Source organism: Oryzias latipes, chromosome 5 (assembly GCF_053564925.1).
Source record: "Oryzias latipes strain Hd-rR chromosome 5, Olatipes_Hd-rR_3.1".
NCBI lineage: Eukaryota > Metazoa > Chordata > Actinopteri > Beloniformes > Adrianichthyidae > Oryzias > Oryzias latipes.
Window position 1 is genome coordinate 7,764,179 of NC_136241.1, and position 72,089 is coordinate 7,836,267.

Sequence of the window (72,089 nt, forward strand, 5' to 3'; positions counted from 1 at the left end):
TATGTGACATACCCAGGAACAGTAAAGGGCAGGTTAGTTAATGTCCTCCACTTTCAGTTTCAAAACCAGCGGTTATCTCTGAACATAACCTGCACCGCAGTGGGTTATGTTTGTTTTTTGACAGGTTACTGAGTATGCCACAGTGTGCTCTTTTAACGACATAGAAAGGCAAATTATTAGAGGCTTCTTTTCGCCGTGAGAGCGTAAAACGTTAACAAATCCACCTATCAATGTGCTTTCTACATCAATAGAATATTTATAAAGAGTGATACCAGTTTTATGTAGACTTGTTGATGTATTTGACAATTTTTTTAAACTTCTCTAGGTCCCAATCTTTTCCAAGCATCCAATTACATTTTTTTTTGACAAACCTCACAGTTTACGGATTCAATGTGTCATGTATTGTGTGTATAATAAGTCTATGATTAAGAGTAATTGGATATTCATAACCACAGTTTTACTCTGTGGAGGCCACATTGATGACCCACATTGACAATAAATCAGCATCATTATTATATGAGGAAGACCACGTGATGAGAAGCCTGTGCATAGGATCAATGTGCAGGAAACAACGGAATTTCCATTCTATAATCTGTCAGTGTTAAAGCCACAAACCTCAGTCCAACTTCCCTCTAACTAGCTAATATTGACATTGTGACATGCTATCCTAATGTAACATCACATGTGTAACCTACATCCTCACAAATGTTGAGGTCAAATAGGCTGGATCGTCAGGGAGCCATTCTATCAAGGTAAATTTAGCTTTCCAGCATGTTTTTGTCTTTATTGGTTCATTTTACAGTTTAATCATTAGATGACACTACAAAGGTTATAGGGGGCCCTTGTCTGTTCTATATGATGATCCCCTACTCTCAACCAGAACAGGAATCAGAATCAATAAGGCTCACAGCCGGACTTGAGTAAAGGTGGACAGGAAGGTGGGGCATCAAATATGGTCATCTGAAAATGAGCTGCAAAAAGAACTCATATTCTATTTAAAAATTGTTCTTTAGTGTGCCAGCAGTAATATATTTTCATATATATGGAAATAGTTTACTGTCAAAGGCTTAAAAAAAGCATGACATAGGCCCTATAATATATTCTGAAGGTCTTTAAGTTACATCAATTATGTTCATTTGGAATTAGAATATATTTAAAAATGGTTACAAGTTTCTGTTAGCTACAGAGAGAATGGAATAAAAATGACTTAATAGCCCTACATAGCTCCAATCATTATTTGATTTACATGACCTTTAGCTGGTTCCTCATGCATGTATGCCAACATGCTCTGTCTCGCTGCTAGCATGTAAACCTGCTCTCAGTCTTCTGCCAACTCCAGGCTGAGCCATTAAGCTTTCTTAATAAATTGTAAATCACCACTACCTTCTTGTCTGTTTTTTATCCAACATCCTGCCCAATATAAAGAAAATTACATTCTTCCTCAAAGAACCTGAAGTGTAGCAATGATGAACATTACAGACAACTCATCAATATACGTGGAGGTGCTTGCAGAGTCGGTGACTAATAAATCAATTTTTGCCCCACTGTTTATTTTATAGATTTGTATATTTTACATTGTTACTACTTATTTCACATCTGTTGACATCAACAAGTTCTTTCCCTTTATACCTTTTCAAGTCACATTTAAGGTGTATTAAGACTGGACATATTTGGTTCGCTTTAAGTGAGCCAGAGTTCGTTTTCCCCAATAATCCGGACCAAATTTTCAGTCTGAATTACACCTAAGTGGACCCACTGGGGACAAGGAGGAGCTTCGCAGAGTACAGAGGGACCTGAAATATAAAATCAGGAAGTGCAAGGACAGCTGTAGGAAGAGGCTGGAGCAGCGCCTAGAACAGAACAACGTTCGGGATGTGTGGAGAGGCCTAAAACTCATCTTGGGCCAAAAGTTTGGACACACCTTCCTATTCATTTGAATGAGAAGGTCTGTCCAAACATTTGGTCTGTCCTGTACATAAACGTGTCAACCTGTAAGGTAGGAATTAAACCATTTCAGAACATTTCCAGGGACGCCCACTGTACTCCTGAGTCTATCTAAGAGGTTCTGGTGATATATCGAAAGTGGTGCTAAGATACAGCATCACCAGAACAGAAAGTTTCTGTGTATCATGTAAAATATGCAGGAAAGACTGGAAATAGGACAATAAACTCCCAGAAATCGCAGAATAAAGTATATTCTAAACATCCACCTTCTTTTTAGGCCCCAGGTTTTGAGCTCTGTAGGAAGTGATTAGTCCTTCACAAAGCTGTGAGGAAATTGATGCTCACTTGAGGGTTTGTGCAGCACGAGACGGTGCAGAACCGAAGCTTTTTTATGTAATTTGTAAAAAAATCCATCCTTGTTTTGTATGTGTTCTATTATTTTGGTTTGGTTGTCTGTTCTAAAACAATTTCAGTTATCTGTGTTGGTCTGACACTGCAGTGTTGTGTCATAGTCTCATTGTCTGTACCTTCACAGATGAAAGAAATAATAGACCTGTCCTGAAATGTTCTGGTTAATCAAAAACACAATTTTGGACCCTTGAAAACCAGTTTAGTTCCATATTTTTGTAACATGGCCTATTTATGTCAAAGTAAATGATAACCTTCTGTAAAAACTCACCAGAAAGAGGGGGAATGTGCTGCTGTGTCTCTGCTCACATTTTTATGGAGTGATATTTCTGCCACCACGTTTCACACAAAACTTCTAAGTCCCAAGTACAAACAATACAATTATTTTTTATTTTGCTTTCATTTTTTTTTTGCTTTCAAAAACTTTTTTTGCGTTTGCAAAACACATGCATTCGCATGCGTTGTGTCAAATCTCGCTTTTTCCTATGTTTGATTTTGCTGAGATACAGTAAGTTTCAGTTTGACAACAAGGCTGCCATCAAACAGCTGCTGATTGGTCCAGATTCTAACCCATCAGGTGTCTGTGTCTCATACTGACGGTGCATGGAGGCAGACATTGATTTTGGACTTTGTGTAGGTAATGTTCTAACGGGATTCTGCCGTTTTCAACCATTCTGGCCCGTTTCCCTCAGAGTAAAACCCAGAAGGAGCAGCAAAGCAGCTAAAATAAAACAGTTTTGTAGTTTTGTATTTAGTGACCAACGTGTTTAAAATGTCTGCAGCAGAAAAAAACGTCCGAGCTCCGACTCCGTCCAGCCGGAAGTAACACTTTTTAAGATTTTTATCTGAACTATTGTTTTATATGAATTAATAAATGTTGAAATATTAAGAGAAAATAGCATTTTTTCATGAGTAATTTTTTTTTACTTTGGACAAACGCTCACAAGTTCTAAAATATAATACACTGTGAAAATGAACATAAAAGTTAAAACTGCTTCTGCTAAATACATTGAGTCTCCTTTGGTGAGCTCATCCTTATGCTCATAACTGCTGTTAATCTAATCCCAAACACTTGTGCAGCATAAAATAATATGTGCTTTAAATCTTTTATTGTTTAGTTTTAACAAACAGATCTTAAAGAAGATCACACTTTTTACCAATAATTTGCTCTGCAGGATTCACAGATCACACAGAGACCTAATTGATTTAATGTCAGCAGATAAACTTTCCAGTTTCAGGAGATCCTCAGCCATGAATTCACAAATCTGACTAAATAAAAATTAATCATGCTAAAAAGTATACATTATTGTTAAAATGATAAAAAAAAAGAAAAAAAGAAAACGTCTTCATTCAAAGAGACAAAATCGAGGGTAAAAGGAGCTGGTTCCGTTTCTGAGCCTTGGTAGCAGACACCATGTTAGATAAATCTGGCGATTTGATTGGTTAGAATCTGGACCAATCAGCAGCTGTTTGATGGCAGCTTTGTCACTCACAGAAACTTAACTCAGCAAAATCAAAGATGGGAAAAAAGCGAGATTTGAAACAACATGTGTGAGAACATTTGTTTTGCAAGCGCAATAAAAGTTTATGAAAGCAAAAAAAAAAATTTTTAAACAAAAAAATTTGAAATCAATATAAAAAGTAATTGATACGCAAACAATTAATATTTTCATTTCCAACTTAGAAAGTTTTGTGTGCAACATGGTGGCAGAAATATCACTCCATACATTTTCACCTAATGAACACAAATGTACAGTTTCTCCAGTTTAAAAAGAACCATGTCAACCTCACTGAATATTCTCCAGGCTATGGGCTTGCACCAAAGAGCAGCAGTGCTTTCAAGCAGAACTTGTGCCAGTTGTCGGAGGATCTCTTCAGAAACACGACTACGTCTGCGCTGCACATTTTGGCCACAGACTGTAGACCCTGTTCGGCTGCCTCCCGTCTGCGCAGTCCTAGTTTCAAAAGGACAAGATGGACTGAGACAGCTATATGTGTGTGCACATGCATACTGGGTAAAGCTCACACTGCTATGAAGATAGGTGTCACACACACACCAGTGAAAGCAGGAGTTTTCCTTTTAAGTATATGTTGGTGCCTCCCCATGATAAGAATCTTCAGTGTCATGGAAAAGCTATGAGTAAATTCACCAAACAGCCCAGATGATCTGAGCCAAATCTGATAGTGATGAAAACCAAGCAACAGAGTAATTTCAGTGAGACATGGCAGTACAAAAAACAAAAGGGAGGCTGCAGCATGGAAAGACGCGCACAATGGATTTGGGGATTTTTTTCAGGTAACCTTCTGATGGAGGATTCTCATGATAATCAGACAAAAAAACACTTAACCCCTTCATCATGCTGTCTTTGGGTTTTAAATGCAAAAAAAAAACGTATTTCAGGTTATAATTCTGTCGTTGAGGCAAACGCTGAGGTATATGATTATTTACCCATTTTTAACCATCGCACTCATCATCTTACACTTTATGCTGACCTTGTGATGGTAGCGAAACAGGTTTTCAGGCGAGACAGACCCAGACGCTGGAACTCAGAATGATCAGGCAGGTAAGTAGCTTGGTAAGTGATTTTAATCACAGGAAAGGTTGACGAGAGTAAATCCTTTGACAGAATGGAATCCCGACGTGGCTCGTGGCGAGACTGAAGGGAACACTGCGGCAGGATGGCTCCGAGCTTGGTTCAAGACAGCAGGTGAGTGACAGCAGACTTCCACACAGGTGACCTTCGTTTGGGTGAATCCTGAGACAGAGAGGCAGAACATGAGACCAAGACAGGGCAAAGGACACTAGACATGAGCTGGCCGACCAGGCGTAGTCACCGTTAGGGGTAACGAACTGGCGTCGATGAATGGGCTGGATCTCCTTAAGTGCAGACAGGGTGATGAGGATGAAGTGGTCACAGCTGGTGGAAATCAGGAGCAGAGCTGAGGGGGCGGGGCTGACCGAGGCACCGTGACAGTACCCCCCCCCCTAACGACCGCCCCTGGGCGGTCGAGGCCGACGATCCGGGTGGGCACGGTAGAAATCCGAAATGAGGGAATGGTCCAAAATGAGGGAACGGGAGATCCTAGACCGCTCCTCAGGACCATAACCCTCCCAGTCCACCAAGAATTGATAGCCGCGCCCTCGGCGCCGGACGTCCAAAATGCGGCTGACAGTATACGCCGGAGCGTCGTCGATGAGCCGGGCGGGTGGTGGGGAAGCGGAAGGCGGGCATAAACTACTGTCCATAACAGGCTTGATCTGGGAAACATGAAAAGATGGATGAACCTTGAGAGCTGCCGGAAGATGAAGACGGACACATGAGGGGTTGATGATGCGATCTATGGTGAATGGTCCAATATAACGTGGAGCCAGCTTGCGTGATGTGGCCTGGATCGGAATATTCTTAGAAGACAGCCAAACCTTCTGGCCCGGTTGGTAAGCGGCACTAGCCACCCTGTTGCAGTTGGCAGTACGGCAGTTATCTTCCTTGGAGCGACGGAGAGCCTCTTGAGTTTGGCACCATATATGCTGGCAACGTTGGAGGTGGTCTTGGACAGATGGTACGGTGAGATCAAATTCATGGGACGGAAACAGAGGAGGCAAATAACCCAGTGACGCTTCAAAGGGGGACACACCTGTGGCAGAGGAGGGATGCGTGTTGTGGGCGTATTCGATCCAGACCAAGTATTTAGACCAGTCAGAGGTGTTCTGGGCGGCTAGGCAGCGGAGGGCAGCTTCCAGCTCCTGATTGGCCCGTTCTGCTTGACCGTTCGATTGGGGATGATACCCAGATGTTAGGCTGACTGTGGCACCTAGGGCAGAACAAAAAGCTGTCCAGACTTGTGAAATAAATTGTGGTCCGCGGTCGGACACAATGTCAGCTGGGATGCCGTGATGTCTGAAAACGTGGTTTACCAGAACCTCTGCCGTTTCAGTGGCTGTGGGCAGCTGAGGGAGAGGTATGAAATGGACAAACTTGGAGAATCGGTCAATTACAGTGAGGATGATAGAGTTACCCTGAGACATGGGAAGGCCCGTGACGAAATCGATGGAGATGTGAGACCAGGGACGGTTAGGGGTGGGCAGAGGCAGTAATGACCCTGAAGGTGGAGAGTTAGAGGTTTTGGAGCGTGCGCAGGTGGTACAGGCGGCGATGTACTCTCTGACGTCCTTGTTCATGGAGGGCCAGAAGAAGCGTCTCCGTTGTAAATGGAGAGTACGGGCGACTCCTCCATGACAGGCGATGCGAGAGGTATGGGCCCAGGTGATGACTGCAGACCTTACAGATGAGGGGACATAGAGAGTGCCGTTAGGAGGAGTGGGATGATCAGGTTCCTCACCTTGCACCTGAATAACTCTGGTTTCGATGTCCCATGTCAGATTGCCAATGATGCAGGTTTCAGGGAGAATGCTGGTGGTTGTCTTGGAATGTTCAGAGTCACAGAATTGGCGTGAGAGGGCGTCCGGTTTGATATTTCTGCTGCCGGATCTGTAAGTTATGGAGAAGTTAAACCGGTCAAAAAACAAACACCAGCGGGCTTGGCGGGAGTTGAGTCGTTTGGCAGAGCGTAGGTATTCCAGATTTCTATGGTCAGTCCAGACTATGAAAGGTTGAGCCGCTCCCTCCAGCCAATGACGCCACTCTTCGAGAGCCAGTTTTATTGCCAGGAGCTCCCGATTGCCCACATCATAGTTGCGTTCTGCAGGTGATAATTTCTTTGAGAAGAAGGCACAAGGTTTTAGTTTTCCTGATGCCTCTTCTCGTTGGGATAGAATGGCTCCGACCCCGGAGTCGGAGGCGTCAACCTCCACCACAAATTGCCTGGATACGTCCGGTTGAATGAGGATAGGGGCTGAGACAAACAGTTTCTTAAGGGTACTGAAAGCAGCTTGAGCCGTGGAGTCCCAGAGAAATGGTTTTGAGGTGGAGGTGAGACGAGTGATGGGCGCGGCGATAGAACTGTAGTTCCTAATAAAACGACGGTAGAAATTGGCAAAGCCAAGGAATTGCTGAAGCTTTTTACGTGACGAGGGAGGTTCCCATTGGGCAACGGCAGTGATCTTGGCAGGGTCAGGACGAATACTGCCAGCTTCAAAAATGTACCCGAGGAAAGGGATGCTGGTAGTGTGGAACTGGCATTTTTCGGCCTTGACAAATAGCTGATTTTCGGCTAATCTCTGAAGAACTAGGCGCACATGGTTCTGGTGACTCTTGGGATCTTTGGAGTAGATCAAAATGTCATCCAGATACACGAATACAAACTGATTCAAAAAATCTCTGAGTACGTCGTTGACCAAGCGTTGAAAGGTGGCGGGAGCGTTGGTTAGACCAAACGGCATTACAAGATATTCGAAGTGACCTAAAGGAGTGTTAAACGTGGTTTTCCATTCATCTCCTTCTCTCATTCGCACGAGGTGGTAGGCATTACGAAGATCGAGTTTTGAGAAAAATGCGTGCTTCCTGAATGGAATCAAAAACCGAGCTGATGAGAGGTAGAGAATATTTGTCTTTAATTGTTATCTGGTTCAGTTCACGGAAATCTATACAGGGTCTGAGTGATTTGTCTTTCTTCTCGACGAAGAAAAACCCGGCCCCGGCTGAGGAAGAAGAGGGACGAATGTGACCCCGAGCTAGGGCTTCCTGAATGTAAAGCTCCATAGCTTTCTTTTCGGGACCCGAAAGGTTAAACAATCTACCCTTGGGAAGGGGGGCTCCCTCGAGAAGGTTGATGGCACAATCATACGGTCTGTGAGATGGTAAAGAGGAAGCTTTCGATTTACTGAACACGAGTTTTAAATCATGATAACAATCCGGAATATTGGAAAGATCAATAGTTTCGGGTTCACTGCTCAAGGGCGTGGAAACGGAGGATAACGCAGATTGGAGACAGTGACCCATGCAAAAATCACTCCACCCCATGATAGTACAACGGCTCCAATCGAGATGGGGATTATGGAGTTTAAGCCACGAGAACCCCAAAACGACAGGAGTCTGGGGTGTGCGAGTGACAAAAAACTGAATGTACTCGCGGTGGTTCCCAGAGGTAATAAGCATAACAGGTTTGGTGCGGTGTGAAATAACGGATAAGTGCTGTCCCCCCAAACCAGCAGCATGGACAGGAGAGGGGAGTTGTTCAGTGGGTAAAGCTAAACAATCGACGATACTTTGATCAATTAAACTCTGTTCGGCGCCAGAGTCGACCAGCGCCTGAAAGTCAAGAATTCTGGATTGGTGACATAACTTGACCGGGACAAACAAAAAATCATTAGACGTAGTGGAACGGTCCCCCCGCGACCGGTCTCTTAGCGGGGGGTTCTGGAGTTTAAACGACGGGAGCAGTGATGTATCTGATGGTCTGATTCTCCACAATAGAAACACGCACCTTCGTTGCGACGTCTTAGCTGCTCCTCGGCTGTGATTTTTGAATGCCCGATCTGTATAGGCTCTTCCGGGATCGTGCGTGAAGTTTCTGACCGGAGAACGGTGTTACAGTCCATGGGGGTGACGAGGGGTGTAAGCGTAGGAGCCTTCTTGGCAACATGGCTCCGACTCCCGTTACGCTCCTGTAGCCTGATATCGGAACGTAAGGCGGCAGCAGCTAATTCCTCGAAAGTGTTAGCCTCCGGCTGGGTGCATAGATGATCTTTGATGGCTTCGTTGAGGGACTGGTAAAAAACCCCTCGGAGTGCTGGGTCAGACCAACCAGCCTCCACAGCCAGGATGCGGAAGTCTGTGATGTGCTCGCTGACGGAGCGGTTACGTTGCCGGAGTGAAAGAAGCTTGCGTGCTGCTTCGTCTTGCTTACGGGACTGATCAAACACCAATTTGAATTCATTAATGAATCGTTCAAAAGGTAAGTGAGATATAGGATTGGCGGCTAGGAAAGCCTGAGCCCATTGTAGCGCTTTACTGCGAAGAGAGTTGATGATTAGCGTGATCTTACTGTGATCGGAGTAGTAGTATCGTGGTGCTTGTTGAAAGAGTAACTGGCACTGAAGGAGAAAGCCTCCGCATGCTTCCGTGTTGCCGTGGAAAGGCTCCGGTTGGAGGCGGAGGTTTTCAGGTGTCATGACGGCAGCGGAAGGAGGGTTGTTGCCGGATGTTGCGGCCGGAACTGTAGGAGCAGAAACGGAAGCTTGGCTGGTAATTTCTGTTAATGTTTGTGACATACCATCCAGGCGCCGAAAAAGTTCTTGCTGAGCCGATGCAATTTGGGATAGTGCGTCAGCTTGGCGTCCCAGGATGATTCCTTGTTGGCTCACGCCGTAGCGCAGACCATCTGAGTCAGCTGGGTCTGGATTTGGGGCAGTTCGTTCTGTCATGGTTTTCAGGCGAGACAGACCCAGACGCTGGAACTCAGAATGATCAGGCAGGTAAGTGGCTTGGTAAGTGATTTTAATCACAGGAAAGGTTGACGAGAGTAAATCCTTTGACAGAATGGAATCCCGACGTGGCTCGTGGCGAGACTGAAGGGAACACTGCGGCAGGATGGCTCCGAGCTTGGTTCAAGACAGCAGGTGAGTGACAGCAGACTTCCACACAGGTGACCTTCGTTTGGGTGAATCCTGAGACAGAGAGGCAGAACATGAGACCAAGACAGGGCAAAGGACACTAGACATGAGCTGGCAGACCAGGCGTAGTCACCGTTAGGGGTAACGAACTGGCGTCGATGAATGGGCTGGATCTCCTTAAGTGCAGACAGGGTGATGAGGATGAAGTGGTCACAGCTGGTGGAAATCAGGAGCAGAGCTGAGGGGGCGGGGCTGACCGAGGCACCGTGACACAATCAATGGCTTCAAAGCTTTCATAGTTTTAAGTCCAGCCCATCCAGGAACTTTCAGGCATTTTTTTTATGTTGTGGCACAAAAAGCCTGAAGTGGCTACCATTTTTCAGAAAGTTGCTCTAAAGTTGATATTTTCTATTTTAAATAACAAAAGTTAAAAAAGCAGGCTTTTTTCATGCAACTACACAAGAAATGCCCTGAAAAGCAATTAAATAAATTCTTTATTTAACAATTATTTATTTTAAAATAAAGCAAACTACTTTTTCTCGTTTATGTGAGAGCAATTGTAAAACGTTAACAATGATATAACAGCATGCTTAGTACATTTTACACAAAAATGGCCAAAATCATATTCATGTTGAAAAGTTTAACCATAGAAATAAGCTTTTATTTTATGAGGTTTTATCAATTTTTCTGATGCTTAAAGCAAAAATGTAACTTCAGGAAAAAAAAATCTCTTTTAGATTAGTTTGTATTTAAAAGTCTTGTTATGATCAGTGTGAGCAGGGGGGCGTGGCTGCCTCTCTATTCAATTCAATTCAATTCAATTCAATTTTATTTGTAAAGCCCAAATTCACAACAACAGTCTTTTCGATGGGCTTCTTATCGGTAATTGAAAAAGTTAAACATAAAATCAAAAGGATCATGAACACATAGAATTCAATAGGAAAAACTGAATTGAACTAACAAACTGACTAAACTAAACTGGACATCCCTTAGACCCCTCTTTGCGGTAAGGAAAAACTCCTAAAAGAACGGATTCCGGGGAAAAAGAAGAAACCTCAGGGGTGCCCACATGAAGGAGGGATCCTCCCCCAGGACGGACAGGCGATTTACCAGACTCTTAGAGAAGAATTGACTTATCAAAATCTACAACTACATATATAAAAGTCCAGCAGACGAGCTTCATCCAGCCATGGTTGTGGGGACAGTCAAGGGCGCGAGTCGAGCCGGAGACAGGAACCACATCCAGGTGTAGGAGCAGGAGCAGAGACGAGGTACTCGGTCGGGTACAGAGCAGAGACGAGCCAAAGGCAGGATCCACAGCCATGTCTACACGGCACACCTGATCCTCATCTCGTCACTGTCTTTAAAAGCATGAGCCTGTCCCTGCCGGATTATTACTTTTCAGTTGCTCTGTATATATGTGGTTTTCTAGTCTAGCTCCCTTATTCAGCTGCCTGTCTGATTTTGTTTCTTGTCCTGTGAGGAATAAACTGTTAACCTGCCCTCGCTTCTGCTTTGCGGTCTTACCACTCACCATAACATGTCTCTGCTGTTCAAGTACTTTTAATTTTGTTTTTCATTTTGTCATTAATAATATTTAATCTTCCATGTTTTAAGTTATTTGTGTCTGAAACTGAAATTATTAACAGATATTATTGGAAAACAGCTGTTTCAGTTCACCTGGTAAATTTACAATCATGCCTGCTGACTTCAGACACAACTTTCATTCGTCATTTTCCATGCTTGTTCATCCGCATTGGTAATCACTTCTCCATCTCTGAGTTTCAGCAGTACTTCCATGTGACTGTAACCCAGTTAGATGACTTGATCCAAGGAGGAAAAATAAAAACAAGAATAATAATGTCTCAATGCAAATAAGAAAAAAATAATTAAGTTCAGGAGGGAAACAATCAGATTCTCGTCCATGTTTGTTTTGGAAGACGCTTCTTCTGCGTTGCTCTCAGTAGGAATTACTAAAACACACACCTACAGCGCCCTCTAGCTGTTATTAGTGGGAAAATAATGAATATATATGAGCCTAATAATAAATCCAAATAAGTTGCTCCTGAGTATACGTCACACCCCTAGCCAGACTATAAAATGGATATGTTTTCATTTATAACTTGAAATAATTGTATAACCCCCCCCCCCCCTTTCAAACATGAGATTAAATTACCTTTGAGTAACTTTGCATATTTCTTCCTCAAGCCTAAAAATCCAAAGCACAAACAAGAACTGTTTACACGTTTTCATGCTTCTGTTTATGTCTGGATGCTGTTGCAAAGCATCAAGCTGGACTGCAGGAGTTTGACTGAAGAGGCCTTTTGTTTTCTACTGCCTCAGTTTAATCAGAACCAGATGCTTTTGATCCTAAGCAATGTGAAAGCAGTCTTGTTTACCACAACTTAAGTTTATCGAACACAACTTTAATAGTCTTCTCATTTGCTTACCAAATGCTTACCAAAGCATTAATGAGTAGTTACCTTGAGAAAGCAGGAAACACGTAAAAGTCTGTATGTGCATCCTCTACAGCTTAGGCCCAGTAGACTCCATCAGTGCAGTCAAGAAATATATGTAACACGGATCCCAAGTAGCTAATTATTAACTATTGTTAATATTGTTAAAGTAGCACAGTACAGTAGTAGTAGTGAGGTCCTGGCTACATCCTGCTTAATGTAAACAGGAGAGAAAAATAAACTTCTGTATTTATTGAATTAAGATTTTAGAATTTCAAGGGTTTCTGGCAATGACAATAATAAATGACGATGCCTCCACTTAGCAGGCAAATTCTACTGGGAACAGGGAAATAAGGTAAATAACTCTTAAATAGCCCCCCCCCCCCCCCCCCCCCCATGCAATCTGAAATAAAAAGCCCAATGAAACTTTAATAAAGAACATAATATTCACAGTATAACTTTTTTTATTTGATGCATACATTTAATTTCAAAGAGAAGCGGATGATCTCAGCTTTCGGTTCCAAAAACGGAGCCTTGTTTCAGGATATATTTAGTTACCACAGCAAGGTATGCTCCGAACATAACCTGGTCTGGAGCAGGTTTAAGTGAAGAATAGTTGGTTTCAGAGAGGTGATGGAGCATGGCGTGTCCATTTGAAGATTATTTGGTGGATGAAGAAGCTCAGATAATACAGTCTTTCCCGCCATGAGAGGGTGATAAGACCACGTATTGATGTATCGGTGTATCGTTTTTTAAAAGACTCTTTAATTAATTTAAGGAATCTTTTGAAGACATTTATATCAAACGTGACACATCGTCGAGTAACATTGAGCACAGAGCACATTTTATGCATCACCCTTTGTTTTATTGCGATGAGGAGTTTTTTGTACAGTGTAGGTGATGCTGAACATGTGGGAAAGGTAACTGTGTGTAGGGCAGTTCAGACAGTATGTCTTGCACTCAAACTTTTGGCCAGGGAACTTTTGTACAATTCCCTGGCCATAAACCACTGAGGGTCATTAAAGAGGAATTCCACAGAGTAGCAGATTTGTCCTTTCTATTATTTTTTTTGACACAGTCTCAATTACATAGCACTGCTGTCATGGCTACAGAACGACAGAGACCCAGATGCTGGAACCCGGAATGAGACACAGAGCTCAGGTAACTTGGCAAGAGGAAAGGAGATTTAATGAGGTAGCTGGTCAGGTAAGGCACAGTTTCTGGAGGTCCAGAGATAGAGAGACTACGGCCCGTGGCATCACTGGTTGATGTCCTCACAGAGTCCGGGGTCGGCAGCGTGGATTCGTCTCTTGAGGGTGTTTGCTCGGCAGAGGCTCGTGGTGAGGTCAGGGGAAGCAGACCAGAGGAGGTTCCAGAGTGCAACAGGTTCAGGCGACCACTCGTGACTGGGGTTTCCTGCAGACAGGTAAAGCAACATTCATTAACAGGTGGCTAGAAACTAGGAAGCAAACGTAAACTAGAGGTGAAGGCCAATATGCACCATCAGGGGCAACGGACTGGCGAAGACTGATGATCCTGGAACTCCTTAAGTAGGCGGATGAGGTGATGAGGTAAGTGGTCGCAGCTGGAATGAATCAGGAGCCAAGCGGAGAGGAGAGGGGGAGGAGTCCGACAGAGGCACCATATCAGTACCCCCCCCTCAACGACCGCCTCCAGGCGGTCAAGGGCGGCGATCCGGGTGGGCACGGAAGAAGTCCTCTATGAGCGAGGGGTCCAAAATCAGCGAGCGGGAGATCCAGGAGCGCTCCTCCGGACCGTAGCCCACCCAGTCGACCAGGAACTGGAAGCCGCGACCCCGACGACGGATGTCCAGAATCCGGTTGACATCATAAGCCGGAGCGCCGTCGATGAGCCGGGCGGGTGGTGGGGAAGCGGACGGCGGGCACAGAGGACTGTCCAGAACTGGCTTGATCTGAGAGACATGGAACGATGGGTGTACCTTCAGAGCTTTAGGAAGACGGAGTCGGACGCAGGTGGGGTTGATAAGTTTCTCGATGACATAGGGTCCGATGAATCGTGGTGCCAGTTTCTTGGAGGTAGCTTGGATGGGAATATTGCGCGTGGAAAGCCAAACCCTTTGGCCAGGTTGGTACTCGGGTCCCACCACCCTGCGACGATTGGCGATGCGGCAGTTGCTCTCCTTGGTGCGGAGGAGAGCAGCCTTAGTCTGAGCCCAGATGCGTTGGCAACGCTGGACGTGATGTTGCACAGAAGGCACTGCCAAATCCAGTTCCTGAGACGGAAACAGAGGTGGTGAGTACCCGAGCGCGGCCTCAAAGGGAGAGAGCCCAGTAGCAGCGGAGGGGTGAGTATTGTGGGCATACTCAATCCACACGAGATGTTGGGACCAGTCCCGTTGGTTCTGTGCCGCCAGGCAGCGGAGAGCTGCCTCCAGTTCCTGGTTCGCTCTCTCCGCTTGGCCGTTGGACTGGGGATGGTAACCGGATGTGAGGCTGGCCGTGGCCCCCAAGGCTGTGCAGAAGGCCTTCCAGACCTGAGAAATGAACTGAGGGCCACGGTCAGACACAATGTCCACAGGGATGCCGTGGTGACGAAAAACCTGGTTGGTCATGATATCAGCAGTTTCGGTGGCAGTGGGCAGTTTAGGGAGTGGAATGAAGTGGGCCATCTTGGAAAATCGGTCTATGACAGTGAGAATGACTGTGTTACCTGCCGATGGGGGTAACCCGGTAACGAAGTCCATAGCCAAGTGGGACCAGGGACGGTTAGGCGTAGGGAGAGGATGGAGCAACCCCGCAGGAGCAGAGGATGAGGTCTTAGACCGGGCGCAGGTGGTGCAGGCTGAGATGTACTCCCGAACGTCCTTTCCCATAGAAGGCCAAAAAAATCTCCTGCGAATTAAATTGAGGGTACGGTGAACCCCCCCATGGCATGCCAGACGGGAAGTGTGACCCCAGGTGATGACGTCAGGGCGGAGATGAGTGGGTACAAACAGTGTACCCCTAGGAACGGGTGGATGGTCAGAGTTACCCGCAAGGGCTTGAAGAACCTTGGTCTCTATATCCCAAGTGACACTTCCAATGATGCAGGATGAAGGGAGGATGGACGACGGGATGTTTTCGGACTGACTGTATTTCCTGGAGAGGGCGTCGGGTTTGATGTTGCGAGAGCCCGGTCTGTAGGTTATAATGAATTGAAAACGGTCAAAGAAGAGACACCAACGAGCTTGCCTGGAGTTGAGTCGTTTGGCGGAGCGGAGGTAAGCCAGGTTTTTATGATCCGTCCAGACGATGAATGGTTGCTCGGCTCCCTCTAACCAGTGACGCCACTCCTCCAGGGCCAGTTTGATGGCTAGAAGTTCACGGTTTCCAACATCATAATTCTGCTCAGAGGGGGACAGTTTACGTGAAAAGAACGCACAGGGTTTCAATTTTCCAGAACTCTCCTCCTTCTGAGAGAGGACTGCGCCTACCCCTGAGTCAGAGGCATCCACCTCAACAATAAATTGACGTGAGGGGTCTGGTTGGATTAAGATAGGGGCTGAGACAAAAAGTTGCTTTAATTTGTCGAAAGCCTGTTGAGCGTTGGTGGACCAGACAAAGGGATGTTTTATGGAGGTGAGCCGTGTAAGGGGAGCGGCTATACTACTGTAGTTGCGGATGAAACGTCTGTAAAAGTTAGCAAAGCCGAGAAATTGTTGGAGCTTTTGCGGCTGCTAGGAGGTTCCCAGTTGGTAACCGCTTCAATCTTGGACGGATCTGGGCGTATGCAGCCGGCTTCGATGATGTAACCGAGAAACTGCACGGAGGTAGAGTGAAATTCACATTTTTCATGCTTAACAAAAAGCTGATTTTCTAAAAGTCTTTCCAAGACCAGACGGACGTGATGCTCGTGTTGGGCCAGATCGTGGGAGTAAACCAAAATGTCATCAAGATAAACGAAAACAAAGCGATTGATGAAATCTCGAAGGACATCATTGACGAGCCTTTGAAAAACTGCCGGGGCGTTGGTGAGGCCAAAAGGCATTACTAAGTACTCGTAATGCCCTAACGGAGTGTTAAAGGCTGTTTTCCATTCGTCCCCTTCTTTAACTCGGACCAAATGGTAAGCATTGCGGAGATCTAACTTGGTAAATATGCGAGCCTTCTGGACCGAGTCAAATATGGAGGTGATTAATGGCAGTGAGTATTTGTCCTTTATGGTGATTTGATTAAGATCTCGATAATCAATACAGGGTCGGAGGGATTTGTCTTTTTTCTGAACAAAGAAAAACCCAGCTCCCACGGGTGAGGAGGATGGTCGAATGTGACCCAGGGAGAGGGCTTCCTGCACGTAGTTTTCCATGGCTGCCTTTTCTGGTCCGGACAGGTTAAACAAATGGCCTTTGGGCAAAGGAGCGCCGGGTAATAGGTTTATGGCACAATCATAAGGTCTGTGAGAGGGGAGCGCACTAGCTTTAGTTTTACAAAAAACAGCCTTCAAATCATGATAACAGTGAGGTATGTTAGAGAGATCTACTTGACTAAGACACTCAGTTTTAGGAGAAGGAACAGAAGGGAGCGCTGACAGAAGACAGTTAGCGAGACAGTATGGACTCCATTTGATTATAGTCCCCTGGGCCCAGTCAAACTGAGGATTATGCAATTTAAGCCAAGAAAACCCGAGCACTATGGGAGTATGAGAGGACTTAGTGATGAGGAAACGTATAGACTCACGATGGTTTCCGGAGGAAATGAGCAGAACAGGTTTGGTGCGGTGAGTGATGCGGGATAACGGTTGACCACCCAATCCGGAAGCCTCGATGGGTGTTTCCAGGGGTTCTGTGGGGATCGACAGATTAATAACCAGCTGCTGGTCGATCAGACTCTGCTCGGCCCCGGAGTCGACCAGGGCTCGTAATTCCTGCACATGGAGGTCTAAACTTAACTTGACAGGGATAAATAAAAAATCATTACCGGCCAGGTAGATGTTTGTTACCCCCCGCGGCCTGTCTTCTAGCGAGGGGCTCGGGTGTTTAAACGGAGCGGGCAGGTGTTGACAATGTGGCCCTTCGCTCCGCAATAGAAACAGGCGCCCTCCTCGCGCCGTCTGCGGCGCTCCTCTTCGGACAATCTGGAGTGTCCAATCTGCATGGGCTCCTCCGGTGGTTTGGAAGAGATGAGGGGGTTGGGAGACGTGACGGGGACTGTGTGTGGGACAGAGGACATCATGGAAGCTGCACGCTGGTAATCCGGCGCTCGCTCTCTTTGACGCTCTCGTAAGCGAACGTCGGAGCGGAGTGCCGCAGAAACCAGTTCCTCAAACGACTGAGCCTCCGGTTGAGAACACAGATGATCCTTGATTTGTTCATTCAATGACTGGTAGAATATTCCCTTCAAAGCTAAGTCGGGCCAGCCTGCCTCGACCGCCAGGATACGGAAATCCACAACATGATCGCTAACCGAGCGATTACGTTGCCTGAGTGCCAGTAACCTTCGGGTAGCTTCTTCTTGTTTGCGTGGTTGGTCAAAGATTAACTGGAACTCTCTGAGGAAACGTTCATACGTGATATGGCTTATGGGATTGGCGGAGAGGTAAGCCTGGGCCCACTGGAGGGCTTTATTGCGTAATGAGTTGACGATTAAAGATATCTTACTGTGATCCGACTGGTAATGACGGGGAGCTTGTTGATAGATCAGCTGGCACTGGAGGAGGAATCCTCCACAGGCCTCTACGTCACCGGAAAATGGTTCCGGTTGCAGCCGGATGTTTTCATGAGCGGAGGGTAATCCGGAAGTGGAAGGGGCTGAGCTAGTCGAGGCTTGAGCAGTAACTGAAGAAACATGAGAAAAATGTCCGGTTAAATCATGCAAAGTCTGTGTCAAACCGTCCAGGCGATGAAAAAGGTCCTGCTGGGCTGCTGCCATCTGGGATAAAGCATCGGCTTGACGTCCGAGCATAATGCCTTGCTGCGATACGGCTAATCTGAGCCCTTCCGGGTCAGCTGGGTCGGGGTTAAGGCCAGTCCGTTCTGTCATGGCTACAGAACGACAGAGACCCAGATGCTGGAACCCGGAATGAGACACAGAGCTCAGGTAACTTGGCAAGAGGAAAGGAGATTTAATGAGGTAGCTGGTCAGGTAAGGCACAGTTTCTGGAGGTCCAGAGATAGAGAGACTACGGCCCGTGGCGTCACTGGTTGATGTCCTCACAGAGTCCGGGGTCGGCAGCGTGGATTCGTCTCTTGAGGGTGTTTGCTCGGCAGAGGCTCGTGGTGAGGTCAGGGGAAGCAGACCAGAGGAGGTTCCAGAGTGCAACAGGTTCAGGCGACCACTCGTGACTGGGGTTTCCTGCAGACAGGTAAAGCAACATTCATTAACAGGTGGCTAGAAACTAGGAAGCAAACGTAAACTAGAGGTGAAGGCCAATATGCACCATCAGGGGCAACGGACTGGCGAAGACTGATGATCCTGGAACTCCTTAAGTAGGCGGATGAGGTGATGAGGTAAGTGGTCGCAGCTGGAATGAATCAGGAGCCAAGCGGAGAGGAGAGGGGGAGGAGTCCGACAGAGGCACCATATCAACTGCTTTATCAATATATCCATACTGTTTATAGTCACAATCATTTCAATGTTTCTAATTATATATCTTCCAATTTCAGGGTTCCCAAATGTGATTGGGTGCATTGATGGAACACATATTCCAATAAAGCTCCTTTAATAGGAACGACTATGTTAATAGGAAGTCAATAACATTAATGTGCAGGTAACAATATATTATAGTTGATGAATCTTTTAATCATTCTTTAATTCATACTGATTACTGTTCCCCACTATCTAAGTAATATGTGATGCCATCCACCTCATCACAAACGTTGAAGCCAAATGGCCAGTATCTGTTCATGATGCCAGAATTTTTAGGGATTCATCATTGTGCCCCAAATGTCACCAGGGTAAAGTTTGCCTTACTTTCTTTTTTTATACAATGTCATGCATTTAATGTTGTGTAAATGACAAACTTTAACACCCCCTATGGGACACTTGAATGGTTACTTGCTGGGGGAAGGGGGACATCCTTATCTCCCATATCTGATGCCACCCTACCCTGAACCTCAGCCTGTGACGGTGAGCCCAAGGGGAGAAAACCCAGGAGCAGGAAGAAACAACACAGGTCCAGAATCCAAGTTGAAGGCTTTAATTCCAAGAGCAAAACCAAAACATAATAACATGATGCAGGACTCTCGCTGGAGATCTCAGGAAGGGGAGGGCCTCCGGGAGAGGCCGCAGCAGAGACTAAGTCAGGCCTTTCCATGACACAGCCTGGACCACAGGCACAATTCAACTTGGCCCACAGCAGAACACGGGTCAAGGTGGACATGACTATAGGCATCCTGAAGGCAAGATTTCAGTCCCTACGTGGGCTCAGGGTCAGGCCAGAGAGGGCATGTGACATTACAGTTGCATGTGTTGTTCTTCACAACATTGCCACAATGAAAGGTGAGAGGGACCCCCCACCTCTTGATGAAGACGGCCAAGTGGAGGCCCCATTAAACCCAGCTGACCAAAGAGATGGCAGGGTGTTATGGGATATGACATTCCAAAATTATGTCAAATAAAATCAGTTTATCAAGAATCAAAGTCGGATTGTTCTTTTCTTTATTTCTTTATAATAAAAAAAGTGAATTTATTGCTTTAGACTCCATTCAACAAATAACAAATTAAAGGTTTACTCAAGGTGAGAAACAGTATGTTTCGAGGCTTGTCTTTTCCTCATTAAGTTGTATAAGGTCTATCTTAAGGTCACATTTTCTAATTTGCCTAAGAATATGGACTTTATACGGCTCTCTGGCAGGCAACTAACAACGACAAAGTAATTCCACATAATTGGAATTAGACGTTTGCAATGCAGACCAAATATTAACATGAGAAATTGTGGCTGTAGAAATGTTCTTACACTGCCAAGATTCATGGTGGAGGAACACTGACCCTCATCTGCATTTACATCCCTAGCAATATTCTGTAAAATTGCAATGACGATATTTATCTTATTTAAAAGATAAAAAAATTAAAAGAGGGGGGCATCATATACCTCAATGGATCTGGCTGTGTCGATTTTTGGTACAGCAGAAGTGGCCTCTTCATCTTCATCCTGCTGTCTAAATATGTAAAGATGCTTGATCTACCAATCAGAAAACGAAAAATCTAAAGACAATAATCACTCACAATTATGACAGAGTGTGGTGATGCAGGACGGTCCAGTAATACAAATTGACCATCACCATCTGCAAAACAGTTAAACCAAGAAGATACTCAATGTACTGTACTGTATATTCTCAAACACTTAATAAAAGAAAATCAGTATACAGTATACATCCTGTGCAGTAATATAAAATCAAATGTAAAATAAAAATGCATGACACATTGAAGTAATGACTGTAAAATGCATTATACATACCTTATAAGTGTTGATTTTATTTATTAAACACTGATGCACAGTAAAATCATCAATACATCATGAGCTATAATGTGATGTACCTACATTTGACTAAGCCACTTGTGTTTGTAGCAGAGTCTGAATAACTGCCCCCTGGAATCCCATCAATTACAGGTCGCCCTTTATTAGTGCCAGCTCCTTATGAGGGAAGGCGGAGGTGGACCCCCGCCTGTTTTACCGGCCTAAGCCTTTTTTCTATTGGCTACATAAACAACCACATTGCCTGGAATATTGAATTAAATAACGGTTTAGTAAGTTGTTAACTTGATATTAAAATATTACCTTGTTGGAGAATGTTTTTCTGTTTCATTTTGACTTGGCTCAGAGTTCTTCTGGTTCCAGAAGTATTAGACCTGATAAAACAAGAACCACACGTTATGTTTTTTTTACAGTCTTGGCCAAAAGTTTTGAGATTACATAAATATCGGAAATTGAGAAAGTTGCTGCTTAAGTTTTTATAATAGAAATTTGCCGGAACATTATGAAGAGTAATCAGAATAATTGCATAATCCTTCTTTTCCATCAAAATTAACTTAATACCGAAAAAAACTTTCCCTGCATTTCAATGCTGTCATTAAAGGACCTGCTGAGATCATTTCAGTCATCGTCTTATGAACCATGGTGAGAATGTTGAGAAACACAAGGCTGGAGATCATTATGTCAGGCTGATTGGGTTGGCATGGCAGACTTGACGTGTTAAAAGGAGGGTGATGCTTGAAATCATGGTTCTTTTATTGTTAACCATTGTTAACCTGCAAAGAAACACGTGCAGCCATCATTGCGTTGCATAAAAATGGTGAGGATATTGTGGCTACTAAGATTGCACCTAAATCAACAGTTTATAGGATCATCAAGAACTTCAAGGAAAGAGGTTCAGTTCTTGTTAAGAAGGCTTCAGGGCATCCAAGAAAGTCCACCAAGTGTCAGGATCGTCTCCTTAAGAAGATTCAGGTGCGGGATCGGAGTGTCACCAGTGCAGAGCTGCTCAGGAATGGCAGCAGGCAGGTGTGAGCGCATCTGCACACACAGTGAGGCGCATCTGTACACACAGTGAGGCGCATCTGTACACACAGTGAGGCGCATCTGTACACACAGTGAGGCGCATCTGTACACACAGTGAGGCGCATCTGTACACACAGTGAGGCGCATCTGCACACACAGTGAGGCGCATCTGTACACACAGTGAGGCGCATCTGCACACACAGTGAGGCGCATCTGCACACACAGTGAGGCCCATCTGCACACACAGTGAGGCGAAGACCTTTGCAAGTTGGCCTGGTGTCAAGAAGGGCAGCACAGAAGCCACTTCTTTCCAAAAAAAACATCAGGGACAGATTGATCTTCTGCAAGAAGTATTGGCGAATGGACTGGGGAAAAGTCATATTCTCAGATGAAGCCTCTTTCCAATTGTTTGGGGCATCTGGAAAAAGGCTTGTCCGGAGAAGAAAAGGAGAGTGCTACCATCAGTCCTGTGTCGTGCCAACATTAAACCATCTTGAGACCATTTATGTGTGGGGTTGCTTCTCATCCAAGGGAGTGGGCTCACTCACAATTTTGCCGCAAAACACAGCCATGAATAAAGAATGGTGTCAAAACAAACCCCCTCTAACAGCAACTTCTTCCAACAATCCAACCACAATATGGTGACGAACAGTGCATTTTCCAGCATGACGGAGCACCGTGCCATAAGGCTAAAGTGATAACTAAGTGGCTTGGGGAGCAAAACATTAAAATTTTGGGTCCATTGCCTGGAAACTCCCCAGATCTTAATCCTATTGAGAACTTGTGGTCAACTGTTAAGAGGTGGGTGAACAAACAAATCCCACTCCAAGAAGTGATTATGAAAAAATGAGTTGCTATCAGCCAGGATTTGGCCGAGAAGTTTATTCAGAGCGTGGCTAGTTGAATTGCAGAAGTCCTGAAAACGAAGGGCCAACACTCACTCTTTGCATAAATGTCATGTAATTGTCGACAAAAGCCTTTGAAAAATATGAAGTGCTTGTAAACATATTTCAGTACATCACAGAAATAACTGAAATAAAGTGTCTTGGTTTGGGTTTTTTGCCTTACTTTTTGCCTCCTTTTTGTTTCTGTCATGATTTGAGTTCTGCTTCCTGTTTTTTTCGAAAGTTTCCTGCATGTCATGGTTTTGAGTTTTACTGAGTTGTTTGAGCTTTTCTGTTCCCATTCTCCCTTGATCGTTTCCCCCTGTGTCTTGTCAGTCCTGTTTGTATTTAAGTCTTGTCTCTGCCTCCTCTTGTGCTGGTCCATAAGGTCATTTCCCTGTCCGTCTACTGCCCGTTTGCCTGTTTTAGCTGGTTAGCCCACAGTCGGTTTTGTTTTGTTTCCCTGCCTAGCAGCGTTTTCTGTTTTGATAATAAATCCCTTGCCCTGGAACTGTGTCTCTGCATTTTAGGTCCCTCATGGTCATCAAACCTTGTACATAACATAAAGATGTAAAAGCAGTTAAGCAGCAAACTTTGTAGAAACTAATATTTGTGTCATTCTCAAAACTTTTGGCCACGACTTTTTAGTGACTTGGCGTATGTAACACTGTTTACTTCCGTATTGGTGTTTGGATGACAGATTTATGATGTAATGAGACAAATGAACTTCAGTGTGTGTGAATGTAAAGGAGAATAAAGGCTGCAGCGGTCCTCTACACCCAAACGTGTCTCTGAGCTCCTTATTTTACAAATGAAACTCCGCTTTACTGACACCGAATCCCGGAAAGCCAGCTCCACTGACAATAATCTGATTTTGAGTCGCCAAAAGGTTCAGAATCTCTTTGTTTTAAATTTATAATAATCCGGCAATAAAGCTTCACAAAAGGCTCCACATATTTCATCTTCAAGTTAGGCTCTGATAAACAGACAACTTCGGTGTTTTCTCCTTGTTAATCTATGACTTTTTTCTTGCAAATTTACAAGATTTTAAGTCATAAATTTATTAGATTAAAAACTCCTACATTTACGAGTTTTTATCTCATAAATTTATGAGATAAAATCTTGTGATTTTACCTTTTTCTTTTGGTGGCCCTAAAACTCAGTCGTAAAATACTCATGTGTTTACTCTCTAATTTTTTGCCAAGCAGAAACTCATATTGCTTTTTTTAGTTATGATGGGCTTATTCTCGTCAACAAAACCTCCGACTCCTCTGTAGGGCTGGCAGGCAGGTTGCATGGGTGTGGAGTGCGGGCTGACCATAGGTTATCCCGGCCTCCCGCTGAGGTTGGGGGCGGGTGGGGGCCGAGGACTCCTGGGCGGTGGCGTGACTTTTGTCTAGGCACCGGCTTCGAGCAGTTGGGTGTGGTCCCGGGGCGTTTGGGGTGGGCGGGTCCCTGCCCTGCGCACTCTCTGTTCCTCCTACTTCTCGCCAGGTGGCAGCCGGGTCTTGGCCTCCGTCTCCGTGGTGGGTGGAGGGTTGGTCCCGGTGTGGGTACCGGATGTTCTCGGGTTGCCGGATGTTCTCGGGGTCCTTCGGGGTCCTTCAAATGAGTTATATCACTAGAGGAGACATCACGTGGTTCCTCATGGGAGGAGAGCACCGCCATCTTGGTGAGGTCAAGTTTTGAAGATCAAACCACTTTTATAACATTTAATAAAGAGCTCTGTTTTTGCTTTGAATCACTTCATTATATGAAAAAGAAGAATGGCTTGAAATTGCTTAGTTTTGTTCAGAAATACAAACTTCACGAGTACCCCTTACTTAACTAGTATTAGACTACTTAGATTTTTTCTATGTTCCTTTATTTTATTTTACTTATGTTTTTATTTATTTGTGTGTTATGTTCATTGTTTCTTTTTTTCCCCTCTATTCTTTATTTTCTATGTCAATATGTTATATTTGGCAATGGTGACTGATCTTCGAGGCAATATTGATTACATCGTTATTGTTCGTTGTTAACGTTAATGTCATTGTTAATGTATGATACCGCAATTGTCAATAAAGTTTTTTAAAAAACTTAGCGACGTTAACTCATTGGTCGTGGCAACTTACAGCCAATCAAATAGTGTGACGTCATCATTGGTCGAAGGACCCCGAAGGACCCCGAGAACATCCGGCAACCCGAGAACATCCGGTACCCACACCGGGTCTTTGTCTGGCGGTGAGGCTCTCGGATGCCCGGATGGGTCGAGTTGCTGCGCTGTCTGCCCCTTAGCTCTGGGGTGTGGTGTGCCGGGCCTTTGCTTGATCATTCAGTGTGATCAAGGTACACTCTAAGAAGAACACATTCTTACACACTTGCTTATTCGCTTTTGCACAAATATGGACATGGGTATTGTTTTTTTAACCCCTATTCAAGAATATTGGCAGTTCGAATCTTGTGTGAACCTGTTTGTGTGCACAAGTCTTGTGAGACATCCTTCATCACGAATGTTTGAATATACTTCCAACCTGTAAATTGTGTGTGGAGGTATTTGTTGGATGTGTGAACTAAGTCATAAAATTTACTTATGACACTCTCATGTTTTATCTTTGTATTATCAATTGCCCCCCCTTATCCCCCATCTCTAACATCCCACTCTATTTCCTTCTCTCTTATTTCTTTCCGTCTGATCCAACAATTAATGTATACAAATATAATTGTCATAAATAAAGCTTAGCCTCAAATGCAAAAGGTTTTTTTTACAAATATACACTCGGTTTGTCTGAACATCCATAAACCCCAATTGTAAGTCCAATCCGCCCAACACAAGAGGCCTTCAGCTCTGATCGGCTTGCTCAGCTGTTGGACAGGACAAGTTAAAAATAAGTAAATAAATAAAGCCTCAGACTCCGTCTCACTGAAGTATAAAGCTCTCTTTTTTCTCTCCATGGATTTCCATAGTGACTACAGAAATCGTCCATCCATTGAGAATGTCTTTATGTACTTGCCGTGAACGCACATTAACTCAGGGTTACCGAGACAAGGTTAATGCACGTGCACGGCAAGTAGATAAAGACATTCTCAATGGATCGCCGATTTACGGAGTCACCATGGAAACGCGTGGAAAAAAAAAGAGAGCGCTCTACTTCAGTGAGACGGAGTCTGAGATTTTAATGACGGCGTATGAAGATTACACGGCCATCAAAAATGTAATACGGCTGCATCATCAAAAGAAAGAGTTTCTGCTTGGAGAAAAGGAAGTAAACGCACGAGTTTCTGATCTTATTTTCATTGTGACGCATATATATATATATATATATATATATATATATATATATATATATATATATATATATATATATATATATATATATATATATATATAACTTATCCAACTTAAATTAATTCAATTGGTAACAAGTAATTGAGTTAAATTTATTCAACCTAATTTCTTACGTCTATCTAACTCAATATATTTTTTACAACTCAAATTTACATATTTATCTAACTAAATGTCATATTACTCCAATTCAATGAAAGTTTTTCCATCTTAATTTATTGTAATTCTTGAACTCTCATATGTCTAAATTAGAGCCTGCAGATATTCTCATTTTTAAAACAATAAAATGAATGAAACAAAATAGAGTTGAATCATTTATCCCAATACCATATTTCTGAGTTAATTGTCACTAAGCAGGGATGCCATATAAACTCATCATCATCTCCCTCCCTCTCACTCATGGTGCACAAAGAATTAAACATGACAGGACAAATAACTCGGCAATACACAGTAAAACAGCTAAACAACTAAACACATTTGGTCATAAACCCACACTGAAACCCAAATCCGTCCAGACAGGCAAAGGGAATGGTATCCCACAATTCCTTGCGGTGCCGATCTAACAGCAGCACCAAAGTTACACCTACTTAATTGAATTAATTTGAATGAAAGTAAAATAAATGTCTGATAACTACGTGTTATTCTTAAGCTCACTTAACTAAAAAGAATTGATTTATCTTAACTAAAGCAAATAATTAACTGAGATCAAAGTAAAAAAGTTTATTTTCCCAACATCCATATGTGGTCTTATCATCCTCTCATGGTGGAAAAAGTATTATCTGAGCTTCTTCATCCACTAAATCATCTTCAGATGGACACGCCACGCTGCTTCACCTCTCTGAAAACAAACTAACCTTCAACTAAACTGCTCCAGACCAGGTTATGTTCAGAGCATGAGTTGCTATGGCAACTTGACCTACCCTGAAACATACCTCTGATTTTGGAACCGAAAGCTGAGGTTGTACACTTCTTTAGCCTTAAACTTACCGTGGGAGCTAGCAAAACCTGCTGGCAAAACTGGGCAAGTGCTGAAAACATTTGTATTTTTTTTTTTTTTTAAGGAACCTATGCTTATTTGTATTTCTTTTAAAAGACTTTAGTAACATTGCCTATTTACAAATTGCTTATTCATTTTATCATCTAATTGATATTTTTTGTATGCTCAGTCTAAAACTAACTTTTAGACTGGGCTATAAAGTCTCCATATTTGTGAAGCTACGGGAAGGTTCTGTTATCCATAAATCTGAGTAAATACAAAGTTGTACACACATAAATGTTTATGGCTTTTTCTTATCCACGTATTTCTCAAAACACAGTTTGCAGTAAAGGTGAGAATTATTGCTCTTTTTTTCAATTCTAGAATCAAACACATAAAAAACTACTGGAGGACCGGCAACAGGAGGTTGAATCACACGGTGTGTAGAAAATAATCCAAAATCAATACAGACCAAACGCAAGATTCAGGACTTGATCCAGACCAAATAAAGCGGACTCTGTCCAGCCCAAAATACTTTTCCAGTCTGAATACACGTTTAATCATAACAATCAAACAGATATTCTGTTGTCCACAAAACTAAAGAAATCCTCTTAATATTGTGAGTGACATCTATCCATCCTAAGAATTACAAAGGTCACAACTCACTATTAATGATGATAAGTGGACATTTAGTAAACCTGAAATTAAAACTACACAGCATTTGTTTTGTTTTTTTTTTTCCCAATGTGCCCGGACAGAAATATTTTGGACAAAAATAAACAATTAGCTTCAACGCATGATCCTGTCATTACAAACATTTACTTGACGATATCATCTTTGGTCTCATGATGAAAAACAAAGTAGAAGAAATCTAGATCAACATTTTTCTATTCCTTACCTAAATTAATATACATAAATATTAATGTACAGTGAATGTGATGCAGAGAAAAAAAATAATACCGAGCATGAGCATATGATGATTTAAGACTAGAAAAGTTTGAATGTAACAATATGAATAAAGTATATGAATGTGGGAGTAAGAATGTAGATATATAAGTGAGTAGATTTTTGTGTATGTTAGAGCGAGTAGATGAATGCGAGTGGTTCAAAATGAAATGTGAATATCTAGAAAACTGTTCAAACATTCATTTAAGATTAAACACGTTTAATCGTTGTTTCTTCCTTCTTCCTACAGTTGCTCAGATTTTTATTGATTATCATTATGTATGGTCAGAATGTAATTCTGCCAGTTTGTTGCTCAACGTGTTGAGATAATAATAAGTCATTCTTGGGATGAAGTGTAAGTTTGGCTGCTGAGAAGTTCTCAAATTCCTTTGATAGTTCTGTCTGCACAGGCTCCGGGGGTGGAGGGAGCAGTGATGGGAGTTTGGAGCTCAGTCAGTTCAACATTTTTATTAGAGACTAGCTTGAGGAGCTTTCCCACATTTGAAGCAGGTCAGATTAGCACTTCATCACTGGCCATTATTTATACATCAGAGATTCTTTGCATGCTTTCACAAGTTCTGGATAAGGCATAAAAAGGACTCTGTTAGTTAAGTGCTGGAAATGGCATTTCTGTGTACACTTCATTTAAAGTTTCTAATACACAAACAACTTTTTACACCAATCATATAACAGACAGGAGAGCCCAAATCCTTTTTTTTCTAGTTGTTTCTATAACCTCCTACTTTTCCGGCACATGTTGATTGCCACCGTCAGGATTAGTTGTGGCAATGAAGTGTCTCAAATCAGCACCCGTTTCTCTGCTCAGTCTTTGGTATGCTGTCTGGTAGAAGATTAATGTGAGTTGCACAGCAGTGGGTCTAACAGAACAACTACCTTGCCCAGTGTCGATCTTCCAGTTTAAAGTCTGATAGATTAAACAAGCTTGCAGTACAGAACAGGTGCTCTTCTTCTGTCTGTGCTACCTGCACCCGCATGATTCCACCACCATGTCTTCGTACTGTTTATACACAACGTTATTGGCAGAGTCAATGTAGAGAATGCTGATGGGGCTGAGGCGTGTCGGGACGCAGCAGGTGGGAGGGGTGGACTTTGGGTCCATTGAATTAATCAAGGTCTGGATGATGGCGTGGTTGGTGGGTTCGAGGTGTGAGCGGATAGGGAAGTCGCAGGTACCGCTGCAGTGAAAGGCGTCATATTCCAGCGGGGCAATGATCCAGTCATCCCAGCCCATCTCTTTGAAGTTAACATGCAGATGTTTTCTGTGGCAGCGCTGCCTGGGCTTCCCTTGCTGGTTTTTGGTGAAGGACGGCATGGGCAGTTCCAGAACTCTCTTTGTCCCCCTTGCTGCAGGGGCTCGCCTCATTCGTCGCTGGGTAAACAGGTACTCATAGACGGTTTTATTATCGTGGCCTGAACGGGCTTTTATTTCATTGTAAAAAAGATCACGCTTGTTGCTTCTGCCGAAAGCCAAAAGAAAGGCCTTTTCTTTGTTTGTTCTGCCAAGACGAGAAAATCCTAAGGTGCGAAGGTCCATGGGGCGACCTCTGCGGTGCTCCAGTGCTTCCAACTCAAAGCAGAGCTGCTGGGAGTGATGGTTCTGCTGCTTTTTTAAGTTCAGGAAGATCTTATTGATGTCAAATACTTCCCATTTGTTGCTCAGTGTGCTGAACCAGTCCTCCGTGCTCTTCACTTGGAGCAAAACACATTTCTGTTTTACTGAAGCACATGTGTAAAGCTTCAGGTAAGGGGACTGGCTTTTCCCTCCCCCTTCGCCAGCAGTAGAGCCCCTTGAGGCCATGCGGGGGTCAGACATAGGCTTCCTCAGGATTCGTAGCTCAGCCCCAAGGAGCCCCTCTAGCTCCAAAGAGCTAATGTTGAAGTAATATTTCTGACGTTGCAGCAGGGGCCCATGGTCATCTGGAATAGAAAGAGGAACATGGGCATGAGTAATTGCAGAGCAGCAACAAAAATAAACTGAAGCAAAGGTCCGCTGATCAGTGATCAGTGTGTGCTGATGGTTTGACACAATCCATATACATACAAATAAAAATAAATCAAACGAAAATTACAACAGAAATTCAAATTAACACTTATTTGCAAAAAGAAAAGTGAAATATGTTCTGCAATATTGGCATGTTGTGCAATTCATCCTCATAAATAATATAGTTAACAAAACGGAATAATGTACAAAACTGATATTCTTGTCAGTGTGTCCGTCTGGCGGAGCAGATATATGTGCAATTAGACAGACAGACAGACGTATTAATTGTCCACTGGGGAAAGTTGTTTTAATAGTAAAACATTTTTTCATAAGCTATGGAATTATGGTATTCATGCATATGCCTTTAGTTTGTTTTATTTTTGATAAAACAATGTATGGCGTATGTCTCATCCATGCAGAAAGCAACAAGAAATTACATTTGCGCTGAACAATTTCCCACTAAATTCCACGTCGATTATTACCGACATCTGTAGCTTATCAGATGTAATTAAATGGAGGGAAATAAAATGCCCCATCACAATGCGTAATGACGCACAATGGCTGATCTTGCGCTCTTAGAAGATGTGGCAAATGGAAGAATTCGGAGTGAACGCATCTTTAGACAGCAAGAAGACTTGCTGGCAAACGAGGACGAGTGGCTTATGAGCCGGTTCTGACTTCCTCGAGCCGTCCTGTTGGAGCTTTTGGGGGGGTGTCACCCGGTGCATCTGGCGCGTCGTGTCCCCCTCCGCCTCAGTCACCACTCCACTTAAAAGGGATTCCCCAATAATTGATGCCAGTCTCTCATCAAGAGGGGTCATCTCCGGTGCCCCCCCCCCCCCCCCCCCCCCGTGGCAGACACCGTCTGGCGATGCAGCACTTGACGTTTTTTTGCCTCGACTTTGATGTCCGACCATTTCGTTTTTATTTCGGCCACGGTCTGAGGTTGTGAGGCTACAGTATTTACGGCGTCTGCCACCGTTTGCCACTCACGTGCCTTTTTGGCAATAGTAATGCCCACACTGTGCCCTCCAAACAACATTTTTCTCCTCTTTTCCACCTCGCCAACGATAATTTCTACTTCACATTGAGTGAAGTTACGTTTTTTTCATTTCCTCTCTGTGTTTGCCATGATTCCGCAATCAATGAATATTCATTTGTGGGCGTTTCACGGACTATTTATGGGCAACTATGGGCGTGTCATAAAGCCGCAAAAGCTGCGCTGCATTTAGAATTGGTTGTGATTTATTAAGGGAAAGATGCGTAGGATGTGCGTGCGCACGGTTTTATAAATCCGAATATTTCTGTGCGTACGCACGTCCTATGTTTCATCCGTACGCCACTTCTGACGCAAATCCTACGCAAAGTTTTATAAATGAGGCGCCAGATCCCCGAGCCACCTCAACGGCTCCTCTTGATGTGGAAGAGCCACCCTACGGAGGAAGCTCATTTCAGCCGCTTGTATTCGGGGCCTGGTTCTTTCGGTCATGACCCAGAGCTCATGACCATGGGTGAGCATTGGAACAAAGATTGACCGGTAAATTGAAGGCTTTGCTTTCTGGCTCAGCTCTCTCTTCACCACAAACGGACCTGCACAGAGACCACATAACAGCGAACGCCACACCAATGCGCCTCCCACACCTGGGGCAGGAGCACTCCACCTATCCAGAGAGGGCATACTACCTTTCTCCGGTCAAGAACCATAACCTCAGACTTAGCGGTGCTGACCCCCATCCCAGCCAAGTACGTTTTGTCTCCAAAAGGACATGGAGCTGCCGTTTTCTACTAAAAAGATTAGTTCCCCAAAAGAATCTGTGAGCAGATTCAAACATTTTCACAGCAAAAAGACAGGGACAGTTGGATGTGTAAATCTTTCTTTCAGTTCTTTGTCAGTGGAGAAATGAAACAGTGAAGTCCATGTGGACACACAAGCATGACTGTAGTCGTATTATTATGGGGTGGCCAACAAAGAATGGTCTTTCTGCACTAAAGTGAAACCTGATTTTTAGCATGAAGCTTTAACAACAACAGAAAGGTTGATGCCTCCAGCAGTAAGGCCTAAGTTTTGTTTACACTCTCCAAAGATTTCCCGAAAGTCTGCAGACCTCACAGCTGAACCTTTCTCACGACACATGCATTAAGGAGTCCATTACAACCAGAGAGAGCACGTCTGATTATAAGCAGGGCTGCTAATGTGGGCCTGCAGCTATCCACTGTCACAGGCAGCAAACCAGCATCTGCAGAAGAGGACACAGCAACTGATAACACAAGGCAGCACTCACACACACACACACACACATCCATGTGCTGGCACTCTTCTGTTGACCGTCTGATTAAAGCTTAGAGGAATTTGATTTCGCAAACACTTACATACTTTTAAAAAGGCTGAGCATGGAAATGTTTTAAAGACGTTCAGCTCTCAGGTGTGGTCTTTGTCATCGTTTCTTGTGTCTGCAGACAGATTGGATCACATGGAAAGTTCACATAACAGTGTTTGGTCCCTGTGCCTTGGCTGCTGACCAATGACAATGATCAAAAGTGACCCTGGAAAATACCAGCAATTGCACAATATAGCCTTCTGAGCTAAGATTTGTACATCAGAAAACATATTTTGGAGATGAAGCGACTTTTAGCTACATGCTTGTAATTAGTATTCTTGGAGTTGTAGCTACTCGAGTTATCAAGTTTTCAGCATGAAGTTCAAAGGACTTCTGAAGATGAAGTCTGATTTATTTGTTGTTTAAGTCTTGCAGCTGTTCAGGTGGGTCACTACAACCATAATGATTCAGTATTCAATTTGAAACATGTCCTATAAGAAGCAACCAGACTGTGATCCTTTTTTATTGTTTACAGCTGTTTCATTTTGTCAGAAGAGTTGAGAAGAAAATAGGACCAGGCCCATTTCCTTCCCATCGATGCGACCACTCTTCCTGTTCTTAAAGAAGAAACCATTCCTTGATTTTCTTGATCTGGAATCCATGTTCAGATATGAAAACTCTTTATTACATGGTTCTGTGTGGTCCCTCTGTTGACAATTGATGTTGACATTGTTACAGATGTGTTATTCCATGAAGCCTCGACTTAGTGGACATGCTGGTTCATGGCTCTCTGTCAGTTTAGTTCAGAAAAAGAAGATTAATCCATATGTAAGGCAAACTGAGTGTGCACTAATGGGACAGGAATTACTCACAAAAGAAAACTGGCAAATGTGTGTTTGCAGGGCTGCACCTCATCATTCCCTTCACAAAAAGACATGCTGATAATAACATCTTATTGTGAAGGGTATGATGAGACATTATGACAATAATGATAAATGTTAGGCTTCATGAGCTGTGCAGCAGCTATACATGACAATTCAGCTCCTGGTCTGCATGAGTTGTTCTTAGATGAAACAAAGCACTGAATGAAAATATAAAAGCCAGTCATTTCATTTTGTTTCTTTTGTTCTTCCTGCAGCTTCACAAAGAAGAAACTTCTCTTCATCACAGCCTCTGAACCCTGCAGAACAGCAGACCTACTGATGCCCCCCCCCAAACGCTTCCTATTCTCCTGCCCTTTGGGCTCCTAAAACATACATTTACAACTTCCAGCTCCATTCGCATGGAGCCCCAAACTGTTCATAATTAAAAAGATAAATATGACTTTGTGCAATCACACAATCAACCAATAAATCTCTCATAATATATGAAAAGATCATGAAACATATAAACGCACATTGGCTGAAATCGACTCGTATTCCTATATGCCTGCTCTGTGGTGTGCCAGTTACAATGATGACATATTTCAGCGACATCCGCACGGCTCTGCTGACATTAGCGGATCAAATAGAGACAAACAATCTGTCTGCAGACGCTATTTTGAGGCGTTTGGATGGCTTTTATGAAACGCTAAGCTTGATAGTTGCTGTAGAAGATGCAAGCATCGACGACTCGGTTTTTACTAGTTTGAGAGCAATTGAGCACCGGTTTCGTGTGGACCACACCACAGAGGAGATTTCTTTAAGCGCCGGTCGTCCACGTCTTGAAGTTCCAGCTTGTTTTCCAGCCCAAAAGTCATCTGAAAACTGCCAGAATGGACAAAAAACTGCCCAACTCTTCTCTCAGAGCTCTTCTCTTGTTCTCAGAGCTCTTCTCTGTGTGCACAGATCCAGCCTGAGGTCAAATCAAGGTTTCCCTTACACGCCATCACTGTGCCGGCTCCTGGGAGGTGAGCTAGCGGACAGAAAGAGATCCGCTGCAGGATGGTGAGTCAGGCTGCTTGGGCCTCCGGAACCTTATGATATTTTTTTATTTTCATCGAGACAATAATCAGGTCCCCTGGTTTTATTTTTCCCTCTGTAATTAACACGCGACAGCAAGCTTTCAAACTCGGTCAGAGAGAAATGGAAACACAGCTGAAGCAGCCGTCATCAAGACACAGCTTCAGCTGTGAAGCTAAAGCTGAGACTTTCTCTAAACGATCTCATGAACTCAAACATGGAAACATGATTACCATGTAGAACTCTTCAAAATAAATAAACCTGATCTATCAAAACATCGTCGTGTCTTCCAGGGGGGTATTCCAGAAAGCAAGTTATGCTAGCTCCCACGATAAGTTTGAGGCTAAGGAAGTTGATAACCTCAGCTTTCGGATCCAGAAGTGGAGGTATGTTTCAGGGTATGTCAAGTTGCCATAGCAACTCATGCTCTGTACATAACCTGGTCTGGAGCAGGTTTAGTTGAAGGTTAGTTTGTTTTCAGAGAGGTGAAACAGCATGGCGTGTCCATTTGAAGATGATTTAGTGGATGAAGAAGCTCAGATAATACTTTTTCCACCTTGAGAGGGTGATAAGACCGCATATGGATGTTGGAAAAATAAACTTTTTTACATTGTTGATCTAACTTAATTATTTGCTTCAGTTAAGATAAATCATTTTTTTGAGTTCAGTAAACTTAAAAATAATAATAATAACACATAGTTATCAGACAGTTATTTTACTTTCATTCAAATTAAATAAATTGAGTAGGTGTAACTTTGGTGCTGCTGTTAGATCGGCAGCGCAAGGGATTGTGGGATACCATTCCCTTTGCCTGTCTGGACGGATTTGGGTTTCGGTGTGGGTTTTTGACCAAATGTGTTTAGTTGTTTAGCTGTTTTATTGTGTTTTGCTGAGTTATTTTGTCCTACTAAGCTTAATTCTTTCTGCATGAGTCAGAGGGAGAGAGAGGATGATGAGGTTATTTAGCACCACTAGTGCAAGAGTATGGTATAAAAACTGAAGTTATAGTCAGAGTCATGAGAAATTATTTGTATGGGATATATTGTAAATTCACACTGTATCATTTAATTTTTTATATAAAAATGAGAAAATCTGCAGCCTCTAACTTAGACTTTTGAGAGTTCAAGAACTACAATAAATTAAGATGGAAAAACGTTTAATTGAATTGGAGTAAAATTCCATTTAGTTAGATAAATATGTATATTTGAGTTGTATAAACGATTATTGAGTTGGATAGACATAAGAAATTATGTTGCCTGGTCCGTTCACGAAGCTCCAGCATATATAGAAGATTAGCGGAACTCTTAGTCCGCTACTATATTTTCATAAGAAAAAAACTCAGAACCGATGTAGGTACCACAACCACTCAGCCTGCAACAACCGTTCAGGGTCCTGGGACTAATGCTGATGTCACATTGTGTGATTCGCTGTGCGTTGGTCCGATGACGTATCAGATAGTGATTGGTCTGGAAAAATTACGATATTACCATAGAAGAAGATATTATGAGGTCCGTTGTAAACAAACAGAGCTCCAACATGGAGCGAGATTATCTTCTGAACATGCTTTTATTATTGTTATGATTATTATTAAGTGCATTTGCAGCTGAACGGTCTGCGGTCCAAACCCTTCTCTCGACCGCACACTATAACAAAGCAGCTTCCCTGCCTGTGAACACTAACCTACCAGATTCCAGCTGCTCACGGTTCTCTCGTGTGGAGCAGCAGGTTCATTCTAACAGCCACAGATGTTTTTGCAAAGTGGGTTGTGGCATAATCTCTCTATAAACACAACAAAGAATAATGTCAGACATAACTTATGAGAGAAAAAAAAAACTTTATGTCACAAAAGGAAACGTGAGAGGAAAATATGTAGAGCCCAAGCAGATCTCCACGCAGCCTAGTTTGTCCAAGTGGGGTTACCGTAGTGTGACGTTATCCTCAGTCGAAAGGACTCCGAACGGTTACGGTACCTACACCGACCCTAAAACGGCCCAAATTATGCCTACCAGCCAAAATCCATTTTTACCCGCAAATTTAGAACCAAAACCGCCCATTTGGGGAAATTGCCCAATTTGGCAACAGTAGCCGCGTTTACATGGGCAAAAGTAATCAGAAAGAACGCCTGATCGGAAGAACAATGTGTCATGTGAACACGCCGTTCGGAACACTCTGCCCCGATCAGACTTGTTCGGATCAAGATTTCTTTCCGATCGAGATAGGTGGGTTATACCGATTGTTTATCCGATCGTTGTACATGTAAACGGTTCATTCCGATCGTGTGTCACTACTGCTCTTGTTTACCTCATGCATAGATGGCGTTTCGCTGAGAGAAAGCTTTGGAGCGCATACGGGACCGACCAGCTGCTCTGCGGACGCCCCGTGAAAAGCGCCGCTCCGCTCTCGCCCCGCTCTCGCCCCGCTGAGTCTCCCCTCTCTTTCAACCCTCACGAAGGGGATGCGGGGGAGGAGCACTTCGTGCCCACTGACGTCTGGACCCGGCACCCAAGCTCTGCGTTTGGGCTCCGGTGCCAGTGGACCGAGTGAACCTCTCTGAGCAGAGCAGCTAGATTTATTAAAATGTGTTTGAGGGGAGGGTGCTTTGTTACGTGTGCGTTTTGTTGTTTTGTTATGTGTGAGAATTCGGACTGCGAGCCGACCCGCCACTCTGGGTTAGCGGCTGCCGGCTTCAGGAGAACCGTGTGTATCCGAGCAGAGCTCGGACCGCCAGCACACACAGTGGCTTTGGGGCGGTGTGCGAACTTTTCAAAGCAGAAATGTCGCTCAGTCCTTAGAAACTGTTCAAACAATCACGTGGATTTGTGTTCTCAGCTGTGCCCCGACAAAATAAAGGCTGATGTTATTCCCACACATTTACGTTCAGCCAAGATGCAGATTGCAGTGTTTCCCGCATGGTCCTGGATTTTGTGTCCATCAAAAGGCTAATGTTGTTAGCGCGTGTTAGTCTCTCCTAACCCTTCTTCCAGCTCCGTTCTTCCACAGAAAAAGCAACGAACAGACGGATTAAAAATAAAATGATGAGCGAAGAGGCGCTTCATAATATTCATTATATTAATAAAAGCACGTTTGGAAGATCGTCTAGTATATTACCGAGCATCTGCATAAAATGTATGTGGCAGCAGTTTGTTTACAACGGGACTCATTTCCGCTTACTGTATTTTCAACACTACTGCGCATGCCCAAATGATTTATTCTGACCGAAAGTGTGACCCATGTACACGTTTGTTCTAATCGGAAAAAGGTTTTCTGTGCCCATGTGCACGGTTGAATTGTAATCCGACCATTGATCCGATAAAGATATTTTGCCCATGTAACCGCGGCTACTGTAAATGATGTGTAGAGTTGCATACTCCCACCTAGTGTTGAGGGGTGGGCATTGCACCGTCACGTTCGCTGAAGCAACTTCAATCGATGTAGTTAAGGTGCTGCTGCTTATGTCTGAGTAAAGAAATAGCCAATCACAAAAGTGTCTCCGCCTTGTTTGGTTTGATTGGCAGACAGACTCATTCTGCTGAAAAAGCTCATATAGAAAGAAATAAGTCATTCTGAAAAACAGCAATGCGAAATAAAAACAAAGCTACTTTGGAAAATATTGATATTGAAATCCGAGTTAGTCACAAGTCATGGAATTATAATAATATTAAACATGATTGAAAATGAATATTTTAAAACAGTTTTTAAAATAATGAACAGGTTTTTAAAGTAAAATGATATATATAATAATATAATGGCTAGTTTAAAATCTGTGTGCAGGTTTTTTACAATTTCATGATTTTTTATATATTTATGAGAGATGTATTGGTTGATTGTGTGATTGCACACGCTTTATTGTTTTTGTTTTTTATTATGAACAATTTGGGGTTAACGTTTAACGTATAACGATTATTATAACGATTAACGAAATTAATGTTCAGTGGAGCCCTCCGCTGGAACCCTACTTACAGCTCACTCCACACATAGCAGCCCCCCTTTGTGTTCCTCCTTCAGCTTCCTCTGCTCCCTGCTCTTCAGAGCTCCCTACATCCTCTCACTGATCAGTCAGCACCACCGGTTCAGCCGTTCCAGATCACAAAAGCAGGCAGAATGTATTGGAAAATGCCGAGGATGTGCTTCTGGACTCAGTTCACGCATCGGAATAATATTCTTGGTATAAAAAAAAACACATAATTTTTTTTATCTAGTTAAATGAGTGACAAGAACGTGCATTAGTGGAGGGTTGGGTGTCATTAATGCACTTGTATTCAAAAGTAAACTGCAGGGTGGTGTTTACCTTGACCTCTGTCCACGACACTGGTGATGGTGTTGGCCAGAGCCGCCTCGTGCAGCGCGCTGCTGTTCAGTCCCCCGCTGGATAGAGACCAGTACAGCGACAGCATGTAGTCGTGAGGGGTCACCAGCGGTTGTCTGTGCTGAAGCCTCGGATTCTGGCTGCTGCTGCTGCGCTGCGCCGCCGGAGGCAGCCTCCTCTGCGCGCCGCCGGTTTGGTGAGGGGAAGCCGCGCGTGCAGCAGCAGCAGCCGCGCTTGCCTTTGAAGCAACTCTCTCCATTTTCTTGCCAGCTGAGGCTTTACCCCCAACAGTTGGGGTTTCTTTCACTGCTGCGTAAGCGTTAACAGTTGCGGGAGCATGGACCTTGACGTGCGCGTCCGTTGGGGACACCCAGGAGCGCGAAACCCCTTTGCGCGCTGAGTTGTCCACCTTATCCTGCAGCTTCGGCAGATGTTTGGCGGATGAGTACACGGATGACCGCGAGGAGGACGGTTTGTTTCTATCAACAGAAGTCTCGCCTTTGAGCGGCGGCGGACCAGCGGGGATGCGCGCGGAGGGATTCCACGCACCGGGAACTTTTTTTAGTAACTGACCAACTTCGCGTGCTTCTGTCTGCCGTCTTGCCTCTCCAAGCTGGCGATGCTCGCGCTCCTTTTGCGTGGTCCAGCTGCGTGAAGCAAGGACGGGATGCGGGTAAAGGAGAGTCCAGCAGCTGAACAGAAAAGAAAGATGCCTCACAACTTTCATCCTAAATCCTTTGTGCCTCGAGGCAAACCGTCATCGTAAGTAAAGCTGTGTCACTCTGCAGTGCGCTGACGTTTGTACTTCAGACAGAACTGCGCGCAGTCTATCTCCTCCCGGTGGTCCTCTGCTCTGAGTCTGAGCTGTCAGGAGAGAAATCAACCAAAAGCTTTTTTTCTTTGTAAATCAGAATAAAAAAAACAGAGCGAGGCAGCCAAAGCTTAAACATGAGACGGGGGAGCTTTAAGCGCGCGTTGGGAGGATTCCTGAAGATCTGCAAAGTGCCATCTGTCATGTGGAGCAACCATAATGCTGGCGGGGTCCTGGCCGTGACAGAGGAGATGCTGCGAGCGCGCGGAGCTGTTCTGCTGGAGAGCTCGTAAGAAAGCTCTAATAAACCCGCGGTTTCCCAGAGAAAGCTCGCGCGCCCCTTCCCCTCTCTCTCCGGAGTCTGAACTCCGTCCAGTGAAAACACTGCACTCCCACACTAAGGTGCAGGTGCTGCAAATCCTCCAGCGAACCTGAGCGGCGCAGGAATTCCAGAAAACAGTTTTAATTACTGCATGACGTCATGACGTCTAAACCCATTAAACAGCAGTGTTTCTCCACACATCTTCCTACTTCTTTTTTCCACCTGTGACTCACTGAACTGGTGCAGAATCTGTCCTCTCACTATGAACACACGGAGGAAACTGCTTTGGTCCACATTGTTTTCAGGGTTTTCGGAAACAGTGATGCTGCAGCACACTAAAAACTCAGTGGTTGGATTAAAATAACCAAACTTGGGTTATTTTAACCTAACTTCAGGGTTAAAAAGCACTATTTGATGGGTTATTTTTAACCCACAATTTTGGGTTACTCTAATCAACCCAAGTATTAAATTGTTAGATTAACCAAGTTAAAAGGTCAAATTAACACAACCTAATAATCTTGGGTTAAATTCATAAATGTCTGTTTTTTCTCCCATTTTTCCTTTTAATAAAAGAAAACCTTCTAATATCTTCCAATGCAAATATTTAATCTCTAATTAAATCTCACCTCACCACTCAACATGTGTTTAACCAAAATAAAGAAATCTGTGACACTTTTTCATTTAGACAAACCAAACAGGGATACTATATAAATGCAGAGGCGCACATCTAACCCAATGCTTTCTTGTATCAGCAGGGGTTTTATGTTTAACAGATACACGTTTTAATATTAAAAACTATTAGCCGAAGTCAACATAGCGTGAACATGAACTGTTTTATAACCAGCATTTACTTTTTTATTTATTATACAGTTTTAACCTTTAACACCAGCAACAACTAAACAACACGCGCTCTTTGACACATTATTAATCTTTGCCCGTTTGGACGATCTCCATAAACGTGAATTAGTTAATTCTGGAGTAAAGCAGGTTTTCAGGGTGTGCCTGACCAACACGCTGTTTGTCCAAGGACCGATAGGGTCTCGACTCCGCCAAATCATACAAAGAATGATAAATGAAAGTAAATCATAAGCAAAACAACTGGCAGCATAAAAGTGAAACCAATCATCTATATAAGAAAGCAAAATATAAGAAATACATGAAAAATAATTAATCCACGATATAGTCTTGAGGCCCTGAATATAACTTCTGTTCTTCATAATGGTATACTGTAATCCTGAGAAACACTGTAGGCTTGTATACTAACAGGCTTGAGGTCAATAAAGGATGACCATGCCTCTTCAACCAGGTGGCCTTTTGTTGAGCCTGTAAACTGTCTGTTGTTGCTGGTATCAGTCTGAGAGCCACCACTCTTTTGGCATCTGTTGGGACGCCAATATAAGTGTCAGGATGGTGCAGCAGGTACTAAATTGGTTTGAAATGTTCAAAGATTTTTGTTATCCTCAAAACTCAATTATAATAAAACTTGGGGAAAAACACTACTTCTTTATCAAACCCAGTAGACTAAAATGATCAAAAACTCCAAAAAGTGAGTAGTTTACTGAGCTTAGAAGGATCATGAAGACAATTTAGACAGCTAACTTACCCAGTGGGATGTCATTGATAGAAAAAAAAGATTATTGTCTCATTTTTTTTTTTTTTTATCTCCTCCATGTGGACGAGTTTCTGAATAACTAGTCACCCATGTCCCAAATATGAACAGCCCGACGCAGCGACCGTGGCAAAGTTCAAATAACTGTGGCCGCACTGGGTCGCTCAAATCGAGCTGCTACCTGCACTGCGCCCATCATTTAAATGGCGCCGCAGGACAGAATGAATTGACTTAACATTGACACACGAATCGCATTCGGTGTGAACGCAACTTTAACCCTTGTGCTATCCTAGGCACTTTAACATGGGGAGTTGGGTCATCTAGACCCACTAGACAGTGCTCTGAACCTTTTTTCTTCAATGATTTGTGATCTTCACTGGTGTTCATGGATTACATGAAATCTTTCCACCTTTATCCACCTTTGTCATGGTAGGGAGAACACGTCAATGTAAGGGTGGGGTCATCTAAGAGCACAAGGGTTAAAGGGACAGAGCACCAGAACTAATTTAAATGGTATGCTGGACCAAAATGTGTAAACCGACAGCTTTGTTGTAACAATTTCCCATCACTATGAATCCTTTTGATCTGGTTTAAACTTAAATTAACACTTACGAAATAGAATAGTATACATACATATTACATTTTACACCATACGTGTGCAATATTTTTCTAAACTACCTGTCAAAAGTTTGAACATGTGTCTATTCAAATAAACAGGTATCTACAAACATTGCTGTTTATCTGATTCAAATGAAGAGCAGGAAAGAGAGAATGTATGATTTTTAAAATGGTCATAAAAATTCTGTACAGTCTTTTGGGGTCTTGTATTTTTGTTTTTTACTTTGTATTAGTCAACCTTCACTTGGGAAGAATGTCAAATCAAAGTCAAAGAAGACTGTTAGAAAAATCCAGTCACATCGTTGAGTTTTTAACTTTTTATTTCTCTACTTGATCTAGGGGAAGGGCTTCCTGGTTCTGATTCTGACACTCTTTGCCAGTTTAATTTATGAAGCCACAAACTGTGCCAGCTCGCTCCACAAATTAGGTTGAAACCATGCTTTCCAGAATAATTAGCAGCCAGAAATGTTGGGTTCAGATTGTTAGCCAAGATGTGATTTTTCCCAGATAGTTTGTAACCAGAGCTGGTTCTGGAGCAATGTTTGTCTTTTCTTTTGCATCTTTCTGACTTTCTGTTCTCCTCACACGCGTCTTTGAGTGCACAACATCTACAGACTGATCAGCAGGAGGGAACTGATTGAAGGAAAAGCAGCATTGATCAGACGTACGCCAGAGCTAATGCAGTCCGCCCGTCTGAGCTCGCAGGGGAAGCCAGTGATGGTGTTGATGTTTGTTTTGGCTTCTTCTGGATAGAAACTTTACCGCATGAATGCTGCTCTAAGGAACCGCTTTTTCTCAATTGATGCAACTTAATGCAAAACAAAAAAGCACATTCAGACCACTGAAGGTGAAGTTAGTCCTACACACAGTATATTAAGGCCACATTAATACATAGGTAAAATATTAGAACCCATGTTCATTAAGCCACATTTAAGCAGGAGAAACACAGATAAGAAGAAGGATTTGTTTAAGGGAGGACTACTGTGTGCGTCAGACAATCGGACAAATCTGAAAGTCGGGAAGTTAGTCATTTTCAAAAGGTGAAGTCACACTCAATTGGTCCAGTTCTCATATCCAGTCAGTGAGTTCAGCCCAGGTAGGACCTGCCACAGGAAGCCACTGCATGCTGTCAGCCCCATTTCTAACATTTTTCAAGAACCACTACAGCTATAGACACTTAAGATTAAAGTAAATTCTATGGTAACTTTTTGTGATTTTAAGTTGACTTGTACATATAGTCATGAAGAAAATTAGGAAACTCATGAATGCTTTTAATGTTCTCCCTCACATATGATCCCTCTCCATAAAGCTCTGATCACACCAACTGCACACGGGTGTTTGGGTGCACGAGAATTATAGGCAGCGTATAGAATGACGTTTGGCCTTTAGAAACCTCACTGATGTGTGAATAAACACTATGCTTGGAGCAAAGAGAACCATATATTATGCAAAATCACCTTTTTGAGCTTTTAAATGTATTATAATGTTCACTCCTCACTAAAAACAAATCCAAAGCAGTATTTTGATCCATCCACACACTTCTGAGTATTCCTCTAAAAACCTGATCTCTAAGCACCAGCCCCTACCAATGCACAAAAATGAGTGGATCCTCGTTTTGTTATAACCCTTGTGCTATCTTAGATGACCCCACCCTTACATTGACATGTTATCCCTACCATGACAAAGGTGGATAAAGGTGGAAAGATTTCATGTAATCCATGGACACCAGTGAAGATCACAAATCATTGAAGAAAAAAGGTTCAGCGCACTGTCTAGTGGGTCTAGATGACCCAACTCCCAATGTCAAAGTGCCTAGGATAGCACAAGGGTTTTAATCAAACAGTCGGATTCCCCTGGTCCACACCAGTTCTAAGCCAGCTGCTAGGTGCCAGCCCTGCTCACAGGCTAACACACACCCACTATCTCCACAGAGCTAGTGGTGATCAGCAAAAACGTTTTCATTATAAATACACAATATGCAAATCCAGCTTTGCAAAAGTAAGGATGTTGTTTGTTTTCGAGGGAGAGACGCAGACACCCTGCAGAGGCCGGCTCTAGGTTGACTTCATCAAATGGGCGGCACCCACATGGAGTGAAAGGCGGTACCTCAGAGATTGAATTGTCTCACTTCCGAGTTGGAAAATGAACGGCAAAAATAACTAATATTTCATTAAAAAATCCTTCTTTGGTGTGCCAAAGGTAAGAAATTATTATATATATGGATATAGTTTATTCTGAAAGTCTTAAGAAAGTCATGATATTGGCCCTTTAACATTTACAATATAACCAATGCTTCCAGTTATAACAGAGCAGAGTCAGACTGCTGACACAGGTGTGCAGCCAAACCATGGCTCCACTTCCCGTTCTGCCATGTGAACATGAAGCAGCGAGGATCAGCCGCAACAGCTCACGTCTCCAAGCAAACGCTGCTGTTTTGTGGGGAGGTGGAGGCTCACAGACCAACTCTCTATTTGGCTGCTTTCCGTTCCCTGCGGACGCCGTCTGGCTGTGCGGTTCAGTAGTGTCACTCACCCATGTCTGTCTTACTAACAAAAGTACAGCTGCCTCGCTCTTTAATATTATTGTTACAAAGTCAGGACTTTTTTTTTTTTTACCATTTACTGAACAGACTGAACTGAACAGAGAGTATGTTGCAAGAAACACTTTTTTTTTGTTTTTTGTTGTTGACTTTTTTACAGGCATCTATCCCTCATATTATTTTGTGAGAAAAGCCCAGATAATGCTTCAAAATTCCTGCTGTTGATATAAAGACCCACTCCAATGAAATGGTGTTTTTAATATGTTCTTGTGGCATTATTCTGATGATGGAGGACATACATAGAGAAAAGTAAGAATAAAACTATGTTTCTGATTATTTTTTTTATTCAAAAAGTCGTGAAACATGAGAAGGTGAAAAAAAGCCATTGGAAAAAGCTTGTAGCAGTGACGTGAGTACGGTACTAAATCAACAGGTCAAAAGCTCCCTGTTCCGCACCATTCAAATATGTCTACTTGGTGACAAATAGATCCATGAATGTGGTCGGGCGGTCGACCGCTGATCGGAAGATTGCAGGTTCAATTCCCGCCTTAACCGCCCATATGTCGAAGTCTCCTTGGGTAAGACACTGAACTGAAGCGGAGCCGCCATCACTGTGAATGTGTGTGAGTGTGTGAATTGGACTGTGACTGTAAAGCGTTTTGGGCCTAGAAAAGTGCTGTATAAGTAAACGCCATTTGTCTTCCTTGTTTGACCTGGAATCTGGATCTAAACTGTAAGGCTGGATAGCTCTGATATTGGTCGCCGTTTTTATTTATTTTTTAATTTTTTGCACCACTAATGATAGGTTTGGGTTGTGAGGGGCTGTAAGCTAGCAGCAGAGAGTGTAAACAAAGAGATCAGGACAAATGAGGGCAGCCTTACTCTGTGCCATAAGTCCTGCCCACAACTCAGATGTAATTATATGCAAAAATTATGTCCTAACAAACAGATTTTTTTTTATTTTAGCTAAAAACTGCTGAATCATAATGAAAAGACCACTGGGAAAGCTTTGAAATAGATCAAAAGATGATCGAAGTGGGACTTTCAATAATACTACAGTTTTACCAAATTGTTTCAAAGTATTTTCATGCTACCGCTTGGTAACCTTGCATGCTGGTTGGGTGGTTTTGCTTTGTTTTACAGACTGTAATGGATCCTGTCCTGACTTTCACCAAAACTCCTCCTGTGATTCTGTGACATGTTGTTGTGTCTGGCCATGAATGTATTTCCATTTAAAACAGACCTCTCAGGGCTGACATTCACAGCCCTTCTGCACAGTCAACTCTGAAAAAAGGGTTGAAAACACTTTGGTCATGTTTCCTAAATTCTGATTTTTATAGAAAAACAAATACCGATACATCAAATGGAAGGTCTTCAATAAGTTCTGATTTCTTAATCCCAGCATTAACATAAAGAATGATGTTGAAAATAAATTAAATTTTTCTAATTTTTTTTACAGTTTCTCAAACGACCACTGGAAACTGTTGAAAAACAACTGAATAAAGCTAGATTAGAAAAGTAATCTAACAAAAACAGTCATATTGCTGTTTTCCTCAAGGTTGGACTGGGTTCTTAGCTGAGATAAGTGTGTAACCCTTGTGCTATCCTAGGCACTTTAACATTGGGAGTTGGGTCATCTAGACCCACTAGACAGTGCTCTGAACCTTTTTTCTTCAATGATTTGTGATCTTCACTGGTGTCCATGGATTACATGAAATCTTTCCACCTTTATCCACCTTTGTCATGGTAGGGAGAACACGTCAATGTAAGGATGGGGTCATCTAAGATAGCACAAGGGTTAAGATGAGTGCTGTTCATATTACTACCACAGGAGGTCAACGCCTGATGAGAAAACACCACCCGTTCACGGGCTCTGTCATGAAAGGTGGTGGTGAAGGGCCTATGGCTAGAAACCAAGGGTTCCTTTCAAAAAGGATATTTAGCATAACCCAGGTTTATAGAAACTTAGACTAGGTGAAGCCGGAGCTGGGAAACTCAGACTTCCAGCTTAACAAACACTAAACTTGATAAGTCTGAGTAAACACATGAGTAAAATGAGAATCTGTTTTAATAATTTTCACCGGGAGGAGCTAAACAAAACCAGACATGTCCATCAAAGAAGGAGTTATCTGTTTACATGTGTTTTCGTAAAATAGGATATAGTAAATTATCTTGGCAGCCAAGGACAGAATGTTTGTTTGTACGAGAGTTGGTGTAGTCTTAAAATAGGCGTGTTGTGCGTGTGTGATAGGGTTAATTCATGCCACGTAAGGTGGAATCAGAAACCCTCACTTTCCTTTGTCTCACCTAATGACCCAGGTTTTATAGAATGGGTTGAGAAGGATGGAGCAAACCTCAGTGGCCTTGTGGAAGAGTGTATATGGGTTCAAATCAACAGTTGAGTCACTCCAAAAACTAAAAATGGTGCCCAAAAGTATTATGGGTAAGGACTGTTGTGGTTGGTTGAGATCCTGTGGGTGCAGAGTTTTCAGAGTTACATTATTGAATTTCTGACATCCATTGGAAAAATTGTTCACTTTTTTTCAATTTTTTGTTCAGGCTAACTGAACACGGGCTGCAATTCTACAATTGTAAACAGCAACAAAATAAAATGTTCTTTTCTTTTTTTTTTGCTAATCACTGCGGGTCTCCCAACTCATGACAGACTGACTCTTTTTGGTTTTCATTTACATTAAACCATTTCTATTTTAGTGTTTGTGTCTAAACCCCTTGAATGCAATGCATTTTGGTCTATATATGCCAATAAGGTGAGCTTTCAGCCACACTGGTTCTTCTTCTGAGAAACTTTCATTGGCCCTGGATTTTGGATCTGTAGATTCAGACACCTCGACCAAATGGAGAACGCACGAAATAGTGCAGTAGGTATAGTGGGTAAAATATGAACGCAACTTTTGATGTCTGACCTACCAGAATCAATGCTAGTGCTATTGGAGGAACAGCTTTGGGCAGGGGTCCCCAAATCCAGGCCTCGAGAACCGGTGTCCTGCTGGTTTTCCAGAAACCCTGCCTTATTTGATTTACCTTGATCAGGTGTGTTTAACCAATAAGGAGTTTCAATGGCAGATTGGGTGGAAAACATGTAGCACACCGGCCCTCGAGACCTGGATTTGGGGACCCCTGGCTTTGGGTTTTCTTTCTTCTTGAGTGGAAAAGCTTCTGCTTTGTTCCCGGTTGGAAACCCTCTTTGTCGAAGCGGGTTTCATTGTTCACACCATCTTTGCCAACAGAACTGCATAACTCCTGTGGTTTAGGGGTACTCCTACTAATATGAGCTCTGTGATCAGTTCCAGCTGCTGTGTTCACATTTAAGCTAAATACCTTTATTCAAACTAACAACCAAATGTTCACACGAGAAACTGTTACAGTTAAAGATTTATTATTGCAGCATTCTTTTCTAAGGTTTGTTTTTTCAGTTCAAAGTCTTACGTCCCAACTGCCAAGTCCCCCCTTATGGTAAGAATGCACCAAATAGTCAAACACCCCCCAATTAATAAAAGAAAAGTATTTGACACCACCAAAATGCTTTAATCAATGGATAAAGACCAGCTCTTTTGCTAACAGCTGAGCAGATAAACACAGTTTCTTCAATATAAAATCATAAGCTCACCGATTGACAGCCCTTGCATGTTCATTTTTACCAAGCTCCCAGAGAGAGTCACATTTTGGCTGAAAATGCTGAAGCAGTGGAGTTCCTTCACTCATGACAACACCACAAATGAAAGAAAAGCAGATCAGTTGTGAAACGAGTTTCAAACAAACAGACATAAGCTCAAGAACCACTGGTCTGGTTGAGACCATCCATTGTTTTTTCCCTGTCCCGATGCTGCAATGTGAATGTCCCTTGACCTCACCCACACCCTTAATGCAGCCTCCTTTTCCACCACATGGCACTTGTGTTACCTGACATGGAAGCAGCGCTGTTTATTTTTACAGATACATTTTCTGGTGGTCCCTGCCAGAGACAATATTATTCTGGAAACATGCAGGTATTAACTGTAAAGACTTCAGATGGTCAAATAAACGGAGACTGCGTGGCTCTGCACGCCCCAACAGAGAGGATATTGTGTGTGAACAGCCTGCTTCTAATGAAACGCGTTAGGAGCAGAGGGGGAGGCCGCTCCGTCTCTAACCATCCCTCCGTCCTTCATGCATGCGTCCATCTATCCCAGCACAGGTGATACCCAGCCACCGCTCTGATTCACCTTCCCCACCTTTGATTTAGAGTGACGTTCATTTCGTGCTCATTTCCTGCAGGCCTGCGCTCGGCTCTTCAAGGCCGGCCTTTCATTCCCACTCAGAGCTGCTAAACAGCCTCTTATGCTCTGACCTTTGGCGGCCGGGGAAGCGGCAGAGACAAACAGCGCTCAGCAGGACAGAAATGATGATGGATCTGTTCTGGCAAGAAGCAGGCTTCAGTTACGCAGGACAAGCTGCACATGTCAACATCCATGCGTCAGGCTTCGCAGTTATCATTCAAATACGCATTTCTTTCGTAACACGTCCCATGATTCACTATTGAACTGCTGTAATAACTACTTTCAAAGAAGATTACAAAGCTATAGGGGATGGTTGCGTTAATACTTATTTCTATGTCAGTGTACTGTTACCAAGTGTACTGTTGCTTTACAAATTATGTATTTATTTATTTATAAAAACTGTCTTTTAGGATCAGCAGGAACCTTGGAAAAACTTAGTTTCTGCCTGTCAATTTATAAAGTGGTTTAGTGCTTTTAACATTTTCTTGTGGCTTATCTAAAGACAATAGGGATTAAAACTGCATTTCTGAGTATTTCTTTATTCAAATTGTGGTGAATCACGAGCAGACCGAATAAAGCCATTTGGAAAAAGCCTCCCTGCTCCGCCCCATTCTGACCATCCACTGTCAGACCAATAGATCCATGAACGTCTTTGTTTTCCTCGTCTGTGCTGGAATCTGGATCAAGCTGAACAGCTGGATAGCTCTGATATTGCTCACCATTTTTATTGCACCGGTAATGTTAGGTTGGATGAGTGGGGGGGCTGTAAGCTGGCAGAAGATAATGAGTGTCAAGGGCTTATGGGAAATGAGAGCAGGCTTACCAATAGTCCCGCCCACAACTCAGAGGTCAATTTCTAATAAACTCCTGCCGTGCTGCAGAAACTATGTCCTAGAAAATGACACAGGTTTTTAGATTTTGGCTGAAAACAGCATAATCATGATTAAAAGACCACTGGGAACACTTTGAAAATAGATCAGAAGATGATCGGTGTGGGACTTGAACAGCAGAAATAACACTCACTTCTTAACATGCCGTAACTCTTCAACCATTCAACGTGATTTTGTCGTGGAGAAAAGCGTCTTTGCACCGATACGCAACACATTAGTTATGTAAGTGTTGCAAAGTCGCTTTTCTCTGACACAAAAGTCAGCTGATTTATGTTGATTAAGTTAACTACAAGGTTTTCAGAAAAATCGGCAGGTGGCCACACAGCTGCATTTGTAATCGGGAGGCGGCAGGGGCGGCTGCAGAGGTTTTCAGAAAAAGTTTAAAATCTGCAGCGGCTACACAATTTTTTGACATGGCAATGGTCACCCAGGCACATTTGGAGGTGGCAGTCCAGTGACAGATGGGTGGCAGCAAGACAGTAGCATGGTAATTGACTGATGGCAGGGTCTCCAAGGTCCCCCAAAAGGTCTGATTATCGGCCAATTTCACCTGTGAACACTTCCTACTGAAGCAAATTCATTCTGGTAATGAAGTTCCAGCTGCGTGCTAAATCACCACATCCAGAGGAGAGGATGCAAAAGAGCTCTCTGAAGGCAGACCTATACTTAATCTCACTGTAGTCTGAATAGGCTCCAAGTCAGCAGAGGATAGAGCAGAACCCTGTAGAACCTGTCAAGGTAAACAGCACTTTCAACCAGAACTCCCCTGCAGCTGCTCCTCTTGGAGACCCACAAGGATTCATTTCAGGTCCCCTTAATTTTTCTTTTACACTTTGCGTCTGGAGTATACAAGTCATCATCAAGGCTCTTGCAGGGGGGGCGATGCCCCTTCCTGGTGCATAGAGCCAATCAAAGAAACAAGGGTCTTCCATATTTTCCGGTCTGCCAGAAGCTCAGCATCCTTCATAGCAACCCTATAAGGTTTAACATCTCCTGCAATTACTCTGTCCACCGAGTACGGGGTTTGCCTTGAGCGTCTGAGGACAGTGTGCGCCACCTGGACGACAATTTTCTTGAATGTCCTCCTGTCTGTCACCTTGTTAGCAGCGAGAGAGTTTAGTTTTTGGCGAATGGAGGAGCTGAAATAAGTGGCGATGTGAGGATCGCTGAGTAGTAAAGAGTTCAGACGAGGCTGAGTATTCCGGAGCTGGTTGGCTGGTAGCTTTAGTTTAATGTGGGCTACCACCAGGCGATGGTCTGTGTTGCCAAGTCTACAAGTACTGGTCTACAAGTACTGTTTGTCTAATCACTGTTTTCTTGATGACATTCAAATGAATATCTCTCAGAAAGCAATCAGTGATTCTAGAACAAGTTTAGTGTTTATCCCTTTCAAACCGGAGTTACAGCTAGAATTTAAATGACCCTAAACTGTGAACTCAAGCTCTCATTAAATACTGGTGTTCTGAAGAACCTCAGAATAGCCATCAATAATTACACTGAAGCATCAGAGTGACTGTGTGGTCCAACTTGTTTTTTAGAAATTGACACTTGTAAAACTTTGCCTGTAGAAACAAGTATACAATTATTCCTGTGGCATCACAGCAAACACATCATGAACCAAAGCTGAATAGACTTTGGTTAGGAACAGAATTTTGGTCAACTTTGGTCAGTAAATGTTGGGTGATCATTCAGTTGAAGGCCATTGGGACTTCTTCAGAGGAGACACAGTGTTGGATTTACCATAGGGACCAGTTTAGAGCACAGGAACACAATAATAAACAAATACCGACCAATGAAGGTGTCTTTCTGTGAGAAGATGCTGCCATCTGGTTGTCATCTAAGGAAGCTTTTTGGCATCGTTTTGCTAATTCTCCCACTTAGGAGAAGTGGGCGACCACACTGACTAGAATGGCTGATTAGTCCGACCCGTCATGGAGGGGTAGGAGATTTTCATTTTACATGCGTGTCCACTGTGAGAGACATAATTTAAAAAACTCATGAGTTTTAAAAAAAAGTATTTGTATGCTTCTGCTGCATATTAAATCTTCTAACACTAAAGTATAAATCAAATATTGCAGAAGTTTTTATATTGAGCACATTTAGCACTTGCATTGACACTGGTCAAGTTAGTGTTGTTTTACAAATGTTCTTGGTAACCGTCAAAGTGTTTCACAGGAGCGGCCTCTTCCCTGTGTGTGACCAGCTGTAGTTCAGACTTTCAGAGCTTTCTTTAATGTTTTCTGACCCATTTAGTGATGTTTAGCTTTAAAAGATGCTAAAAACAACAGATGCTCATGTACTGAGACTGGAAGTCGTTCCATTTGTACTGACGTATTGTGGAACCTAAATCCAGGACACAGACCTGATTTGTTTGTTTTCTGGAGGTTTGAGCCTGTGAGCTATGGTCAGCAGATGGCAGCATAACAACACAGAAATGTTGATGCCCTCAGATGTGAAAAGCCAACTCAGGAGGGTAATTATTTACCAGGGGCACTTAGAATGTTGAAGTTTTTGAGCATTGAATGTTTACGTTTTATTACTTAAATGGGATTTTTTAAAAATTGGATGACAAGCAATCAAGTGGGGCACCAAATGTGTACTGAAAGGTTGACAAGTATGACTCTTCTGGAAGAGAAGTTTAGATGGCTTGGGCAAGCATGAAGTATAATAGTTCTTTCTACCTCTCTTTTCTGTTCTGGATGATTTAATGTCTGGTTTCGTTTCTCTGCTGCGCTGTCTTTGTCGACAACTGATGTGCACGAATAACATTTCAGGCTAAACACTTCCTGTTTTGGCCGTAATCTGTGCTTGCTTGTAGCTTTACAGTTTTTTTATATCTGAGCCTTTAGGTTCCTCAAAGTCCCAAACTGACAACTCTGCTTTTGTTTTTCACCTCACTCTGCTGTCATGGATCCAAAATAAATGTCATGTGAAAGCACGCTGGTGTATTAAAGCGTGGACTTTGCCCCTCAGCTGCCTCTTCCTTCAGGTCTGAGCATGACTGCTTTGTAATTCCAGAATAATTTTGGTCTCCTATGACAACATGATTGAATAAATATTTATACATATTACGCTTGCAAAAAAAACAACAGTCCTGTATGTAAAGAAACACACAACAAACAATGCTATGGTCACAAATACAACTGCCACCGTGCGATGGCATTTTGGGATATGTGACCTAGGTTTAAGTCTGAAACAACTAAAAAGGCAGTAGTTAGCTTCCAAATGATGTAGAAAATACAGAGACAAACCTAGACACAGTTTCCTCTCAGTCACTTGGTGGTGAAGCTATATCTCGGTTGCATTGAGGCATGATGGAAAAACTCGAAGGGTCAATTCCAAGAAGAGAAAGAGTTGAACAGTAACACAGGTTTAAAAGCACGGCAGAAAAGCTGAACAGTGTCTTTTTTTCTCTGTGATCTGTTGTTTTCCCAGTATTAAAAGGAACAGTAATGTTTCCACCCAGACTTATGCTGTACAGGAAAAAAAATCACACATTTTGCTTCAAGAGGTCATTTTGACCTTTATGTTGCCAGAGCAACATTTCAGCTGTGAGGTTTTAACTTTTTTCCAAAGAGTCAGCATGTAAGTAGATTGTTGGAGGGAAACTGGGCATGTGACTGCGACCCAAGAGATCCAAAAGACAGCCACCTTTGAAGGAAAAAGCACCAAAATTCTGACTAAATGGAGTGAAAGGACAAAAGTGCCTAGTGAGCAACAGAAGCCGTTCTCAGGCACCAGACTAAAGGAAATGCATAGTTATGTCTTTCTGTATCCAGAGACGCAGTGAATTCTTTGAGAAAATTGTTTGTGCACAAATTCAAATCATAATGAACGTAAAAGTTTCTGTCACTGAGGCAGTTTTCACCAGTTTGGTGCCCATTTCCCAACAGTTAGTTAGTGACGCTGCCATGAAATTCAAAGTGAGCTAAATCCTTTAGAAATATACATATTGAATCGTGTCAGATGAAGAAGCACTGATGAAATCTTTCAGAGAAATCTGTTTTGTTCTGTTTCTTTACCCAGAGTTCCAGCTTCTTCACACATTGTCAGGCAGATTTGTGCCTAACATGCAGACTTGATAACCGAGTAGAAAGGGTTTCAAGGAAACACATCAGCACAGGTGAGCCAGAAGAGGTGGGAAACTCCAACTTCCTGCCACAGACGCACGCAGAAATCCCACAATAACCACAGCTAGACTTTACAGGTTATTGTTCTCAGTTATAAAAAAAAAAGGAACAAACAGTGTGAGCTGTAAACGATGTCAGCAACGCTTCACTTCCCTTTCAGAAATAATTTGGGTTATCAGGCAAATTTGCATCAAAAAGAACAGACTCATTCATGCACGTTTCTCACCTGGGTTTTCCCCACTTTATCTTTTGTGTGTTCTTGTGTAGATGTTGTGTGTATATTGTGCATACGAACACTTGCTGTTGTCTTCCCTGACCCTTAGGGCTTTAATGAATCAGCAAAATCCCCACAGTTTGGTCCATAAATTAAGGATGGAAATACCGGTACTCAGAGATGAATGCACAAAAATAGGTCTCAATGATAAACTACACGACATTTTTAACTTCTGCTTCAGTCACAGCAGACTGAAGTGTTTATGAATAACAATGTAAGGGTTGGGTCCTAATGCATTATTAACCCATTAACACGTTATAAAAACGTTACTTTTTTAACACACTTCTTTCTATTTTTGTCTAAATCTTTAATTTACTGTAAAGGTCTTATAAAAGGTCTATCTATCTATCCATCCATCCATCCATCCATCCATCCATCCATCCATCTCTTTTTCACCCACTGTCTCTGAATCCTGAGTCCCAAAACCTCAATATGAACATCTTTGGATTTTGCTAAACGTCCTGCTGCAGCTGTGCAGAAAGCTGAACAGGTGTTGTGTGCCAAAGCAAGCATCCCCTGCCAGGATCTGAGACCCCTGTTACTGGATCTGTCACAAGTTTAGACGATACATGTTTGGGTATTTAGGCTCAGACTTTGTCCTCAGAAGGAAATCAATGCAGACAGTTTCCTTCATTCTGTGGAGTTGAGGCTTTTATGCTCGACAGGATTGTTTGCAGTAACTTACTTAATAAAACTACCATCTAGAGTCAGCTATATGGGGAACTTATGATTATGAAAACAAAGTGATGGTGTTGATCAAATTAAAACAAACGTTTTTGCAAAATGAAGTCAGTTAGTCAAATATTCAGTGGTAATGACAGAAAACTATTTTAGTGACGGAGCTTTGTTCAGATAATCTAAAATAAAAAACACAATAAATGGAACTTAAATTAAAGTGTAAGCCTTTGCAAAATGAAATGTAATATGCATAATTATAAACTATTGAGTCTGGCTATAACTTTGTTTATATAGCAGAATTGGGCTGGACAGCCATGGTTCTCATGAACCTCTCTCAAACCATCTCCATCTGCCTCCCTGCACTGATCTCCGGAACATCAACCATGAGCTGATCCTCTGTTGGATTTAGTCCTGATCCATCCTGGTCAGTCCCAAAGAGAACCTCAACATCTTCATCTCTGCTACTTCCAGCACCGCCTCCTGTCTGTTCAAAAACACAAACATTCACCTTCAATCAGAAAAAAAACACCTCTCACACAATAAGGTCAATCAAACTCCAGCAGTGAGAATAGTCAATACAAAAGCAAGAAACCATACCACAACTGTTGGGGTTTCATCAGGAAGAAAGAAAAGTGAACGTATGCTCAGAGGACAAGTGAGGTGAAGAAAGTGAAAGAGAAATAGAAATGTGGGAGGAGCCTTACCGGCCTTACAGGCTGATGTCATAAGTAAAAAAAACAGTCTCCTACACGCTGCAGTCAACTCTCAGTCATTTTAATGAGACAGAAGAAAGATAAAAGCACGTGCAGCGAAACAGATTCTTTTCATTTTTTGCATGAAAGAAAATCCCATTAAAGTCTGTTTTGTCCACTTGACAGGAGATAATTCCCTGCTATTGGCCAAATAAACAACAGTGCTTAAATCTTCTGTCATTATTTAAAGTCATATCAAAGGAGGCATGGCTGGAAGCTCCTTCTGTCATCGTCATGAGTAATGTTGGAGATGGACAGTAAAACCTTCACAACAAAGACAGAAGAGCTCGACTGTAGTCTTCAATGCTGCTGCAGCATTTCACTTAAAGGACCAATGTAATTTTAGAAGAACTTGTTACGGTTTTCCGTATTAGACTCACTGTGGAGTCAATTGTTTTTGTTGTTTTTTGCAAGAGACGTGAAGAAGAAATTAAAAGTAAACAAATGGTAAACAGAGAATATTAAAAAAAAATTCAACAAGATTAATTATTACTCATCAGAGATAAGTTTCATGAAATGGTATGCTTCTGAGTATGTTTTTACAGTTTTTCTCAGTCGCTTTAGTACAATTCTCAGATCAGAATGAAATTCCCAAAACTATTTGTTCAATCTTCACATCATGATGTCACTTGTGCACATCATATAAGCAGTTTCTCACTTCTTTGAACAAGTTGCAATTGCTTTGGTACATCCATGCAAATGATTATGTACAATTCTCTGCTCTTTGCTACATTATCAATTGTTTATGTCATGTTGATCAAAATGTATTATATAGTTCACTGTGCAATAGTCTTACTCCTCAAAACACCTAGTCATTAGTTCATCGTATAAGTCATTAACTGCAAAATGGTTGACCAAGTTGTTATAATGTGACAAACATATTTCTATACATCTCCATTATATGTTTTTGTCTAAATCTGTCCTGAATTGGTTAATTGCTCTCAGGTGACGTTTGCATCACCTGCCAACGTATGTGATAGTTTGGGACAATGTGAGTTTTCATCACTCCAACATCATCAGGCAATGGTTTGCAGCCCACAACAGGATGCGGATGGAGTTCATTTCACCCTACTCTCCATTCCTTAACCCTATTGAGGAATTTTTCTAACCATGGAGATGGAAAGTTTATGATCGCCAGCCACATACACAAATGACCCTACTGGCTGCCATGGATGCAGCATGTGATGACATCACAGCAGACGCCTGCAGAGGCTGGATAAGACACTACTGTAAAAGATTCTTTCCATGCTGCATTGCAAGAGAGGATATTCGCTGTGATGTGGATGAGAATTTGAGGCCTAACATACAGGAACAACAAGAGGTGTAGGAAGACCACACCAATTCTTACTGCACTGCCTGTACTGTTTGATAGAATATTGTCCTATCTTTTTTTCCCCCTTTGTGTTACTGTTTGCAGTGGGTTTTTTCTATGTTGGTATGACATGGTCTGTCAACAAATTACAATATGAACAACAAAAGTGTAAATGTGAATCTTGTCCAGTCTCTTGTAATCAAACAAAAAAGGTGTAACTTACATTTTATAATAATTGTCATCAAAACTTTAGCCATAGTTTCCATCAGAACCTCACTCTAAAGTACTCAGTTATATTGACAACATGACTAAGTAATTTGACTGTCTTGTTCGTAGACAATGACACAAGGACTTGACATTCTGATGGCACTGACATGTTCAATGACATAAAGACTTAGTTTTGAGAGATGCACTAAAGATTTTGAGCAAGTTACAGGCTTTTGCAAGAAATCCATAGTGTTTTGCTGTTTGTACAAATTGTTTTGAGAAATGCACACACGTATTTGCAAACTTCAATTCTGATCTGAGAATTGTACTAAAGCGACTGAGAAAAACTGTATTATCAAAGCTAAAAACTGAATTGTAGTTGTTTATATTGAATTCGAAATTACCAATTGTTTTATTAAATTGCATGAACAATTTGCAAACTGAATTGAGAATTGCATATCACTTTAAATTATGACTAAAAAAACTCCCATTAACGTGACAAACCTGTTGAACGTGGAAAATTCCCTCTGACGTCACGCTGTCCTGATTGGCGGAGAGTAAGCCCCGCTGAAATATATGGGAGCGGACGCGCCGGTGAGAAAGTTAAACACGTTCAGGAGGCGGAAGAGCGGAGCTGTGGTCGGTCCCGTATCTTGAGGAATTTTGATTCGTCTGGACTTCTGGGAAGTTCGGGAGAGACGGCAGAGACAGTCACGTGGGCTTCTCCCCAAACGCGAGGTCACCCGGTAACTTAAGGCGAAGCGCCGCTGTCCGTCCGAGCTTTTTTACCACCGGAGGCTCCGTCATCATGTTCAGTCTGTGCCTCGTGCTCGTGCTGGCGGCCTCAGTCCTTTCTGAGTCGGTAAGTATTTTTTTTTGTTTGTTTGTTTTCCCCCAGTGAACCTGTTTACCGGTTTTCGTACCTCATTTGACGGGAATTTGCTACAACAAGTGCGTGTTTTTCCCGTGAGCCATTGCTGGTTCTGCTACTCTCTCGGGGGCTCCCTGAAGGCCCCCGCAGCCCTGCTGCCTTGTTTTGTCCCACACGGGGGGGGGCCCGGGCTCTGGGATCGTTGCTAAGGCAGGCACCTCCCGCGCGCTCCTGCACGGTTTTCTGTTTGACTGTTTCTGAAATGCTGTCCTAACGTTACACGTTGAACTTTTGCCCGCGTGTTTTATCAGAAACTTCCCAGAAATTCCCGAAAGGCTCCGTCTGCGAGGCTGTGATTCCTTCCGGAAGTACTTCAGGCTGGTTCCCCGGCTACAGGCTTTAAAACGGGCTCACTCTTTTTGGGCCCAGCAGCGCTCACTGGGGCCTCCCCCTCTTTATTTGGGCTTTATTAAGGGGAGTGGACCCCCTTCTATATCCCGGGATACACTAGGGTTCGAGTCTACTTTCATGCTGGACTCCTCCTCATCTGCTTCATGAGCTCACAGCGGCCTTTGGCCTCATCTCACAAACAACAAAAACGTCACCAACAGATGTTTTTGTTTGTTTTAATGCTTTATGTCAACAAATCTGTAGCAGCTGAGAAGCTCACTGCTGGTTTTGACTTTCACTGTAAATATTTGCTGTAATGCTGTAGTAAGTAGACCCCCCCCCCCGCCCCCATACCTGTTGTCCCAGCGTCTTTCTGGGTAGACTAGATCATGTTGTTTTGACAGTAAAGGAAAGCTTGGATTGGTTTGGGTTGCTGGGGGTTCTGTGACAAACGGGCCGTTTGAGTAAAATTCCAGGTATGTTGACTTTTGTCTACATCAACCGGTGGAGTGAAAATGGAAATGATGTACTTGTTAGTTTTTTTTGGTTTGCTATTTGTTCATGTTTCGCCAAGTCATATTGTTATCGCAATGTTGCTCACTGCTATTGCACATCGCAAGCTTTCCTCATGTCTTGCAAATAGATGGTGCCAGTGATCACAGCCAGAGACTTGGTTTGTTTACATCAACACCAAATATCCATTTGTCAGTAGTAGGGATGTCCTAATCAGATTAATCATGGGTGATAATTAAGGATGGGGTAAGAGCGTCTTGCCATCCATGGCGTTAAATGACCGATGTGTTGCTCTACCGCACACGGTGTGACTCTGTCAGCAGAAAGTACATTGTCTTTACACCACGGTGAAAACATGGCAAGTACAGCGAAAAGTAGGTTTGGTTTTGAATGGACTGGATACACTTTACATTCGCTCACATGAATTCTGGTGTAGGTCGTTTAATTTGGCCCAACTTCACGAAAAAGTGCTCCAGATCACCCCGGCGTCCGACCAGAATTTTAGCCCATCTAAATGGATTTGGAACCAAGTTGCGTAAAGACTCCGGCGGCTTCACCTGTGCTGGTCCGGATGCAGTGTGAGCCCAGGGTCACGCTTTGGCTGTCTGCGCCTCCACATTTATGAGGACCTTTATGGTTTCAGAAACTTGAGGTTTGAAACAGTTCGTCTCTTATCTTCTTATAAGGCTCTCTGGCATTGACTCCACTTTTTAAAGGGCAGTATCTGCTGATCATCTTCCATCCTTTTTTTTTTTTTGTGGGAATTTGACCCTGGGTGGTCTTCACTGAGGTTTTGGGGCCATTTCACCCGCTTTCTCATTAATTTATTCTACCTATTTTAAAATGACCTCCTGGTTGTGTTCTTACTGTTGTTGTTTATGCTTTCTTGTCATGTATGAGATTATTTTTGTTTACATTTTTTATTTGATGGATTCGTAGCCTCTGTACTATGACCCCCCCCCCCCCCCCCCCCCCCCCCCATGGCTTTTTCTTCTCCCCACAGACACTAAGGTCAATACTGGTATGTGGCCTTTCCCATCTAATTGGTAACAATGTTCCTCTACTCCACAACAGAAAATACTCTGAATGCTAATAATGTTTTGAAACGCTCACGATAGGAATTTGATTATAAAATCTAAGGAATGTTTGGTATGTCTTTTTTTTTTTTTTGTTACCAAGAGAAGATGTGTGTAATGAGACGAGGCTTGCATGAAGCGTTGACCAGACTGACTCCATTTATAGATCTAAGTTTTAAGCAAGCAAAAACTGTTCCTGCTTTGGCCTCCACTCAGAGCACCTTCTGCCCATGTATGGTCACAAGTTTAAACAAGCATGTTATTGCGTGGCTGTAGATGGGAGGGGAGGTGGAAAAGCACAATAACTGCAACTTTATACTTCAGTTGTCCCAGTCTGAGGTTCTTCTGATGGGAATCTTGTCTTTGAATGTTGTCTTATTGCTGCTTTAGGTTTGAATAGAAATGTGATGTAGTCAAATGCCTGTCCTTGTTTGTTTCTGGCCAAGTGATGCAATTTCCATCCCCCCCACACTTGTCAGTGAAGACTTCAAAAAGGTTCGTAGTTTTATCAGATCCACTGTACAGTTTGTATGACAATGAGAAAAGAGGTATGCTAAGTTTTGGTAGTCTGAAAACCAAAGCATAACACCCCCCCCCTCCTTTATTCTGTGGTGGTTTTCCATTGTAATGGATGTTTTCTTTGATTGCATTAGTTTAACACGTCAAAGAGGCATGACTGAGGTTGTTGGTGGAAGGATCATACGTTTTCTTTGCCCCATGAGTTAATCCATGTTGCACCAGCAGACCACAGCTTGTTGCCTTTGCAGCTTTGGGGCAGAGTCCATTTCTTATATCTTGTTGGAATGTGACTGGTTTTCCATTTAGCCCCCAACCATTAGCAAGAGAATGGGGCCGTTTTTTTTTGTCTCTTTAGGATGATGGCACGCTCTGGAGGGCTGCGTGGTAAAAAAGATGGTATGGAAGGAGGGACCATGATAAATAGTAAGACTAGGACGTAATAATGGTTCCTACATTGCTGTCCGCTGGCCCATAAAATCCCTTTGGGCTGAGGAATGTTGGCACAGAGGGAGAAGGTCTTTGTCCTTCCTGCCAGTGATGGCGAGCAGCAGAGAATTTGATTCCCCTCACTCCGTTCGGGTGCTTGACATCCTGGCAGTTGAGATGAGAATTATATGAATGCATTGAAAGCAAAAACCGTCCCTTAAACCTTTTCTGTTAGAGTTTTACACTTTAATCTGGCTCCCTGTCTCTTCACCCCTCCCCTCTCTGGAGCTGCCTTATAGTTAAACATAACATACTGGTTTTAAACCACAAGCTGCTCTGCATAGCGAAGCATTTAATGTTTAACCCCGTAAACTCACAAAAGCACAAAAAGATTTCCATTTAGTCCATAATCCTCAAAACAAAAATGCTAATGTCTCAGATTCTTGGTATTTTGGAAATACAATCTTATCTTTATACAAATATTACTTTTTTCACAGGGTATTATTAGTCATTGTGGTTTAATAATTGAACGTTTTCTCGTGTTGACATTTAGAAGTCTTAAAAATCGTCTTAATTTTTTTTTCATTGCAAGTTATTCAAGTTATAACCAATCACATACCTCAGTAAAAGTAAGTGGTGCTGCTGGCCTCCACGTCAAGTGTTCGAAACGTTTGACAGATTTCGTATTGCCCTCTTTCAAGTGATGGGGGTGTGGACTTCCAATAAGTTCCCTCCTGATCGGCCGACACTCTTGTTTTTTGTCTTTGAATTAATGTCCACCCTCTTGTGGAACCGTTTGGTACTGGGCTACAAAAGTCATCTGGTTCCATCTGCAAAGTCTTCCGTTGAGTCCCAAATTCCCTAAAGTTATGAAAAGGTTTTTCTGTGCTTTATGTTCTCAATCCATGTTTACCAATGTAGTTTTGCAGACACATTTCTGAAACCATTGCACACTCATGCTTTGCAAGATCTTTTCTAAAAGCACCCTATAGCTAACGCCAAGAAATAAATCCACACATTTGGACTGCAGCCAGCTTTATAGTGGTTAGTTGTCATCACGTTGGTGTGCCACTTACATTAGTGACAAAGATAGGTCTTGAGTTCACCTGGACCATCAGCAGTTCTTTTCTTTCGCACAGCGGAAACACACTGCTGGAAAAAAGGTCTGGTGTGCCTGGGTGTAAATGCACATGCTTGTAGAATGGGAGTCTTGGTGTGTTTGTCTTTCTGTTGCCATGGGGCCGTGACCGATGTTGAGCATGATCCCTCCTGATGACGATGCCAAGCTTTGAATGGAAAGCTTTACGATGCAAATTTTCTTGAACTACTTTGTCTGATAATTATTTATTTATTTTTCTCTTAGAAATGTCAAAAGATCACTTCAGGTCGGCAGTCGTCCTCCTGCAGGTCATTGATTTAGTAGTGAGGAGCCTTTACTGTTTACCATGGTCAGGGAAAGCAAACCGTGTTGACGAAATGTAGTCTTGGCTGTCTGCTTAGCTTTTTTATTTATTTCAATGTGTTTACTATGAATCTTACCGAGACCATCTGTGACTGTTCACACATTCTTGGAATTTTTTCCAAGAATTTGACTCGTTTCCTGAGAAATCTTTACATTGACTTAATCAGCACAGACCACTAATGAGTGAAACACCAGACAGACTCTCAAAAGCTGGAATCAGTTTAATGTTTGAGGGAAGCGGGAGTGTGACCCGTGCCTGACAGAGCCAGGTGGAAAGATTCCTGTGGTGTGACGCTGCAGACCTGTTCCAACAGGAAACCTCTGTTCCACTGTCGCTCTGAGCAGAAGGCTCTGCACTGTGGTCTGAAACCACCAAAGGGTTTTCTGCAGCTGAACATTTAGCTGCTCGTGTTTCAATTAAACACAGTTTCATGGGAGCCGCTCTTAGTCATCGTTTCTATGGCAACTACGGTTGCCAAACTGAAGTGTCGTTGTGAGTCCCCACCTCTTTCCACGCCCCTACATCTTCAACGGTGCGTTTCCATTGACTATGAAATTGCACTGATTAGATTTGAAGTTTGAAACGCGTCACTTGCATTCATCAAAAATTGTTTTTGCATTTGTAAGGGGGTGGTTTTTGAGGCATATCGAAATAGACTTATTTCGCAAAACTGTAACGAAAACACCTTTTTTTTTCTTCTTCAAATTAAATGTGTAACATGACCAACAACACAGCACAGAAAGACCGTTGGCATGAATTTTCTTTACCTGCTGGGGCCGCGGAGTTGCTGGATGCCGTCCCGGCTACTGTTGGGCACAGGGGGGATACAGCATGGACAGGTCGCCATCCTGCGGTATCCACCAGCAGAGCACGATTACTTGCTATGATGGCACCCAGGCGGCTGGCTGCCAGCGCATTTGAGTAATGGAAAACACAGACTGAGTTCAGCTTTCTCTTTATATAAACAATAACGCGGCTCGGAAAGTAAGAAGGAAAAAGCAATCACAAAAAGCATTGATGAAGTCTGCTGCCGTTGGCTACCCAAAATCTGTCAAATGCCTCAGACGTTCGACGTCAGGCCTACATGCTCTTACTGAGGCATTTGATTGGGTAATAACTCGAATAACGTAAAAATATAAAAAAATAATTAGAGAGAAGATGGTATCAGAGCCAAGAATGGTCATTCTAAGAAATAAAGGTGAAGAGCATTTCATGTAATCGATGAACAGCCGTAAAGATCAAAAATCATTGAGGAAAAAAGGTTCAGCGCACTGTCTAGTGGGGTCCAGATGACCCCACTCCCAATGTAAAAGTGCCCAATTATTGTAAAAGTGCACAAGGGTTATGGTGGTTCCAACAGTAGCCGCGGTTACGTGTGCAAAATGTTTTGATTTGATCAAAGACCGGATTAGAATTCAACCATGTACATGGGCCCAGAAACGTTTTTTCCTAATCTAACATACGTTTACATGCTCCACACTTTCGGTCGGAAGAAATCATTTGGACATGTGCAGTACTCTCTAAAATACCGGAAGAGATAGCCGAACTTCCACGTACATGGATATTAGGGGTGTAAGGATGCGCTAAAATCTCAATTCGGTTTGGTTCATAATTTCCTAGGGTTCGGTTCAGTACTGCTGTTTAACAAATCTGCCTGATATGAACTGCTATTTTATGAACTATTATTTTATTATTTATTGTGTGTGTTTTGCTGCCGGACACCTGAATTTCTACCTTGGGAGATTAATAACGTTTTTATCTATCGCTCTATTTTTGCCATTTCTTTCAGTACACAAAACTAAGGCAGGAAAAAAAATTACTTGCATTATAATGCATTTATTGGTTTTACATAATAATACATTAAATTGACCTATTTAACTGATCTGCTTAATAAAATAAGAAAAACTATTGGCTGCCAGGAACCAAAAACTTTGGATAATCAACACTGGCCTGAAAAACAAACATTTTAACTCACACTTTTATTTTTCCTTGTAGACCCGATTGTTACAGTCGGTGATGGCATTTTAAGTTCATTAACAGATTATATGTGTTACCTGTGGCATACGCTATCTTTGTGTAACAATGTCAACACACAGCATTCAACTTATCCAATTGCCTTTTTCCTTCATGGATGCTGACAACAAAGCCAAAGTGTCCCCCCCCCCCCCCACACACACACACAGGAGAGCGTACGGAGATAGGGGGGGTATGGGGGGGTCCTCATCTCTGGCCTCGCGTCTGTATTAGCCATATGTTGACATGCTTACTGTCCTTCACGTCATAGCATCTCGGAGGAAACTCACGGCTAACATTACCTCTGCCTCGGCGCAAAGCTAATACTTTGGCTACCTGGGGGTTTGCCCGCCTATAGCCACTAAGACTCATGGGAAATCTTGTGTGTTGAATCCTTCACCATCACTGAGAGAGCTATGAGGAGAAGTGAGCTTCATATTGTTACGCTGTTCGTGTCTGTTCATAATAAATGGGGTTTAATGCTGGAAAGGAGATGGAGCAATCCATTTCTCTCTTTTCTCTGAGCTGCATTTCTGCTTTGAAAAGCTCCCAGCCGGTGTGTGAGCTGGCGGACCGGAGACACAGTTCTACTGTGAGACACGGTTCTCTGGAGTCCGGGAGCTCACCCAGAGACTAAGAGGCTGACAGAGGATTACATTCAGACACTCCACATGCTGGGCATCAGAACCACAAAGGCCCCCCAAGACGTGCATTAGAGTCATGTCCACTCATGATGTTCATGTATGGTGAAGACGGTCGTCTCTGGGCCTTCAGTTTCTGATGTGTTTGGTGCTTTTACAGCAGACAGTAGTGGTCTTGAATTTCCAATTGTTGCATTAGCTTAGCTTTTATCAGTGTGTTTCCTAAGGAGGTTAAACGACAGTGGTCTGATGGAGCTAGATAGTTTTAGTATCAGGTAGATGGACAACAGTATCATTCATGGTTTGAAACCCCAGTTGCCAGTGGATTCAGTTTCAGCGTTTTGCATAGTTTGGCCAAGGGTGCAACCTGTGAATAAAAAAAGAAAATAAATGGCAACAATCACAGCACTGAGAAAGAAGCGCCACTCAGTCTTACCCCGGGCTTGGCGGGTATTTGTTCAGAAGCAAGCGACACAGAAGATGAAGAATACAACAGATTTAGGGATTTTAAATCATACACTCCTCATTCTCCTGGCACATTTTTGTCATGATGCAAATGGAAGACAAAAGCTGGAGTTGTGTTGCCAGTGTCTGGCAGCTTGTGGCTTGTTTTGACCCAAAGTTGTCAGACAAATGGGAATGATGTGGACGGACGCCAGGCAGGAGGGGAAGTAAGGTCATAATTTATCCATATTCTTCTTTGACCTCAGCCTCTATGGTAGAAATGTAGTGTGGCGTGGTGTTCATATATGAATCTGGCATGAGTGGTCTCAATGGCTGCTCAGGAAAACAGCCGACGTGTTGAGAGTCGGCTGTCGTTTCTCTTGTGTCCAGATGTGAATGAACCAGATTTTGGTAGAGCTCCATCTGAACTCCCCCCTCTCTGCTGTCCCAGCAGGTCAGGGAGACGGAGACGTGGATGCCCATGAAGTCAACAGCAACGGTTGCCATGTCGATACACCTTGACAGCCTGGAAGCATCGGGAGACTCTGAAGAGGGCACTGACTTTAGCTTCACAGATGATGAAGACTATGACAACTATGACTTCTCTGGATCTGGCGATGAAGGTTGGTCCTCCTGACAGTTTCACATAAAAACTGTGATTTCTGTTGTTGACTGGAGAAATGAAACTAAAGAAACATTTTTCTTCAGCAACACCTGAGCTTCCTTCTGCAGAGTCACGGCCTTCAGTGAGGGTAAGACTTCTTTATTGTAGAAAATCCGTTGGCTTGAAACCTCGCTGGTTGTGTGTGCAGACCGCTCATCCTCTTCTCATTTACAGCCCGACATAAATGACAATAAGATCCCTGAGCCTAAACTGCCAGTGCTCCCCACCGTCAATGAGGTTGATGTGATCAGGGAGAGCAATGAAATCCCCGGTTTAAGGAGTAATTTCAACTCCTTAGAGGACCCGTCCGATGTGAAGATGTCCCACGCTGGAGAGGACAGCATCTTCAACAAGACAGAAGTTCTTGCAGGTCAGTAGAAATGGCACAGAGTAGACGCCAGCGATGCCGTGATGGCTCTACCGTTGAGCTTGGGTTTTTGGGCGGAGCCTTCAGTCTCACACCTGACTCTTCTTTTTCAGCTCTGATTGCGGGTGGTGCCGTCAGTCTGTTGTTCGCCATCCTCCTCATCCTCCTTCTAATCTACCGCATGAAGAAAAAGGATGAAGGTAGCTACGATTTGGGGAAGAAACCAATCTACAAAAAAGCCCCCACCACAGAGATCTATGCATAGATGCTGACGCGCAAACCCCGCCCCTCCCTCTCTGAGCCCTCTTCACACATGCACCCCCGTTCCCATCAGGCCAACGTCCGGCCTCACAGTGCCTCAACATCATTGTACCTGCACCTCCTCAGTAAGTGAAGTTTGACGGATCAGAAGTGACTGACTCCTCCCACATGACACGTTTCTGGAGCGGAAGGAGACTTTTTCCGACTGCGGTACGCCAATATCGCCTCTTTTATGATGTCTAGTTTTGTATTTCCATGTTGAGAGGAAAAAACAACAGAAGAGACATTTCCTCCTCCTGCAGTGAAACATTAATGTTTTAATTTATTCTTTTCTGGTCTTCCTCTGAACCTTTTGCAATATTGTACTTTTCTACATCTGTTTTTTTTTTTTTTTTTACATGTTCCACAGTGAGACGGTTGATCAGGTTCTGCAGCAGCTTCATGCTTTTAGTTTTGTGCTCTTCCTAGAAGTTGGTTTAGGAAAGGCCCACAGTTTCTGCAAATAATGCAGCAGACCTCCTGAAAAAGAACCCATGAGCCCGCTGCCATGTTTTTGTCCTCCCGGTGCGGGCAGAGTCCGTCAGTCTGGCACGCCGCGGCGGATAAGGTCAGCTCAGCTAATCAGGAGATGGAGGTTTCTGACCCGGGTCACAAAAACATGCAGCAAGTCTCCACTCTGAAGGCGGCCAGACATTTGGTCTGCAGCCATCAGTGATCCGTTTGGCATTCTGCTGGTGTGATGGCAACAAACTGCAGATTTAAAGGAGCGTTTTAGGAAATGCGTCGACTGCAGGGATGCAATTTAGAGCGGAGAGCAGCAGGCTCTCCAAACGCTAGGCTGGAGACTTGTTTTTTTTTTTTCAACTCCAATTCAGAAAAAGATACCAAAACTTCAGGCTTGGATGAGCAAAAATGAACTGTATGGTATGTTTCCTCTGCTGCTGTCTGAAAATTAGCAGTTTGTAAAAACAAACAAAATTAAGAGCTCAAGCTGCATCATGTTTCACAATGAATCGTTCATGAATGAGGTGTGCAACGGCCCACGCTGCTGGCCTTTACGGTGCCGTGGGGAGTTTCTGCAGGACTTTTCTGTTGTTTTTTGTTTTTCTTGCCCTCCTCAATAAGCTACACCATCCGTTTCTTCCATCAGTTAAGGATTAGCGCCCTGAGCTAGTTTGATGTTCAGAGCAGCACAGCGGTCTGTAAATAGTCGTTTTAAAAAAAAAAAGTCGGTACAGCGCCACCGCCTGGCTACAGAAATGCCAAATATTTAAATGCCAAACGCAAGGTTGTCATGACTCACTGTAAATGTAAGGCTTCATTGTAGCAATGCTAGAACAAACTTTAATTCTGTCCATGATCTCAGATGTTTTTATTCCTCTTACCCCCACCCACCCCCACCCGGTTTTGTATTAATTTAACTTTCAAATTATTTTATTGCCGTCTTTCAGGTTCGGGTGTTTTGCCCTTTTTTAAGCTGTTGTATATGTGATTTTTAAAGTTTTATATACACTAGTTTGAGATGTTCAGAGAAAAAATAGTTTTTGGATTTTTTTCAATGATGGTAGTTTTTTTGTTTTATTTATGTTTTCTTGTAGAAGGACTGATTATGGGCTGGTGTTGATCTTGTGCGATAACGGCACCAGACCTGGGGCTGATCTCTGCTTTTGTCAAAAAACAAACAGGTGTGACGTGATGTTGTTACACCCGTTTTGGGCCTGAAAAACGATGCATTAGTGAGACTTTAGACGGTGAGATGGAGGAAGAGCCTAGTCAGCCCCAGGTCTGCTGCTGAACATGACGTTGTTCTGCTGCTGAATGTCAAATACCACATGGAATGGAGAAGCCAATGAATCATTGTCTTCTGCATACAAGTTTTGATTTGAGATTGAAAATAAAGCTATTTTTATGTATAGTATGTGTATAATATCCATATTTGTTCTGCTTTCTTCTCACCTTCTGAACATTTCATCTCATCAGAAAAATAAAAGCTTTAAACTAAACTTCATCTGTCATTTTAAACACTAAAGCTGATGCTCAAAAGTTCTGGTTGAACAGCTGGAAGTGTGGTCTTCTCTGCCTTCTGTTCCTCACATGTAACTCGGTGCAAACCTAGAGGAGAGGACATTCTTTAAAAAAAAATCCTCATTAGGAAAATCCTAAATAGACATTCTTTGGTTTAATCATCTTCTGGAAAGGTAAGGCAAGGGGGTAGGTTTGTCCATCCATCTTTCTCTGCTTATCCGGGTCGCGGGGGCAGCAGTCTACTAAGCAAAGATACCCAGACTTCCCTTGCCCCGGCCACTTCCTCCAGCTCCTCTGGGGGGACCCAGAGGCATTCCCAGGCCAGCCGAGAGACATAGTATCTCCAGCGTGTCCTGGCCTCCGTCCGGTGGGACATGCCCGGAAGACCTCCCCAGGGAGGCGTCCAGGAGACTCCTCTGGATGTGGAGGGAAAGCGGTGACAGAGCTCCTCCTCACTCTATCCCTTAAGGAGCGCCCAGCAACCCTACGGAGAAACCTCATTTCAGCCGATTGTAGCGGGGACCTGGTTCTTTCTGTCATGACCCAAAGCTCATGACCATAGGGGAGTATTGGAACGAAGATCGACCGGTACATTTAGAGCTTTGCGTTTTGGCTCAGCTCTCTCTTCAACGGACCAAACAACGACCACATAACTACGGACCCTGCTCCGATCCGGAGTTTGTTACTGTAGAAATTTCCGGAAGACCAGAGGGAAAATCACTTGTTGGTCTCGCTTGTTTTGGAAAGCCCCTCGTGTTCCAGGAAGGTGTTCAGGGATCGTGTTTGAACATGTCAAAGCAGAAACCTCAGCATGAAGGAGAGGCGTCTTTGTCCTGAACGCCACGTGCTAATCTGGAGAAAGCCAGCAACTTGGAGGCCAGATTACAGGTCGAGGTCTTCTGTTTAGTGTTCTGAACAGATCTCATCATAGATTAACAACACTTATTAAATGTAGTAAAGGAGTTCTGGGCTGGAATGCTGAGTTTTATTTTATTTTTTCTCTTTCCTTTCAGACAGACTTGGAGAAGTGATTCCCTCTCCAGTGGTTTATAACCGCTGGCATTTGGTGGGGAAGACCTGTACAAATTTTAAAAATGTGTTAAGAACTTTGCAATAAAAGGATGAACTTCACCAACATAGCTTGGAGCCGCTATTGCTCCGCCCCTTTGTAACCTGAACCCATTTGATCTTGGGCACTGCAGCCTATCCGTTGGACAAAAGCAGGTACACCTACTAGGCTGAGCGGCAGAGCTTCCAGGGCCGCTCATGATCGCTCATTATAGAATAGAATAGAATAGAATGCCTTTTTAGTCACTATACACATGTACAATTTGCATCGCACGCGCATACAGCGAAATGAGAGCCGCTCACTGTTCAGTGCAGACATGCATGAGAAAATAATTTCACAAAAAAGAGAAGTAGAATTTACAAAAGTACAAAATGCACAATAGAAACCTTTGCTGCATTAGAGGCTGCAGTTGGTTGCTAATGAGCCACTCCTCTTATCACCGTTGTAGCAGTAGTTGTAGCAGTAGCCTGATGTGTGAGCGGCTGAAGACAAAATACAAAACAAAAAGACTGTGTGTATCCAATATGACCAATGTATATCATCTTATCTAGGCAAACCTTTCTGTGGCCAGCTGAGTAGAAAGCTCCCACTCTGTTTCATTCTTCCTACACTGAAACACAAAGCTAATGAGGAAAAAAAAGAGGCCTGACCTGCACACAGGGAAAGAGATGAATTGATTTCTGCTCCACCGAACGTTAGCCTGAAGGTCAGGAGGAAAACTTTTCATTTCCATCGTACAGAATCAACACTCACATCACATCGTCAGTGCTGGAGTTTCCCTGTGTGTCTATTTGTGTTTGTTCAAGAGCAAAGGAAATAAGAATAACATTAAAATTATGAAAAGTAACAAGAAAAGTATGTATTATGTGGAATATATTCTAACTTGCCACTTTATTAGATCCACCTTGCTAGTAAATATTGGGGTTGAACCCCTCCCCCAGCCTCGTTGAATCCTTAGTGGCATCGATTCAACAAGGTACTGAAAACATTCCTCAGGGTTTGGTCCATATTGACATTATAGCATCACGCAGTTTGGGTGACTGCAACAAAGGTCACAGCCAATTATCGAGCTCAATATTTTCAAATCTTCTTCATGAAAGTGGGGAGGAAATGGTTCTGTTCTCCTTACTGTTCTCCAAACGTGGAAAATGACTGAAAGTTGTGTCCAAAGTCTGCAGGCGTGTGAGAGTTTAAAGAAATCTAGTGTTCAGGTTCCGTCCAGCTATTTTCCAAAACTGTTTGCTACTGGTCAGGGTCATTGACAGTAAAAGAGGACTGGAATTAGCAACCCCTCCCCCCTCGCGATCTAAACAGGAAGTACCTGCTGGTCCCAAAAAGCCGAAATGCTATAGACTTCTATAGAGAAATAAACAGCAGTTATTCAGTCATTCTATTGGTCAAAATAACATTCTGGCTCTGATACCTTTTTTTAAACATGTTCTTGATAATCCTCTTTTTTTTCACAATACTTTTTCTAAAGTTCAAACTATTCAAGTTCAAAACTGGCCAAACAGATGCCTCAATAATGTAGGGGCATGGAACGTTCGAAGCCTACGATTGACCGATTCTCCCAAGCCAGTTTTCAGTGGAAGAGGTGTGGTTTTCTAACATGATCACTCCTGATTGGAGTAGAGTGGTGCCATAGAAATGTAGACGGACCAATCACAGCTTACCGAGGACATCTGTTTCCAACATGGTGACGGTTAGATCGCGGAAAAGTGGCAACTGAATTGACTTCAATTGGTTGACCATTTTCTATGGACAACGTCACATGCGATTCGATGCAGCGACTTTGGGAGTCTATCCAGCTATTGTTGTGGGAACCCTGCATGGTTCTCTTGTCCATCACAGGACCAAACAGAGGCACACAACCACACACAGATGTTAAAGTCGCAGATGAACCTCTAAAGCATTTTTTTGGACTGTGGGAGGAAACCGGAATGCCCAGAGGAAACCACCTCGCATGCAAGAGGAAAACATGTAAATGCCACACAGAAGAAAACAGCGGGGATTTGAACCTTCTGGATGTGAGAGGACAGTGGTAACCTCAGTATAATGGTGTAACCCAGTGTTATGGTTGTTTAGGTGACATATTAACTCATTCATAATGGATTCAACTAGTTTTTATGAACAGACAGACACACAAGTGTTCAGTCAATAGTTTGTGTTGATGTTTAATTCAGTTTCAGACTCACCTTCAGTTTCAGAATTTTGAGGAAAATGTTTTGTTACATTTTTTATCAATTTTTCATGAATTGATTTTGATTATTTCTATGGTTAAACCTGAGCTTTTCGAAGTAAAAGTTTCTTATTTCAATGTAAATTTTATTGTAAAAAAAGTTATATTATTGTCAAAGTTGTTTTATTGTTGCTCTTACACAAACATCAGACAAAAAGTTTGTTTTATTTTAAAATAACCTACAGTTTGGTGATGAATCTCATTAAAACAGCACAT

At 43.0% G+C, this 72,089-nt stretch overlaps 2 protein-coding genes and 1 long non-coding RNA gene across 4 annotated transcripts; 1 reads left to right on the forward strand and 2 right to left on the reverse strand.

Annotated features, from left to right (window-relative positions):
* Window positions 1-28,356: 28,356 nt before the first annotated feature.
* On the reverse strand, window positions 28,357-39,711 carry gdf5 (growth differentiation factor 5). Its single transcript, XM_004068721.5, has 2 exons — window positions 38,456-39,711; window positions 28,357-29,845 (listed from the first exon to the last, which is right to left on the reverse strand). Exons 1-2 carry the CDS (start codon window positions 39,198-39,200, stop codon window positions 28,887-28,889), a joined length of 1,704 nt encoding a protein of 567 aa, XP_004068769.1. The 5' UTR covers window positions 39,201-39,711; the 3' UTR covers window positions 28,357-28,886.
* A 15,179-nt stretch (window positions 39,712-54,890) lies between these two features.
* LOC144992290 (uncharacterized) lies at window positions 54,891-57,537 on the reverse strand. The gene is made up of 2 exons (XR_013656159.1): window positions 57,397-57,537; window positions 54,891-55,105 (listed from the first exon to the last, which is right to left on the reverse strand). It is a non-coding gene; the product is annotated as an uncharacterized LOC144992290 (long non-coding RNA).
* On the forward strand, window positions 57,442-68,543 carry sdc4 (syndecan 4). 2 transcript variants are annotated; one of them, XM_004068595.5, is made up of 5 exons: window positions 57,442-57,754; window positions 65,703-65,871; window positions 65,957-66,000; window positions 66,087-66,282; window positions 66,393-68,543. In XM_004068595.5, exons 1-5 carry the CDS (start codon window positions 57,701-57,703, stop codon window positions 66,542-66,544), a joined length of 615 nt encoding a protein of 204 aa, XP_004068643.1. In that variant the 5' UTR covers window positions 57,442-57,700; the 3' UTR covers window positions 66,545-68,543. The 2 variants fall into 2 exon arrangements, with proteins under 2 accessions (XP_004068643.1, XP_011473056.1); XM_011474754.4 differs by having other exon boundaries at window positions 57,448-57,754; window positions 65,700-65,871.
* The last annotated feature ends 3,546 nt before the right edge of the window (window positions 68,544-72,089 follow it).

Coding starts and splice junctions, on each gene's coding strand:
- sdc4 (XM_011474754.4), top strand. CDS start 57,701: ATGTTCAGTCTGTGCCTCGTGCTCGTGCTGGCGGCCTCAGTCCTTTCT. Junction 65,872..65,956: donor CTCTGGATCTGGCGATGAAG/GTTGGTCCTCCT, acceptor ATTTTTCTTCAG/CAACACCTGAGCTTCCTTCT. Junction 66,283..66,392: donor CAAGACAGAAGTTCTTGCAG/GTCAGTAGAAAT, acceptor CTTCTTTTTCAG/CTCTGATTGCGGGTGGTGCC.
- gdf5 (XM_004068721.5), bottom strand. CDS start 39,200: ATGAAAGTTGTGAGGCATCTTTCTTTTCTGTTCAGCTGCTGGACTCTC. Junction 29,846..38,455: donor TGTCGTGGACAGAGGTCAAG/GTAAACACCACC, acceptor TTTCTATTCCAG/ATGACCATGGGCCCCTGCTG.